Consider the following 60,948-nt stretch of genomic DNA (forward strand, 5'->3'; position numbering starts at 1 on the left):
AAATGAGCACGCAAAACTGAGAAGGGACAAAACTGCATCTTCGAGAGAACTAAGGTATTTCCGACTTGAAATTTTTGAAATCAGACTTGGAATTTTCGTAGGAAATTACTTTGAGGCTGCCATAGAACTTTAGGGAACGTAAAACCTAGGCGGATAGTCTAGCGAACTAAGTTTTAAGCGATTTTTCCTGTCTCGATATATTGTCCCATAATTGTTCATCCAAATCTTGCAAACCGATCTAAACTCTCCGAAAGTCGAGAAATGATCGCCACGCATATCAAGCTCGCTTCCTAAAGAGAGAAAAAGATAGAGACATGAACGTCGTCTTAAAACCGATTCGTTTCTGGCAATTTTCTCGGAACCGACATATCTCAAGTTGTCAACGTGGAAACAACCAAATCACAGTCCAAGCGTCGTCTATAAATCGTCCCGAATTATCGATCATTCCAAACATCAGGAGAGGAAACGTACACAACCCTTCAAAGTATCGGTTCAACCGTTTTTCTTTCGTAAAAAAAAAAAGGGGGAGTAGGTACGTATACTATACTCGTATACTCCCAAACTTCAAAAAACTTCTGCAAATCGTCAAGAATAGGCAAACGACAATCTTAATATTCGTCTAAACGCTAGCAACATATCCAGACGATCATGAACATAATCTCAAAAACTATACATCATTTCTTGTCGCAATCATGCGTACAGAAAACTTGTACCAATATCAAACTGAAACTCGACGATTAGCCAAAGTATTGAAGCCTTTTCCGGCTTCAGAAAGCCAGTTTCGTTTCAAACTTAGCGGCGAGAAATCTTCAATCACCAAAGCATTTCTTTCAGTTTCCGTTGTACCAAGTAAGTCACGGAAAAGTATCGAAAACATTTGCGACGAAGAAAACTCTAGAATATATGTAGCATCGTGCACATTAAAAGAAGCACTTTCCTCCCGATGGTTAGCTAGATCCACTTCTGGTTGACCAATTCTTTCAAGAAACAAATGTGTCATGAGAATCCTCTCGAAAAACCTATGAAAAACGTTCCGCGACTAGATCGTATTGAAATAAACTTCGGTAATACTCCATGGGTAACGCCAAGCAACCTTCACCCAAGATCAAAATCACAGCGGGAACGTTTCTCGTAGAACCCGCAGAAACAATGCTACTTTGACATATGTATACATATCACTGATTTACGACCTTCGTAAAATCGGTTATATGATATGATAAATTATCGTATAGCCCACAATCGGAAATCATATGATAAATTCTTCATAACGAAACTAAGTCCTAACAACCAAACGGTTAACGGAAAATCTAAACTTTTCGAAAATTGACCAAGTTCAATACGCTCCACAATTCACTTTAAGCCCGCAACGTTTTAACCACAATACGCGGCATGTAAGGAAAAATTCGTAACAAAGCTTCTAGAGCTATACGAAACATCCTAAAAAATGCACGAAATACATCTCGGAAGGCCAACTCTTCACAAAGCACCATGAAGGAAAAACTTGTTTCCATGGACAAATTTACACGACACCTCAGTCATAATTCCTCGATCGCAAACAAAACTATTAGCATCCGAACATGAACAACAATTTTTGGCTGCAAACATTCTTAGTCAAACCAGAATGTTTCTCAAACACAGGGCTAATACTAAACCCTCGCAACATCGCGAAATATCTTCAAAGCCCGCGAACATTTCAAGCACGAAACGTGGCATACGAAAGAATAACAAATCTTCAGCATCGCGAGACGTCGCGGACGCCTGAAGATTAGTTCTTCGACGAAATTTCCTTCCTCGATAAAAACACCTTCATGGAAGACCAGACAGTCATACGCACTAACATCTTCTCAAAACATATTCTTCGCGAAGACTCAAAATAGTAATTTTTACCATTAAGTTTGTTGCTGATCACAACAAACTCTTAACGTCCTAAACAGACTTAGCCATCTCGTAGAAGATGACTCTCTTACATCCGACACAAGGATAATAGCGCTATAAAAGAAATCCGAAATTTTGGTCCAGCACTTCCGGTCTCCGGGGAGATGCTCGATTCCAACCATACAAGTCATATAAGCCGAGAACCTATCGCGGACTTTAAATCGGTATGGAATCAGGATGAAACTGAAACGGGATACGTAAGTCGAATTAGTCATCGCACCCTCTAAAACCAGGAGTAAACCTAGGTCTTGCCCTAAACCCAGCGCACTGGTCTCTAACATCTCTAGGCATAGTATCAAACACACTGATACGAGATCCCAAAATTTGTCTCTTTGCCAATATTAGAACGTCTTCAGAAAATCCCGCAAGTTTACACACTGCGGAAAACTCTCGAAACAGATTATGGATATGGCAATTCACACAGAGTTAGATTACGAGACGACAACTCGTAGTCTTCCCTCTACACCCATACAAAATGCCATCGGCAGCAACACGCCTTATAACCACTACATAAAAACTAGACCATAAAGGTCCTACTGGAAAACTAGTCATAAGAACCTTAACTCCAAGATGAACTACGAAAGGCTTGATCCCTTCAACAAGGGTACGTAGGCAGCCGTCATAAGGCGCAGCCCCAATCTTATCGCGTTTTCTACTTTTAGGAGAGCGAGAAGATCACTTACCACAGACCTTTTCAACCATTAATTCCGCCTAACTCACCTACCTTGCCTAACTTGCCAAGCCACTCGCTAGAACCTCACGATAGAAGCTCATGATTCTAACGAGCTGGGGGGCTAACTGTTGGGGTCAAAATCGGTCACGACGGAATCAATGTCTGAAAGTCCGTAAAAATCAGCATAACCGTTTTTTCGAAAAGTAATCTTCGTAAAGAAATCTTTACGAAGAGCCTTGCAGTAAAATATCGTCCAAATCTCAATCGAACCACTAAATACCGATTGTCCGAAGGCAACGGACATGTATCCAAATCGGCCGCGGACAAGCTCGAGTATGAAAATCAGACCGCGGACAAGCCAAGCTCGATCAATACGCGGCAACCAAGCATGCACACAGCTCGGTCGCTACGTAGCGACCGAGCAATCGTCCCGCTCGGTCGCTACGTAGCGACCGAGCTCGAGCCAAAGCTCGGTCGCTACGTAGCGACCGAGCGATCGTCCCGCTCGGTCGCTACGTAGCGGCCGAGCTCGAGCCAAAGCTCGGTCGCTACGTAGCGACCGAGCGATCGTCCCGCTCGGTCGCTACGTAGCGACTGAGCTCGAGCCAAAGCTCGGTCGCTACGTAGCGACCGAGCGATCGTCCCGCTCGGTCGCTACGTAACGACCGAGCGATCGTCCCGCTCGGTCGCTACGTAGCGACCGAGCTCGAGCCAAAGCTCGGTCGCTACGTAGCGACCGAGCGATCGTCCCGCTCGGTCGCTACGTAGCGACCGAGCGCTCGTCCCGCTCGGTCGCTACGAAGCGACCGGGCTCGAGCCAAAGTTTGGTCGCTGTGTAGCGATTGAACCTTTCCGAACGTCAATACGACACCAGTTCTTGCATTCTCGTCAAAACCTTCGAATGCTATCTCCCGAAGACCGTAGCAAGCTCAGTCCATGTTTCCCGCCATTCTAATTCATCGATCAAACTTCGCGGATTAGAAACCGCGGAAAACTCGTAGTAAACGTGTCGAGTCGGAAGACGGCCCAAAGGGACCTAAAACACGACTCGAGGCCCATCCTACGATTTTCCTAATCAAAAGCCCGTAAACCACAGCCTGGTTTACGCTTGGTCTACAAGGAAGGATAAATGTCAAGTTTCCGCGGATAAATACGGAAGTTTTGAAGATAATTGTGAAGATCGGGAAAAATGGAATATCTCCATTTTTATGCTATGACGGCTTAAGGGCAGAAGAGTAAAAGCGTAAACCGACCTTGGAGCTAGTATATAAGGAGTCCTAGGCGAGGAGCAAGAGAGGGAACTTTTTAGATTCGGAATTCTCTGCACTTAGAAACTTCAGGCTTATTCTCGACAAGTTCGGTTTCTATTACTGGCACTCAATTACTAGACGAACTCGCCCAGGCAGTTCGATCTCTTGTCCAGCTCTATCAATTGAACTACGTTCGGCTTGATCCTCGAAAGGGGTACGTAGGCAGCCTTTAACAAGGTTCAGTCCGAAATCAATCCAAGCCTTTTAGATATCATTTTCGTCCTTTGTTATCGAGCTGCGACTCAACTAGGATTAGGATTTTATGTTGCTAGAACTAGGTAACTCGCTGACGGCCCCTGCGGCCAAAGCCTTTGTATTCTCTTGTAATGATCGCAACGCTCTTACGCGGACTCGAAATAAGATCTACTGTTTTCTCTAAACTCGTTTGTTATTTTTTCATGATTTCCGCATATATTCGATCACTTGTCGTTGGCTCTCGCAGAGATCTGGGACCTCTGGGAAATTAGGGTTTTCCTAGTTTCCTTATTTAAACGGAAATCAACAGTGCGAATTTCGGTTCCCACATTCAGCTTTTGAGATCTTCAAATTCGCCTCCATTGGAATTTGAGTTGTGTTACATGCTTCCATCTTTGTGTCACGCAGGATTCCTTGAGCATACCTCTCTTGTTTTATTCTGATTCCGTCTGCTCCTTGAATCACCTCTATGCCAAGGTAGTACGTTAGCTTACCTAGATCTGACATCTCGAACTTCTTAGACATTTCCTCCTTGAATTGCCTAATCACCTTAAGTGAAGTTCCTGTCACAAATAGATCATCAACGTAGAAGGCAATGATCAAGACGTCTCCTCCTTCAGTCTTGCAGTACACTGATGGTTCCTTCATGCACTTCTCAAATCTCATCTCCTTGAGAACCTGATCAAGTTTCACACTCCATGCTCTGGGTGCCTGGCGTAACACATGCAACATCTTGTGTAACACACAAACTCGATCCTCTTCTCCTTTCTTCTCAGAACCAGTTGGTCTATCTACAAGCTCCCATATCTTGTTTCTTGTGATAGACTCCAACTCGTCTTCCATAGCTTCAACCCAATCTTCTTCACAAGATAGGTTGAACTCATCTGAGGCAATCTCGCCTCAGCTATGTTCAATTGTGAAATCCCGTGTCCAACTCTATCTTATCTTATTAGTACGATATTGTCCACTTTGGGCCTTATGATGCTAGCCCGCATGGTTTTACTTTTTGGTTTGCTTCCCAAAAGGCCTTGTACTATTAGAGTTGGACATCTCTTTATATATTAGATACTCCTTGTCTAATTATCCAATGTGGGACTTGGATTGACATCTCTCATTCTCCCCCTCAAGCTAAGGACCACACACCTTGTGCCCCTTTTCCTCTAGCGAATCATCTCGGTGCCTTGTCGCATCTTCGACATTCGACACCCTTAATCGCAAGGTTATTTTGAGTTGCTTTGAGGATGCTCTTTCCACAATTCCAGGATCTTCTGACTAATCTCTGCCGAACCTCCTTTACCACCTTGAAGGGTCCCGTTCCTATTCGAAGGGTATTTTGGTTTTCTTGCAGATTTCTTGTCAACCGCTCTGATACCAATTCAGATCTCTTAGAAACACAAAGAGTTATAAGAACAACTTTTCTTATTAGCCTTAAAAACTACTCAAAACTAAAGCTCTCAATATGTTTCACTTAGATCTTATGGAACACCTCTCCATTAGACCTATATTTATATGAAATACAATTCCCTTTAACATGTGGGATATGTAAAACACAAACCTAACCTAAATAGAAACTTCCTTTTCCTATTTCTAGGTTTCCTTATTGTGTTTATCTTAACATATTAAACATCTAATAATATGTTAAGTTTCCACAAGTTTGGAATTATCCGACATATATATATGCGCTACGATACGATCGCTCGAAATTTGGTTTTAAATTATGTTGTTAAGTATTATGTTACTAAAAAATATGCGTGTTAGTGTATAGCATTAGTGTTATCTGCATATATACTCAAGTTGACAGCGGACTATTTTAGCAAAAAAAGAAAAAAAGTTGACAGCGGACTAATTTATAAGGATATAAATTAAAATATATACAGACATAAATATATAAAATAATAATACTTAGTTATGAATATTATAATATAATATAACATAATATTTTATATCTATATTTTTTGAAACTTTTAAAGAAAGTGTTCTAACACGTTTCCTTCATGTATCAGTGACATCATCAATTAAGAAGTTTTATATTATTGTTTGCTTCTTGCTTCGTCAAAATTATAAATTTGTTTTGAAGTCCTAATAAGTTCATGTTAGAAACGTGAGGGCTTCAGTTAGTGTCAACTGTAAAAATTGATCCTAAAATAAAAGCTGATTGTTAGCAACTTAATAAGTCCTACCTACTGTCAATCGATAATACACCATCGTAATCACAAAGTCTTTAATTAAGTTTTGTAGACCTAAAAGGAAACAAAAAAAAAATTCCATATCCAAGAGAGAAACCAAATAGAACACTCATGTTAAGGTTGACGCATTAAGTGTAGGTTTCCATATAAGAACTAGATGATAATACTAATAGTTCCTTATACTAATAGTTTTAACATTTTGCAGTATTTATTGATTATAAAATGACGAATACAAATGTTGATCTGTTAAATGTGTTATCGTTGTTAAAGATTTAACGTATGCTCATTTTAATTATTTTTAATACTTTACATGGACAAAATAAAATTAAGTGTTGCGGCTGACACAAATCAAGAAAACCAGATATGCAACATCGATTTTAAAATGACGAAATAGAATTAGGTTTTCTGCTCTCAATTTGTTTACTATTGACTCTCCATAAGTGATTTTATTTTCTACCTCTATAATATTGTGCTTTCGTTATCTTTTCTATTTCACTGATATGAGTTTTGTTTCTGTTTTTTTAACTTCTTATGTGAATTTGGTGAATTACATAAGTGAATTTAAAAAGATGGACATCTGTAAAAAATTAGTTTCACTCTATGTACATATGTAATAATTAAATTTTTGAAGAAAATCACCGGCAAACTCTATTCACACGTTAATATTCAACTCTAATATATCAAGTTGTTATAGAATATAAATGCAGACCTAAAATATAAACGTATGTCTAATATATATTCACCAGCTCGGTCTAAAAATGATTTAATTCTAGAACAACAAAACAAATTACTTATTTTATTAACTTACGGTGTTGAGGTTTAGTTACTTAAGAGTATACCGGTAAATAATGTATATAATACTTTACCATTCTATTATATGTAAACTATATATAAAATAATAACTATTTTATTTATTAAATGATAAACCAGAAAACTTATAATAAATAGTTCAAATATCGTATTCTTACAATTATAATAACTAGATATGGTATTAGAGAAAATATATATTAAACGAATGATTAAATATCTCATTCTTCAAACAAACTTACAAGGAGGTGATTGAAATCTTCTCATAGTATTTCTTTAAAAGCTTTTTATGAATAAAAACCAAGAGTTAAATATTTAATCTGAATGAAATAATATATATATATAGTGCTTCCAATATTAAAAATTACTTTGATTTGAAAAATGTATTTATGGGATTGTTAGGATCAAATAACATATTAGAAACCACCTATTTAAAAAATAATTTATATATATAAATATATATATATTAGCGTAAGCACATAAATCAAAATCAATACCTTTTGTTTATTTACAATCATGTTTTTAGTAAATAAATCAAAACAATCATTTTGCTTTATATGGTATATAACTAAAATTTAGTGATATTGACATAGATATATATACATATATAATATATTTTAATATAAATATTTATAATTGACACTTCCTACTCATATGATTTTATTAATTAATATTATTTAAACCATTAATCACAAAACATTTAATGTGATATTTATCTATACAAATTTCAAAATTATTAAGATCTCAATAATGTTTCTATGCAAATTTTGAAATTAACATATATATACTTTTATATAGTATATAATTAATTTAAATTATATATATAATATAAATATCTATTAATAAGATTTGATATTCATATGATTTATGATTATTTGTATCTTGCTTGAACAAAAACAGTTAAACCATTGATCACAAAATTTTCAGTGTGAAACTTTTACCATCGTTCGTAAAGTTTAATTTAGTTTTCCTTAGCTTAGCATTTGTCAACAATTTGTTACACCATCGACCCGGCCATGTAGATTAAAAAAAAATTTCTTTTAATTTTTCCACCATGAAGTCGACCCAACAATTTATGAATTTTGAGGGTAATATGTTAAGAACAATATAAGATTTTACATTAGACTTTGAGTATTTGATATAGTATATTTAGATTGCAGTACAAATAATATGTATACTACAAGCACAAAGAATAGATCCCTTAATTATTATCATCCATCAGTATTCAGTACCTATATACGTATAAGCCTAAGAGAAGAACAAATACTGTGGACCCAATGTAAAGAGACCAATTTCCATGAGCCTTCCATAACCATTTGTTCGTGTTATCTGCTTTCCTTCGAAATCTGCTTTCCTTCGAAAGCAATATGAAACCACACGTGGTTAATAATAATCTATCTCTTACCCAGAGTAACACAAGACTGAATATCCTTGCAATAATCATTAACTTTTCATTAACTGTAATGAATAATTGAAACTCTTTGAAACAGTTTACTATGACGAGTTTCAAATCTATTTCTAAGTTCTGATCGAAAATGACTTATAACTACTGCTTTTAAATCAACTTGAACAATTTTTAATATATAGGAAATTCATAAATAAAACAGTATGAAGAGATAAACTTAATGTACATAAGATGCATCATGCATGTGGCTGTCATAGATAGAACTGCTCCCTTTACAACGCTTGCCCTCTTTCGTTATATATAGCGACCCAACATCACTTGTTATCATCATTTACCTTCTGTCTTAGAAAGAGACATAGAGAGAGAGAAATGGTAGTAATGCAAATTCTTCACATGAACAAAGGAAATGGTGAAACAAGTTATGCCAAAAACTCCATCGTTCAGGTTGGAATTTTATTTCAGAACATCTTCCTAGTAGTCTTGTGTACACATATAGCATATAGCCATCTATGTATTTTATATTTATTTTTGTTATGGCTAGACCTAAAAATATAATGATAAATGTGTACAATGTTTATGTAATCTGCAGAGCAACATAATATCTCTAGGCAGAAGGGCAGTGGACGAGGCCTTGAAAAAACTAATGTTGAGCAATTCAGATATTTCGAGTCTTGGAATCGCTGACTTAGGTTGCTCCTCCGGTCCCAATAGTCTCTTGTCTATCTCTAACATCGTAGACACAATCCAAAACGTGTGTCTTGACCTTGACCGTCCTGTCCCTGAGCTCAAAGTCTCTCTCAACGACCTCCCTAGCAACGACTTCAACTACATATTTGCTTCTTTGCCGGAGTTCTATGACCGGCTCAAGAAGAGAGACGACAATAATAATGATTGCTTAGGTTTTGACCGCAGAGGAGAAGGACCGTGTTTTATATCGGCGGTTCCTGGCTCTTTCTACGGACGTTTGTTTCCTCGCCAGAGCCTTCACTTTGTTCATTCTTCTTCTAGTTTGCACTGGTTGTCTCAGGTGTGTTTTCTTTTTCTTTGTTGATTCATATATTTAATTTTTTCTTTTTTTGGTAAAATGTTAAAATCATATATTTAATTATGTTCTTCAAAATATTAATGCCATTTGGCATTTGCCAACTTTTTTTATTTGGTAAAACCCATTTGCCAACTTGCATTTTGATAATGAATAATTAAACAGGATTACAGGAATACTATTATGACTGGAAATCATAGTTACAATAATTATTTATTTATAAATATATTTCAAGAAAATATGCTTTGCCATCGTTCGTAATTTTGAAATACAAGGAGTTTGTGATAATGACGATATTTTTTCATGAATAAGTACGTCGTTTCACGATACAGTACCAAAAAAACATTTACGCAAGTAATATACCTTTTAATTTTATTAAGGGAAATTTAGTGCGTGGGAATCTTTCTTATTCGAGAAAACCAAGACAAAACAAAAAAATCGGGAAACCTAGTGGTTCACACATGATACATAATCACACTAGAAAATACCAACGTGGTCCAGATAATTTTTTTCATTTCATCAAAATACCACACATTGTAAGGTAAATAGTGCATACTAACAAATTAAGTTATCAACCATATACAAGGTTCCATGTGGTGAGGTGAGCAAGGAAGATGGAGTGATCATAACAGCTGATTTAGACAACAAAGGGAAAATATACCTATCCAAGACAAGTCCTAAGAGTGTACATAAAGCCTATGCTCTTCAGTTCCAATCCGATTTCTTGGTGTTTCTTAGATCGCGATCCGAGGAGGTGGTTCCTGGAGGACGAATGGTCTTATCGCTCTTAGGTAGAAGCTCACTGGATCCTACAACCGAAGAGAGTTGCTATCAATGGGAGCTCCTAGCTCAAGCTCTCATGTCCATGGCAAATGAGGTATAGTGTTGCTTGTTTACCATTAATTCGAACCAACATGTAAACAGTCTGTTAGGGCTCGATATATATGGCCCATATTAATTACTCTATAGGGATCTGACCGTGGCACGCTACTTGACCAGTTAAATCCTACTAAAATGTGTGGCCCCATGTGTTCTTTCCAAATTTATTGAACTTTCTCAAATGATATTTTGCTTAAATGTAAGGACAACTGATACATTTAATACTATATACACATAGTTTTGCTACCATATAAATTTTGTTTGGTAGTGTGCCAAACAGTAGCTCAGCCATATGAATATTGGACCAATAGATAATATAACCCAATCAAGTTTAGTACTCAATAAGTAATAACTAAAATTTTCTTTCTTTTATGTTCTTCTTCTAAAGGGTATCATCGAAGAAGAGAAGATCGATGCTTTCAACGCTCCTTACTATGCTGCGAGCTCCGAAGAGTTGAAAATGGTGATCGAGAAAGAAGGTTCTTTTTTGATTGATCGACTTGAGGTAAGTCCTGTTAATTGGGAAGGTGGGAGTGTCACCGAGGAAAACTATGACATATTACGATCCAAACCGGAAGCCCTAGCTAGTGGAAGAAGAGTGGCTAAAACAATTCGAGCTGTGATAGAGCCGATGCTAGAACCTACATTTGGTCATAATGTGATGGACGAACTTTTTGAAAGGTATGCAAAAATAGTGGGAGAGTACTCATATGTGAGCTCACCTCGATACGCTATTGTTAATATTTCGCTCGTAAAGATGGGTTGATCACTTGTACTTTTTAATTAATGGAGTATTGTAACATTGTCACTTGCTTCAAGAATAAATATAAATAAAATGTGTGATTTTCATGGAAACCCAAAGTAAGTTAAAGCAAAGATGTTTACATGTGCTTTTTTAAAAAACAAGTCTGTTAATTTGTTGTTTAACTGACACTTTAGCTAATTGTAGTGAAATCATTAATTTTTAAGAACTGATTGTACAACTTAATGCCTTTGGTTGGATTATAATAAAATGGGCAATTCTCTCAAAATAAACTAAAATAATTTTTTTCATCAAAAGCACACAAAAAATAAAATGACCAAAATAAGTTTTATTAAAGAGTAAAAACCTCTGTACTTTTACTTTATAGATATATAAATAAAAAATAATTATTACAATAAATTATTATTACAATAAATAGTAATTAAAAAAATAAAAAAATTATCATTTTTGAATAATAAGTTTTTGAATTCGAACTTTTTATAATTTTTTCAAATTGTTTTTTTTCAAAAAAAAAATTCAAAATTTTATTATGGAATTCGAAAATTCTTTTGGAACTATTTAAAAAAATTATCATAAATTTGAAATATTTATTTTTTAAAAAAAATTCTAAACCCCATCCCAAAATTCTAAATCTAGATTAGTTAACCCCATTAATATAAATATCAGTTTACTTCTTTAGTGAAACATTTTGGATCCTTGTGTATCATATTTATATTTATGTTAAAAAAAATTAGTGTCATTCTAGAAAAAAGTTCTCTAATAAAATCATGTTTGTGCCTTGGAGTTACATATGTCTAGTGATAAAAATCTATAATAAGAGGCTGTCTCGCAGTTTTGCTTATCTACTTCAGCAGGGCAATAGCTTCTTGATAGAGCTACAACAATCAGATCATAAGCACTAGCTCTACTCTTAAATAGCTACTATCCATGTTTCGCCTTTAAATACTAAATACTAACTATCGCCTCAATCCACATGTGAAACTCAGCTAAATGGACTAATAACTAGTAACATTACTCTGTTTCCATGCTTCCTGAAGGAAGTAGCAGTAATCGTTTAGGCCCAATGGCCGAAAATTGATCCTTGTGATCCACAGAGAAATTTAAACCCCCTATAAACCCTTTTCACTCGGATATTTCTTTATCCGTCGGCTTAGCTAACCACGAATTAATCATGTGTTCGTTGGTCTTTGTTGATCTTGTATCAGTTGTTGAATATCTATAAAATCAATCTTTGATGGAAAAGAAAAAAAACCCTTTTCACTCGTTTGCACAGAAATCTGTACTGAATTAAAATGAGACTTCGGTACAGCCACAAGGCACTTTGCTTTAAGTTGGAGCCGTCAATTGGATTAGCCCACGTTCATTTATCCATATCTATTTGCCTATTTTTTGTTTGTGGACAAATAGTGACCATGTTTATTAAGTACCAAATCTATTAAGGACTAAATTCATTAACGCCAATGTTAACATAGATTGCCATAGAATCCATTATATTACCATATAATTAAACATGTTACAAACACAAATTTGCTATTGGGGTCGTTTAGATATTCAAAACATCATAATCCGTTCTTTGTGGTTTTAACGGAAAAAAACAAGTTTTTGTAGTTTTGGTGGAAATACTTGTTTTGCAGTTTTATTGGATAAATAATATTTTGTAATTTTTTTTTTGTTTTTATAGTTTTGGTGTGAAATATAACTTGTGGTTGTGGCCAAAAACTCATTTGGTTGAAAAAGAATTCAATTTTACAATTTTGGCGGTATAACTCAAATTTTGCGAATTTTGGCAGAAACTTAATTTGGCGATTTTAAAGGAAAATTTTAAATTTACGGTTTTGACGAAAAAACTAAAATTTGGGATTTTGGCAGGAAACGTCAATTTTGGCGAAAAACTCAATTTCACGATTTTGGCGAGAAAATTCGAATTTGTAATTTTGGCATGAAAACTCAATCTGATTTTTGTGGAAATTTTTGATTTTGGCGGAAAACACTGATTTTTCAATTTTGGTGAGAAAACTCGATTTTGTTATTTTAGCGAAAAAACTTAATTTTATAGTTTTGGCAAAAAACTCACTTTTAACGAAAACATGATTTTTGCGAGAAAACCTTATTTTGGCGAAAAAACCCAATTTTAAAAACTCTATTATTGGGCAAACCGCATCCACAGAGCTCAAATCCACTAAAGCCCATGGTCTTTTTTATTTTTGACTTCTTCAGCCATAAAATATTTTGCTTCTTGCATATCAGGTCCAGTCTCATGTCTTGTCGAGAGGATCCTCTCTTAAATCTAAAATATCCGAGCGTGAGACAGGCCCGCTACTTCCATTTGCGGAAGGGGTAAAAAGTGAAATTTTATAGGGAAAATTGTTTTTTTAGAGCAAAAAAATGATAACTATGTCCCTTTAAACTAATTTTATATATTTTATGTCCTATTAGACTAATTATTTTCAAAATAACAATAATGCCCTTAAAGTTGTAATTTTTTTTGTTTTTTCGTTTTTTTTTTGTTTTTTTTATAAAAAATCAATTTTTTTTCAAAATATGAATGTGAATATTCCCAAATATTTTGTTTCCATATTTTTAGGAACTGATTTTTTATCCGTAGAATACAACTAATTTGTAGAAATCGATTTCTACAGGTTTTTAAAATTATAGTAATATGTAGATTTTGATTTCTACATGTTTTAGATTTACAGTAAATCGGTAGAAGTCGGTTTCTACGTATTGTAGATTTATATTAATGTGTAGATTTTGATTTCTAAAGATTTTAGATCGGTAGGTTAAGCGCGAAATGTGTATTCTAAATATTTTTAGAATACTCTTATTTACGTAGATCATGTATTCTAAACATTGTAGATTCAATGAAAAAAATGAATTTTGTTTTCTACTTCGTAGAATGTCATTTCTACTTTATTTAGAACATAATCTAAAATTTATGATTTAACATTTTTAAAACTGAAAAAATACCACTAAGTTCATATTGGTATTTTATCAAAAGTTACCATTTTTCCTTCTTTTTTTTTGTTTGTAAAACTATTTATTAAATTTATTTTCAAAAATATTAAAGGGTGTTATGGGCAAAAATGACACAAAGTAGATATTAGTCTAGAGGGACATAGCATCAGCGAGCAAGATGAAAATAACCATCATCAATCACGCAGAACAGTCCCGTAGTGGTCATCAATCTTTCTTTCTGAATATATCTTGTGCTTATCTAGTTGTAAAGTTGGCATATTGTTATTGTTTCATAGGTTTGAAAGCGAGCCCAACAGAATCCAAAGGGAATATGAGGATCTTTTCTTGCAATATGAAACCGAGGTAATACCTTGTCCTTCTCAACATCAGTAGCTTGTGTTTTCTGTTTCTTATTACTCTGCACCTTCCAATAGAGAATCACCAACGAAAGACAATTGAGTGCTTTATGGCAAAGTTGGGCGAAAATGATTTATCTGGTGAAGCAACATGCACACATTTAGATCGTCAAGTCGTAGGTAATGTGCATCGGGATGAAAGCAATGTACATCTTAGGAATCCAGAAGTTATTCTTCTCATTAAGCAACTCCAAGAGAAGGTGCATTTATTCTTTTCCTACAACTGGAACGTCTAGTTAAGTAGCTTTTCTTTCTTCTATATTAGATTTGAGTGCTACAACTTGGAAACTTCACAAACAATACAAGCATCAGATATAAACGGCTCTGATCCTCTTATATCTTCCCCAAGTGGACACTGACGCTTCTTAGAAGGCCGCATAGTATCTGGATCAAAATCTTTAGATCCAAATATTTCCTATGAGAAGATATCAATAACCTAACAGAGTGACAAATCCCAAATCCAAATTCTAAATTCAAGCTTCAAAACCTACATGGTACATTTAGAAACTGAACCTATTTGTTAAGTTGTTCATATCTTCTCATAAGAGATTGATCCAGATACTGTGCGGCCTCACAAGAAGCGTCATTGTCCTCTTGGGGAAGATAGGATCAGAGCCACTTAAATCTGATACTTGTATTGTTTGTGAAGTTTCAAAAGAGCGAGTATCACATTGTTATGGGGTTGACTGTCTTGTTCGGTTTCATGGAGAGTGTTTGACCCGTGAGTTCGGTGGTAGTGAGGATCTCTCAAATCCAGTATGTCCTTATTGCTGGTTCCAATTTGTAGCACTCAAATCTAATATAGAATAAAGAAAAGATACTTAACTAGACGTTCCAGTTGAAGGTAAAGAAAAGAATAAATGCACTTCTCTTGGAGTTGCTTAATGAGAAGAATAGCTTCTTGATCCCTAAGATGTACACTGCTTTCATCCTGATGCACATTACCAACGACTCGACAAAAATGCTTGCATGTCGCTTCACCAGATAAATCATTTTAGCCCAACTTTGCCTTAAAGCACTCAATTTGTAGGTGTAGAGTAATAAGAAACAGAATACACAAGCTACTGATGTTGAGAAGGACAAAATATTACCTCCGTTTCATATTGCAAGAAAAGATTCTCATATTCCCTTTGTAGTTATGTCTAACTCATTTTCAAACCTATGAAACAGTAACAATATGCCAGCTTTACAACAAGATAAGCACAAGATATATTCAAAAAGAAAGACTGACAAATATTGGAATTTTCTGCCCGATTGATGGTTTCTTTCTGCTAGCTAGTCACATGTACTAAAGTACATGGATCTGGAAGTGCAGAATCTTCATGGGTTTCATCATACTATTTTCATTTTGCTCGTTGATGCTATATAAAAGTTTTTTGAAAATAAAAGATCTTTCAGTTTTAAGAAAGGATACCCTTGACAAGAAATGAGACTGAACCTGATATGCAATAAGCAAAGTAGTTTTATGGTTGAAGAAGTCAAAATTTTCTCATGTTTTTGTTGGCCATTTATATAATTTTACCTCTGATGTGGAGTCCCATGAAAGGTGACCAGTACACAGTGGCGGAGCCAGAAATATTTTTTATTGGGGGCAAAAATTAATTAAATTATTTATTAATAATTAATATTTAAATAAATTATATATATATATATATTTATTATTATATAAAGTAATAACTACTGGTATTTAAAAGAAAATATTTTTATTATTATATAGTTTAACATATAAATTTAATAGTTTTTATAAATAGTATTTATTTGTTAAGACTAAGCAAAATAACCAAAACATGGAAAATATAGAATTTTTAAACTAGTTATAGCATCAACTAGTTAATCAACTAAAAATATATAAAATGTTTTTAAGCAACCTCTTTAAATAAAATATCGACGATGTTAAAAAATATGGAGAGAAAAAATACATTAAATATTTTGTCAAAGATACTTGTCTACGTAAAGCCAGCAAAATAGGAAGGATCAATAATTTTTTTATAACTGATAAATGTTTTAAAAAATTGAAATGGAGGGACTAACTAGGTGTCGAACTATGGTATGGTGGGGGCAGGGACAATTTTTCACTAGAGGCAACACCAACTGAGCTACTAAGAATTTGGTTATTTTGGTAACAATGATGATAAATAATGAAAGTTGTTGGGGGCAGCTGCCCCCCTCTCCACTGCTGTAGCTCCGCCACTGCCAGTACACCTTGTATCCCTCTTCTTTCACTGCAATGATATCTTTTCGAATAAATGTATAACGCCTAGCAGGCTCAATTTAAGAAGGTGAGCATCTTCTATACCAAACTTAATCAGGAAGTATGTTACAAAGATAGAGAGAGAATAAGCCGAAGATGATTGGATCCTACCTCAGACATGGGCACAACTAGTGACACTTGTAGTGCTTGGCTAGCAAACTGAAGACTGCTATTTCATCTCCTTGCTTGAATGTACAAGGAAGAACCCTAAACCCTAGCTCAAGTATTAGGGCTGTCTTGCTGTGTACTCTTCACTAATTGGTATTTTTCATAAAGAACCCTCAAATTTATGAATAATACTCAAATCACCCTCTACATTTTAAATATCTATTCGACCCTATGCTATGCTCATCTCTCCAACTCTGAATCACAATCAAATTATTTAACATAATTTAAAACATATTATACGTCAAAAAAGATTTCTGAAAATAAAATTTATGCATTTCTGAATAAATTTTCACTGTCGCTCCAAATTATAACTAAAGCTTGTATGCCATAGCTAAGACATCTAGGTTTCGGTATTCAAATGGTCGGGGTGATAGTGTGTTCCTATGATGTAGTGGGATAGTTAGGATTGTTACAACTTCTAGCAGATGGTTCCAAATTGATTCTACCAAGTAGTAATTACCTTGTAGTAGTTCTTTCATATGCTATGTCGAGATTACACAATGATACTATGATCAATTTGTAACCAATGCCCGGTTTAGAATGTTTAATAAAATCATTCAAAATGAATGCTTAACTAACACTACAAATTAATATAGGGGCAATTCTATCAGATGACTCTAAAATCGGGGTTTTCACCAAAAAAGCACACAATGAGAACAATGATCAAAAATAGTTTTATTAAAAGAGAAAAAATAATTTCATCTTTATTTTATAGATATTTAAATACACCTAATTAATTTAATAAATAATAAAAAAATTATTATTATTTTGAATAATACTTTTTTGAATTCAAATCTTTTTCGATTTTTTTCAAAATTTTATTCTGAAATCAAAAAATTCTTGTTGAAACGATTTTTTAAAGTTTTATTGTAAATTTTAAATATTTATCTATTTATTTTTAAAAATCCTAAACCTACTTCCCAAAATCCACTTTCAAATCTAAACTATAAATCTAGATTAATTACTTCTACTGTATAAGTATATATCTATTCAACTATTTAATGAAACATTTTGATAATTTTTTACTCTTGTGTGCTATAATATTTATCTAAAGTTTTTAGGGTCATCCTATAGAATTATCTTAATATTTGAAATTTCAAACGACGAATTATACAGAAAAAAAATGTTACGATTTCTTTTCTTAATTATCTACGAACAAAAGGATAAGAACATTTGTCAAAATGACAACACAAATCAATGGGGAAAACGAGTTGCCTAGTGTCTGACTAAGAAACTAGTAGACAACTAGATGACAACAAAGTGATAACACCCCAAACTGGTAATCCGATAACCAAACCAAGGTCATATAATATATAAATACGCACTCATTCAAATGTTATGCCTATAAAACTATTGCGTGCACAAAAAAAAAAAACTATTGCATGGCTGTATGATAATATGATATATATGTTTGCTATCCCATAACAAACTGTTCATAGCATACCTTCGGCAATTGAGATCGCACGATAAATATTATTAGGTAAATGTTAAATAAAAAAATTTCGAAGTATTATATAAAGAACATGGGTCGATATATATATATATATATATATATATATATGAGACATATATTTTGTAATAATTATTAAGAAATTCATTTTCATAAACAAAATAAAAATACAAAATGATAAGAATCAATGCAGAGATAGAGATATTGGAATTTTATCCCCAAAGGAGATGATAATATCCCTTATGGTATTATTCTTTTTCAGAAAATTTTAAGTGGCTCGTATTTAAATGGTTGTCTCCAAAATTGGTTTTCTCCATCACACGAGATAAGTTATTAGATTCCAAGTGCCCCAAGAGTACTATCTCCATCTCCTTCAAATAACTATTTTGTCTATAAACAATATATATATTATAGTATAAAAGATATCATAAATCTCCATGAAGTTTGGTATATGAGATGACATATTGAATCCGTAATCACCTTTAGAATTTGTTCATCAAATCATTTTTCTTTTCACATCAAACAATGATTGTGTTAGACATTATCATGTGAATATGATATTATAATTTAATTTATCAGAGAAGATATTATAGTTCGTCTTATCAGCACATATTTCTATTGCATTATAGCTAAGGTGAATCTGATTCATTGGAGTGTAACAGACGGGATGGGTTCTTGTTCAGTCTTCCGTTTCTCTGCATATACCACTCTCTTCTAACGTTTTTGTTTTTTTATTTCATCGTTTGACGTTTTCAAAAAAAAAAATTCCTTTACTGCACTCTATAATATACTAACATATAGCAGATTAATATATAATTTCTTTTAATTAGGACCCGAGAGAGAAAAACATATCGATTTTTACATAGCATTTTTAGGATAACTCTACCCTCTCCCAATTCATAGAGTTCAACAGATAATCATGAATTGTTAAATCAAATAGTTTAATAGATAAATAAGGTTTAACAAACCAAAATAGATAAATGAAGTTTTATTTGATAGTTTATCTAGATATCATATAAAGTTAGAATACTTTTCTCTTATTGTGAATGATATAATCATATAAATACCATGATTAATACTTTTTGAAAACTATAGAACTGTAGTATATATGTATAACTACCATTAAATATAACATACCAACTTTCTTTACTATTGATTCAATGAAGTACCTTGGAAACGAGCTGCTAATTTCAGATTTTACTAGATCACTAATATATGAACGGTTGACTCTCGATACTATTCTCCCAAAGAACTATATGGACCCAAACAACGTAGACCCATAAGAACATTATACTTTTTTATTTATTTGGATAGCTAACCTGAAAAAGAAAATTGGATAAATACTACAAGTTGCGGAATCTCTCAACTCTCTTTTCCTCCATATAAGGAGCCTATCTTGGCATTCGTTTGTATTCGTAGCTTTGCATCGATCCCTTTTCTTTCTCTGAAATTGTTTCGCATAATATATATCTCACGGTTTTTCCTAAAGAAGCTTAAATAATACAAAGATGGCCTCAAGTTCTATGAGCTCCTCTTGGACGTCTAAGCAAAATAAGATATTCGAAAGGGCTTTAGCCGTTTACGACAAAGACACTCCAGACCGTTGGCAAAACGTGGCCAAAGCCGTCGGGAATAAATCGGCAGAGGAAGTCAAACGTCACTACGATATTCTCGTTGAAGATCTCATGAACATCGAGCAAGACTTAGTCCCTTTGCCTAAATACAAGACCGTCGATGTTGGAAATAAATCAAGAGGCATCAACGATTACGATTTGAGGTAAGATCTTTGTCTCGTTTTTTTTTTTTGAATTATTAGTTGTTTTTTAGAATCTGTGGTCGTTTTTTTTTGTGTGAATTTTACTGTGGCTTAGACTAAATCTATAGATTCTACTACATTCGTTTTGTGATTTCTAATGTGCGTAAACAGAATAAATGTTTAGTGAAAAATTGTTCCAAGTTTGAAGGTTATTGGACTAACATGAATTAGTTTTTGTGGTGAAATAATAACATTAACATTAGCAATGAACGTTGGATTATATAATAATATTAACATAATATTATTCTATATACTAAAATAATAGTTAGAATAATAAGAGACATGCAACCACACGCACCATCCCCTATAGTTTTGCATTCTCATTAAAGGTAAAGGAGTCACATGAAATCTAATCTTCCTTGTACATCATCACATGCACATTGTCTTCCATTGAATCTTATATACGTATGATAAGATAATGCATGTATAATATTTAAGTATGATCATATAGATAGCCGTCATTAGTATATAAATAGGTAAAAGTGATTGTAACTTTCTACTGGTCGGTGATCGACAAAATTGTTACTTTCGAAAAAGCTTTTATTAAACAAATCCTTTTTAAATATACTCTATTGCAGGTTAATGAAGAATATGAGGATCCAGTGAAGTCTGTTACATTGAAGCAATAGTGCTATAAAAGATTCAGAGCGATATATTTCCTTATATCACACACTGATGATCATTGATCAGAACTTATCTTTTCATTGTGCCACGTAATTACTTATTTAACCTTATTTTCACATCAAATGAGCCAAATCATGTTGCTATTGTGTTATTGTTTCTAGTTATTGATTATTATATATTTTTGCCAATTATTGTGTTTGATTTTCGATGGCTTTAGCTATCAATATAAACTAGTTTACACTGAGAGGTGGTCTCTAGTTTTCCACGTAGTAAAACATGTTGTGTACAAAAAACTTGTTGTGTACTATTGGCCAAAAACTTGAGAAACAAATTTGTAGCTATAAAATAGTAGTTCATCTCCAACCCAAACCTATTTTTTCCTCTATAATTCCCACAAAAATAGAGTAACTCTATTAGAGCATCTCCAAAGGCACTCTATTTTTTCCTCTATAATTTACACTAAAATAGAGTAACTCTATTATAGAGTTAAATTTGCTCCAATGGTTCACTCTATAATAGAGTTACTCTATAATAGAGTGAAATATAGAGTAATCCTATTATAGAGTGTGATTGGAGATGGTCTTATAGAGTAAGTTTTACTCCAATAGTTTACTCTATAATAGAGTTACTCTATTATAGAGAGAAAAATAGAGAGATTTCATTTTTTCACTCTATATTTGGAGTGAAAAGGTGAAATCCCTCTATTTTTCCCTCTATAATAGAGTAACTCTATTATAGAGTAAACCATTGGAGCAAAACTTACCTTATAATAGAGTTACTCTATTTTTGTGGGAATTATAGAGGAAAAAATAAGTTTGGGTTGGAGATGCCCTTAAGGTAAACATGAAATGAAATTACATGATGTATAAATTAGTTTTGTAATAGTTTATAAATTATGCATGTAGTATATCCAAATAAAATAGTTTTTTTTTTTTTTTTTTTTTTTTTTGACGTCAAAAGGCCATTCTATTACTCAAGCTTGAGGTGGTCTGGGTAACCAGACCGGGATAGAACAACCAATAAAATATAACTCCCTATGGAATGATCTAGCAGTCTTAGCTAAAAAATCTGAGAACTGATTTCGCGTTCGTGGAACATAGGTGATATTGAACTCCGGAAAGCAAGTCTTGAGCGTCTCAATCCTTTCCAGCTCCGTCGCAAAACTTGGCCAAGCCTGGGGCTCTTTTAACATTGCAATCATCTCCTTGCAGTCCGTTCCAAAGCTCTGGCATGTCGAATGTTGGAGCATGTTCTCCATTGCCCACCGCAGTGGTTCCAATTCTGTATGCAGGGGTGACTCGCGCCGCGTGAGATTCCTTATCCCCATAAGTTGGGTGTTCCCACCACTGTCCATCCACACCCATCCGCATCCACTGAAATGAGCTTCAGCCGTCCAGGATCCATCTATCAAACAAATATTACCCAAGCTTATGACTTGAGATTCCTCGGATCCATATAAAATAGTTTTAAAAACTAAAATCAAATGTAAATAATAGATTAAATATAATAATGTTCGATCTCCATGTATCACTTCGGACAGTCTTCCAATAATATATGTATCTTAGTTTTTTTTATAAACATCTAGAATTGAATATACTAGAACTCAAATAGATAAATACTACATGCAAATGTAATTAAATACAAGATTTGTGATTCTTTAAACTTTAATGAAATTTATAATATGCATGTCATTTGAAGAAAATGAAGAAAATAATAATTAAAAAACAAAAATTATTGATATGACAGTATTAGACTATTAATTTATTTTTTTAGATTTAAATTAATTTTATAATATTTTTGCTTATTTATTATGTTATTTTTGCTTAAGTTCTTATTTGGTATTAAAATTAATCAAAAAATTTATTTTCATGTCGGATGAAAATGAAGCTGGAGAATTTTTAATTATTTATACTATTCTTTGCGAAGTGATTTTTCACATTCGAAATCTCTCATTAAAAATTATAGTGGTCAAAGTTGTTGCTACCCTTGATTAATAATTAACTTATTTTATCATTTAAAAAAACTAACTAATGGTTTTATTTTTTAACTAGATATATATATATATATATATATATATTATTTATCTTTCTGTTTTAATTAATTTCGATTATCACAACAAATAATAATTTTTAGATAATGATAATATAAAATTCATTTTCGTTTAATTCAGTTAATATGTATACAAATTTGTTTATACTATTTTTGGATTATTATTATTATATAAAACGAAATGTATATTATATGATATAAAAATGTTTATACAAAATATAAAATATATTATATACATATATTTTCCATGATAACGAATTGTTTCACAAATTATGATTACATTAAATTTCAGAAACTATAATTAACATAATTATTGTTTAATGTTAAACTGTCCAAAACAGTATAATATAATACGTCCACATTATTACTTCTAAAAAAACTAAACTCAAACAAACATAATACATCATAATTTTTTTCAATTGCTCGATAAGTGTTGGTTCAGTCAAAGCATATTTGCTTTGATTAAAGATTCTTCTAATTTTGTATGGATAAAGGTCCAACAATGTGTAAACAATGTTTTAAATTTTACATAGAACTATGAGAGATATTCAACTGTTATAACATTTTAGTTGTAAGTTATGTCTTCTATGATGATTTTTGCTGATTTTACCCGTCATAAAATAAAGATAATAGAGTTGAATTGTGATGATTTTTGAATTAATAATAAACTTTTGTAAAATCCTAAGTTAATTATACTTTGTTAAAAAAATGATATTATTTTATATTTTTAGTGGTTTATATTATTATATTTATATATGATTATATATTATAATTTATTAACCTGCAGTTTAACAATGTTGACCTAGGTTAACTCGTTGACTCAGCTGAGAGTAATATGATTCAGTATTCGTGTCAGATTTAAAAATATTGGTGTGGTGTGTTTATTGATGGAAATAGTTGTATTGATTTTATCTTCAATATATAAATATAAATATATGTGTCCCAATGTTTAAAATGCATGAGCTTAAATATCCCTCTAATCGTACCTTACAATCAACTAACTAGATTTTGACCTCCATATATGTGTGGATAAATTTTTATTTTATAAATTTATAATTTTGATATATCATAAATGTTTTAAATATATGATTTACATTTTATTGTTATATAGTGTGTAACTCTATAATCTTATTATCTATGTTTCTTATTCGACATTATTTATATATAATTATTTTTTATACATTTTACTTTGTTATTAATTATTATTATAAAAAAAAAAAAAATTTGAGTTCGGTATAATAAATTCATAATATGAAATAATCAAATAGAGAAACTCTTTCAATATATATATTTTTAAAAAATTTCCACAGTTTGCATACAATATATTTTTAAATTTTATTTAATTATACTATGAACGGATATTTGTTTAGGATAATTTATATTTTCATGTTGTGTTTAAAAATATACTTTAGCATTTCTATTATTTTAGTATATTGTGAGATTTTATAAGTAAATACACTGTTCAGTTTAAGCAATTTGGTTCGATTATCTTAGTATATTTTATACATATAGGATCTATCACATTATTTTAGTATGTTATTTTAATTTTAGGGTTACTTTTGAGCTGATCTTGAGTTGTTGTCATCGCCGACTGTGCTTTTCTATACTTCATGTTTCCGGTTTACTTCCGGTGGAACGCCGACTAAACCGTTCGGCGATGATTTTTCAATGGGTGAAGTTAGGTGACGTCTCTGCTCCAAAACATATGTCCTTCTTGGTTGGTGTTTAACACATGTGAGCTTTCGTGGCTGATCATTGTTTTATTTTAGCCGTCTTTTTTTTCTGGGTTTTGGACCTCTTATATATTTTTTTTATTTGTCTTTTTGGACCTTTAGTTGTAAATGTTTGTCCTCCATTAATAATACTAGATGACAAAGAAAATAAGGAAAAAAAATGTTGATCATACATAAACATGGCCTAGAGTCTAGAGACCAAAATGATTGTGTGTTGGTGGATGCACCAAAAGCTCAAGTCAACCGTAAGATACGGACCAGTTATCGACCACTTAATCTCATGGAGGTCACCACGTAAAGACCTAATAAACGCATTACAAGTGGCGAGATTTGAGCTCCTCAAACCGACCTTTCACCTAAAACTCAGCGCCTCTTCCCAGAGCTGTGAGATAGGACGGTCCCAAATACGCACGCCTCACTCGGCACGTGCTAGTGTTGCTGACTTGGTGCAAAGTGAGACGTGGTGGGCCATGAGCTATTGTTAAGCCGAAAAAGTGTCAATTTCGACCCTAATAATTTAGGTCGTGCCAAATACGACCCAAACAATTGATCAGTGTCAAATACGACTTCAATTCAATTACAATTCGCAAAGCAGAAGATTCGCCGGAGACAGGTATAGTTGATGTACCCTATGGACTGAGTTTGGTTTATGCTTATTTCTTTTGAAACTAGTGTTATGTGTTTACTTCTGTATGTATATATATACAGGCAATGTGTGAGGAGTTGAGTAGAAATGCAGCTGATCTAACATATGAGAATGAGAATCTGAGAAGGGTATGCAAACCCATTCATTAGTGAGCCTGTGAGGCCGTTGTTATTAGCTAGCTAACATTAAATCTGGCAGGCAAAGATTGGGCCTTGAGATAGTTTAGTCTTTGGAGACCATTAACAAGCATTTAAAAGAACAGGTCACACTTTCTATCATACACCATATCACTACCAGAGCACTATTATCTCATGTGCCATCTGTTTTTTTTATACAGGTATCGAAGTCGGTAAAACCAGGGACGAATGTAATGTTTCTCATAATTTGTAATAGCATAATTAACCAGACAAAAAAAAAGATACGATATGATACTATTACTACCTACTTTAATATGCACTTGCAAATATTTTCCCGGATTAAAACCTGAGTGATTAGTTGTTAGACCAATATCCATCTACACAACTCAGCACCTAAGTCGAATCTAATTATGAGACCATTTTGACTCGATTTGGCGAGCGGATTGTTTAGTATGAGTTTCAGAAGAAGGGCTTGAATTAGATTGAGAAATCTGAGAGTCATGAAAACTATTTAAGATCTATGAAATGGCCAGTATTTGGAAGCGTGCATGCAGCTTGATATCGTGAAAATTCAGATCTTTATTCAGGTTCAGGGTCTAGTTTCATTACCTTTCTGATGTCGTCACTATATTTTTTGCGTAGGTTTAAAATTTGGAAGGTTATCAATTTTATTTTCAATAACTATTGATACGCATACGCTTAACTAACCATGGATAAAATAATCTCAGTCGAACCCCAACTAGAAGACGTTGTTAACTTAATTATTGTAACAACGCTGGGTTAAGTAAATTAACACTTTGACATCATTTTTAGTTGGGACTGACAAAATGAAACAAAACCACTCTCAAAATAAAAGCAAAATCATCTAAACTTAACGATAGGTATTGCAAATTGTTAACCGGAATAAGTGAAGTATTGCAAATTTTTATCAAAATATACAGAATAAAAAAATTGTTGGTACAAGATAATAATCATATACCATTAGACACGTCCGTAATATGAAAACGAAACTACTTCTACAAACATGATAATTCTCTATACCTAATTGACGTTAGAAATGAAATTACAAATGACTAATCACAAAAAACTATATAAAAATTCATATCCTTTTAGTCAAAAGAACATTCATATCCTAATCAATTAATTTAGAATATGTCAAAAACTTAATAATCACTCACTCATATCACTTTCAATCTACAGAATTCATCTATAATAGCATATCTATATTATTTTTAATTTTCTTTTGCTACACAATCACAACCACAACTTAAGAGATCCGAACACACCCACACACAGACAAAAAATGATATAAAGGTAGTATAAACTAAATGGAAACCGTCGAGCTTAACATATTAAACCCACAAAAAGTTTGATTGTCTTAAGCAGATTTGCTTAGTTGAGCAACTTGCTGCATTTATCTTTAACCCACTTGAAGCTTTTTCTGAAAGAGCCTTTAAGCTTACCTTCAACAGTGTAAGCTCTGTAACTCACAACTCTTTTCTTCCTCTTTATATCTGGATCCACAAATCCCCATGAAGAAGATGACGATTTTCCTTTCTTCAGATTCGGGTTATCTTCGGGTATCCGGGTCGGGTGATCGGTGTAGGAAGTGCTGTAAGACCTGAGATCTTGCATACCATTACCACCGAGTGAACCTGGACCGTCGGATCTCCGGTCTGATGTTCTACCGTCACCGTACGATCTGGATCTGAAGTCTTCCATATTGGTCTTACACGAACAAGTAGTAGAGGAAGAAGTGAAGGTGGAGATCGAAGGTTTTGTAATAAAAGTCGACGAGTGGCTTTTTTGGTCTTGTTTCTTTCTTTTACGAGAAGGAAAGAATCTTCTGTTTACTTTACCTATATATTTTTTCCTTTTATTAGTTTCTTCATATCTTTGAATGAAGACAACTACTATTGCCATCGAATATTTATAGTAAAAGTTTCTGCAAAATAAAATGAAAATTATTTGTCCAAAAAACAAATAAATAAATAAAATGAAAATTCATAATATCAAAAATTCACATATGTAAATAATACTCAACTAAATACTTAAAATATTTAATAAATATAAATACAATAAAAGACTGACAAGTCAACATGAGGCGCTGAGTCATATGCAGCTGTAGCCGAGTCGGTGGAACGTACACATTAATTTCTTTTTAACTGAATTTCTCTGTTTGACCAATATTTCCACGTGATCTTCACGTGATCCCTTTTGAACATTTTCTCATTTTTTGCCTTTGAATACAATATTTTTTTGTTTGTTGAATTCCTTTGTATAGTTGACTACTTCTAATAGCATTGATTTTTTGATGACATGATGTCAGTTTGTTAAGGTTATTTTAATCAACTAATCATATGATTAAACCGATTTTGACGAATATATATAAGTACAAAATCAAGATCCAAATTTAAAACCCCGTCAACTTTATCAGTGCAGTGGACAGTGGTATCTGTTTATTTGTGTTAGGTTTTTTTAATAGGAGTACTGTATGCTTTAAATAAAGTTAGTTACAAAAGCTGAAAAGTGAAAACTTATAACTTGTCCATGATCTAACTAATTTGGTTACTCTTAACTTAACTAAAAAAAAAAAAAAAGGGTGCTCAAAAAAAAAAAGTCCGTTTCTCCCGTCATAGGCTCGTAGTTATATTAGCCTTTCATATTCAAAAGTTGCATTATCACCTTTTGTGTTTGCTATTTTTTTTTTTGGTTAACATGCTATTTCTCTACAGGATCTGTCAAATAACATTAAGATTCTGAATGGTAATATGTGCGGAACAAACAGATAAGATACTACGATAAAATTTAACTGCTGTTTGTATGAAAAAAATACATGCTGCAGAATAACTGCAGATCGTCTAAAATAAACGGTTCGAAACAAAGAACGAACGGTAAATTGTTTATATTTTACAAACAAAAAAATCAGTAATACTAATATATTTTCTAAAATATATATTTTATAAAAAATATATTTTATAGCTTATTTCATAAATAGGAATATTTTATTTTAATTTTTTAAACAAAATTAAATAAATTATATAATTTATTATAATTCAAAAAATTTATAACTTAATTTATAATAAAAGTATTTTTAGCAATATGTGAAACATAACGAATACAATAAATAGTATAGTTACGTGATATATAAAATATATTTGTATTTTAAAAATTAAAAAGTAAATGATACTAAGCTGTAAATACCAGATTATATTTACAATTATTCAAAGCTATATTTGTTATGATTTTATATATTTATTAATTATTTAAATTTATACTAACTAAATATTAGTAGAGTTGATTGATTAATTAGATAGTACACATATAAATTTCAATTTGTGATTATGTAGATTTATGTTTTAATATCTGTTTAAAAAAAATTGTTTCCAACAGAAACTACCACACCTTATTTGTTTTTTTTTTCAGGTTGAAGTGTGGTTTAGAACAAAATTCATCCCGCACCTATTTTTCTTTATAATTTATAATTGTTTAATTTATGAAAAACAATAGCAATAAAATAACATGAATAGTGACAGCATTGTGTTCCTGCATTGTGTTTCTTATCTCTCACTGATAACATTTATTGCTTTAATGTTCACAGAACTATGAATTTGTACTATATATACATTAATTGACTATTGTAAACTTATTTCTCTTCAAAATTAAAAATAAATTTGATAACTGTAAAATCACAAAGACTTTCTAAACCCAAAGATTAATTTCACGAGGTTTTACATTCGGATCTCATGAAACGTTACTTTGACACTTAAAAACTTACTAGTTTACCAAATTTTTGAACATGGAATGATTATTTTTATAAGAATTAAATGGCTGTTGAATTGTTTTTTCTTTTTGGAAAATGTTTGTTTGATCAGAAAAAATAGAATTCAAAATATTTCGCAAAGGTCGATAGTTGTAAAAACTAAAACTCATTTTTATCCTTGCATCATGTCATATATCTAAGTGAGAAGAAAATCTCTTCGCTGGTAGATATAAAAATTCGGTAAAACTAGTTTGTCTTCTCTTTATATTAGATAAAATTGTTTTTTTAAAGCAAAAAAATGGTAACTATGTCCCTTTATACTAATCTATATTACTTTATGTCCCATTAGACTAATATTTTTCAAAATGGCAGTAATGCCCTTAAAATTGTAAATTTTTATTCCTTTTTTTTTTTTTTTTTTTTGTTTTTTTGTTCCTTTTTCGTTTTTTTATGTTTTTTTTTTAAATCGATTTTTTTTTTCAAAATATAAAAGTTAATATTCCCAAATATTTTGTTTCCATATTTTTAGGAACTGATTTCTTATCCGTAGAATACAACTAATATGCAGAAATCGGTTACTACAATTTTTTAGAATTATAGTAATGTTTAGATTTTGATTTCTACATGTTTTAGATTTATAGTAAATCTGTAGAAGTCAGTTTCTACGTGTTTTAGATTTATATTAATGTGTAGATTTTGATTTCTAAAGATTTTAGAACGATAGGTTAAGCGTGGAATGTGTATTCTAAATATTTTTAGAATACTCCTATTTACGTAGATCACGTATTCTAAACATTGTAGATTCAATGAAAAAAGTGGATTTCGTTTTCTACTTCGTAAAATGCCATTTCTACTTTATTTAGAACATAATTTGAAATTTATAATTTTAACTTTTTTATAACTGGAAAAAATATCACTAAGTTCATATAGGTATTTTATCAAAAGTTACTATTTTTTCAATTTTTTTTGTTTGTAAAACTATTTATTAAATTTATTTTCAAAAATATTAAAGGGTGTTATAGGAAAATATGACACAAAATATAGATTAGTCTAAAAGGACATAGTTACCATTTTTTTGCTCTAAAAAACAGTTTTCCCTAGATTCTTTTAGTTGTTTGTATGATTTATTTGAAAGTTTTAGCATAACAGATTCCTAGGATCCATAATCTATATCGACTTCTTAGCAAAATAAACTAGCACACGAAGTATATTATTTTTCATGCAAGTCATATAAAACATATTCTTTTTTTCATTATCAACTTGATTTAATTAGAGCTGGGCAAATAAACCGAACCCGAAAATCCAAACCGAACCCGATCCTATAAAAATAAATCCGAACCGATCCGAACCCGACATAAATACCGAATGGATCCTGTTTTTTGGTATTTTGGATTATGGGTATTATCCGAACCGAACCCGGACCTAAATGGATATCCGATAAAAACCCGAAACATTTAAAATCACAAAAAGAACTTCTACCAAATATGATCTTAATTCTTAATATGTATCCAAAATACTTTAAGATATTATTGAACTTCTAAAATAATTATATGTTACATGAAGGTTTATGGTGGAATGTGACGGTTGATGCCTGAAGTTTTTAGATTTTGGTTTTGTTTTTATTGAATAATGTTTCTCATTTCATGAGAACTTATTTTTTGTTTTATGATTTCATTTATCTGGTTTTCTTTTTATCACTAACTATGTTTATCTTTCGCTTGATTTTGATTGAATGATCACGTTTGATTTTTTTCTTATTTTTGAATCGATTATACTTATGTTTTGGCTATTAAAATATGTACAAATCATGTATTTTAAATCCGAAGAACCGATTTCATTTATGTTTTAGTTACAAAATAGGTACAAATCAAGTATTTTTAAACCGAAGAACCGATTGGGATCCGAACCCGAAAGTACAATGGGTTATACCGGTTTTTTTAAGATTTACTAACCCCGATCCGAACCCGATAGAATCCGAACCGATCCCGAACCGATCTTTTATATAACCCGAAAGGGATTGATTTTGATAAACCCGAAAAACCGAAACCCGAATGGATAAAACCGAAACCCGATTGGGACTCCGAATGCCCATGCCTAGATTTAATAAAAGATAATGAACAAATGAAACACACCAAAATAAAATGAATAGGCCGCTAATGGGCCAACAATCAACTTGATTTGTTTTCAATCTTTTCATATAATCCTCATGCATCGGGTTACGATATTTCCTTTGTCGTTTTCCTGTTAATTACTAGATTTGGTCTAGCAGTAAATTTCCAAAAACAGAAAAACAAGAAAGAGGGAACTGGTGTAATTTTTTTGGTGAAGTATTTTTATGATTGCAAAAGAAAAACAAATAATGGAAAAGAGAAATAGAGATGTGACGTGAGAGCATCTCCAACCTCCACTCTATTTTTAACTTTAAAATAGAGTTTAGAGTAAAAAATGTTCCAATGGTGCACTATTTCTCACTCTATAATAGAGTGAAAAATAAGTTTACTCCGAATATAGAGTAATTTATTTTTTTTGTTTATCACTCTATTTTCTATTCTAAAATAAAGTACTATTGGAGCAAATTCAAACTCTATTATAGAGTTACTCTATTTTAGAGTAAAAAATAGAGTAAGCTATTGGAGATGGTGTGAGAGTGAGAGAAAAAGGGAGTGATATTGATTTTGTGTGTGTGTGTGTTTACACGAGAGAGAGAGGAAAAACATGGACTACTTTTCCTTTTTGTTTATTATTATTTCTACTGATTCTTGTTACAAAAGAACAATGAAGCATTTATCTATTTATAAGAGTTTCAAGTCGGTTAAACCCAGCTAAAAGACATAATTATAAATCTGACATGTGTCCCGATGATAGTGCAAAAGCCTCTTGACTCATATGACATGTGGGGGTGATAAGGATATTATGAGAGCATGGCAAGTGTCTTTGAAGATGATTAATCACTTTTATAACATTTTCTCTTGATTACTCATCTTCTATTACGTAGTGCCTCGTTAAAAATTTGGTCACGGAAAAAATTCACTGAGACAAAAACCATGAAAGAAAAAAAGAGTACACTGCCGTAATTTTCCCCTAAAAGTAGTGAACTTAGCTTTTTCGTTACAGGTCACGCAAATGCCGCATTCCGATACCGTAGACGTGTTTTCTCTCAGTTGTTGAGTCTCTCTCTCTCCCTCTATCATTTCCTGAGTATTTGATAAAGCTTAAGAACAATGATGAGTGTAAAGAAGGAAATACCAAATGAAATAAAGAGAGTGTGTGGGAATCAAAATCTTTTATGGATTTGTCTCTGTGGGAATCAAATCTCTTTTTTGAATTTTTAGATTTTAGGGTCTAAATAAATTGATTTGGGGGATTCTAATAGGGGTTCGGGTTGGATTTTAATCGATTTGTATTTGGATCTTCGTTTGAGTCGGATTGTACCAATATCAACTGGTTTACTGTTGGTTAATGTTATAAACCATTAAAACCAACCTAAATCTCGGCTTGTGTGGAAACGGGTTTCGATCTTTCGGGATAGGGAATAATGGTTTTCAACTTTTCATACTTAAATTGTATGCAATTAGGCCGATGTTGAAAGATTGTATACTTTTGTTACTATATGATAGTTATGGTGTAGAAATAGGTAGTTAACCCAAAAAAATGCAACTTTGGTGGAATTAAGAAAAGAAGCATTATACCAACACATGAAAAGCGGCCAATCTCGCAGCGACGCTGAACTTAACCAGAAATCAGTTCTGATCAACTAACCGTACTACAGTAGACAACAAAAGTAAGGTCTTGTGCTCATAAGTTGCAAGTAAGAGGAGAAAGAAGAAACTATCCTTGTGTGACACTTGTCAGACTATGTGTTAGACAACACTAAACAGAAACAAAAATTTCAGCCTTTACAAGGAAATTAAGACTCTGTTTATCTGTGTTTGAGTATATATATATATATATATATTTTTTTTTTCTAAATTTCAGCTGCGTTGATACTAGGAAAACCTATTAAGCTCTTGGTAAACAAACAACACTACGGCTTCCCAGACTTATGATTACACGAGTTAGATTTTAGCTAATCTAGTGCTGCTTACCTGAGGAAATTGAAAGTGCAAGATGGGTCTGATAGAAAGAGTAACATGTACAAGTACTATGTTTTATTTATTTCACAAAGAACTATCGCAGAATAATAATGAGCTTTTCTCTTTACAAAGGAAAAAATATCTGTCTTCACTGCACTAATAAAAATCATAGCAATAACAATAAATCCCCAGTCTCTAAACTTAACAATCCATCAGTAAAAAGTAGTTATACGCTCATTGTGGAAATGCAATGAGTTGTCCATTTGCTTCACTCTTACCAGCCAGCTTTCACTTCCATACGGGACTTTTTTTTTCTTCCTGGGAACCAATTACTTTAATGTATTTCCCTGTTTATCAATCTGGGTTTGACAAAATAGAAGGAAGCCCTTGAGCTTAGTCTAAGAGTCAAGCCCTTGAGCTTCACTCTTACCAACCAGCTTTCACTTCCATATTGGTACTTCATATTGGAAGTAAGCATAGTTTTGTAATCACTAAAAGATTTACAATTGAGTTTTGAGAAGCCGTAAAAAAAATAAGCAATGGTTTTAAAGTACCAATATGAAGATTCTAATCATTTCGAAAGTTCTATAATCACAGATAATCCAAACATAATCACAGATTACCTCCTTAACTTTTCAAAACATTTTTGATACTATAATAAGTAATGATAACCACCGTCTGCGGCAACCGAACCGACGGATACGTTGTTAAATTGAACTAACAGATACAAAAGCATTTGTAATGTCTATTTTCTATTTTCAATGTTTAATTTTGTTATATAAAGCTGTTCTATAGTTGAGTAAGTATTTAAAGGAGGAGATAGCAACTTGCAAACTCTTCAGTGATTGTGTTGAGGATTGGTCTCTTGAAGAAGGTTCATATTTTAAAATTTATAAACTAGATTTCGACCCGCGCAACCGCACGGGTTTTTGTGTTCATTTATTTTTATATAAATATTTTGCTTTCAATTCTAAATTGGTATATATTATAATATATATGTGTCTATCAATTTTTAAAACATAATAAGTTTACGGTATATTTTTTTCGTTAAATAGATTGTTTCAAACTTTCACATGTATTTGTATCTTCTTTTATATATATATATTTTCGGATTATTATTTCATTATTAAAATCGTAACTATATATATAAGGATTAATAAAATATTGTTTTATTGTCATATTCAAAAATATTGTAACATTTCACAAATTTAGAAATTTTTTAAAAAATTAAACTTTTCGCTTCCTAGATTTATATTATCGAGTAAATAATTAAATAATTAGTTTTTGTTTAATTTTTAAAATAAACTCTATAATTTAAAATTTGTTTTCATTGGTTTAAGGTAGTAAAAATTAATCATTATTAGATAATATAATTTTTGTTATTTAAAAAAATCTTTATAATTTTAAAAGTTAACATCGACAAATATTTAAATAATTAACATATAGAGGTATAGTATTACAATATTAAATTATATCTATTTAATTTATAATATATATATATATATATTTAATGAATTATCAATTGTTTAAATTCAATTATTGATAGCCCAATAAAAAATTCTAGTAGGCCCAAAATTTAAATGGTAAGATTAGAAATTAAATGTAACATGATTTTCTAGTAATAAATCCATTAGGTCCATTTTTTAAAAAATCACACATGAATCAAGGTTGTGACTTCTCTTTTAATATATAAGACTAGATTTTGACCCGCGCTTTCAAAGCGCGGAATTATTTTCGAAACATTCCAAATTTATTTGATATAAATTTGTATTTAATTGTATCTACACTTAGATATTACAAATGAAACATTATATTCAATGTTTTGAAACCCGACCCGACCCGCAGTTAAATTGCCAAATTCAGTGGTTCATATGTAATTCATTTTAGTTTTTTTTTTAAAAACTGTTATTTAAAAATTCTATAAAACCCGTAACAACCGCTAAAACCCGAGATCTGGTTATCGATTGAAATGATATATGACCCAATATGTAATCAGGTTTGATTTAATATTATATTTAGAGTATTGTAATATATATTCATGAACGTTCAGATGAATAGAAAATATATTATGAAATTGATATTCCAATTTTAATACAATTTTAGTCCAACTAAAATTTCATCTTGTTAATGGATTAATATTTGAGTGGATGCATACTAAAAATAAAATAGATTTGAGCATCAATAATGTGTATACGTTAATTACAAATTAATGATTTACGTTTGCAAAAAAATACAATTGTTTATTTAGTTAGTTTATTTTTGTTATTCACATATTATTAGATACTTTTTGATGTTTTGTCTATGGCTTATTTTAAATTTTAAATTTAATTTCATTATTCGCATTAGAAATGTAAATATTTATTATTTTAATTTTGATATATATTTTTATTATATTTAGTTCTTAATTTTTCTAATTTATATATATAATTATATTTTTAAACAATTAAAATATCGACTCTTACTCTCTGGCTTCGATTTATGTTAATGTAATGTTTTATGATATATTTGTGTTAATATATTTGTTCAATTAGTTTATATTTGATATATATATTACATGTCTGTTTGAGTAACCCGTAAAAAATATATTCATTAAACTATCAATAGTAACATGTTTCATCATATAATTTCTATTAATATTTATTTTATAATATATATTTATATATATTTTAAAACTCTAACTATAAGAATTATATTTTTATGTATTTGGTGAGGGTTTTGAACAAATTTTTTTTTTTTGCATTTGAATTAATATATAGTTGTATATATACGAATGAATAGACATATATTTTTTTGCATTTTAAAACATGCTTCTGTTTTAATAGTATTGATAGTTGTATTCAAATACGCAGCTGACATGGAAAATAAAAAATCACTACGTAAAACCCTACAAAATAGTAGAAAATTGGGAAAACAACCATTTAAATCCCGAACTTTCAAAAATAAGCTAAACAAAGCTCCAACTTCTAAGCAAGCCAAATAAATTCTACACTTTTGTAAAAAATTCCAAATTAATCCTAAACTTTTATTGATTAAGCCTTTTTAGTCATGTAGAAGTCAAACGTTAATTAGACGTTTACGTAGTAAAACGGTTCATTTTGATGATTCATTAAAAGTAGGAATTTTTCTCGAGTTGTGAACCCTAATTCCCATAACGAACTAAATCCTGTAAAATTTCCAGTGATTGCAGAGAGAAAGAAGGTGAAGATCTTGAGGACTTGAAAATATTGATGATGCAGAGGAATAAGCTTGTAACGAGACGAGCTAAAACGCACTGTGAGGATGGACATGATCAATGTGACACGTCACTGGCCATGCCAGCTAAGTGAGGGAAAATAACAAGAAGTACAAAAACAGAGTATGCTTTCACTTGGAGAATTATCCAAGAAAATAGATCGTGAGTTTGTTAGAGTTTTGTTCATTTTTTTTTATTTTTTGGTCAAATTTTTGTTCATTTTTATAGAGATAAGGATACTACTTAGAGATAAACATAACTTGTATAATAAGATTATCCATGTTATATAAGTCCCCGTTGTATTAGGACTTCATACGATGTATATATACGCTGCTTAGCACATGAATACAAACAACACTTCTATATTATTTCATGGTATTCTTGATACTCTTTAATGGAGTTCTCTCATTGTGTTTGAGTTGATTCTTAGTATATACTCTTGAGAAGTGTGAGAAATGATATTTCGTATCATGAACGTTATTCCATTATTGTGTTGTTGAAGCTTTCATACGGATTTACCGTATCAGAAATTCACGAGCCTTATTTTAACCCATGGTGAAAAGGAAAAAGAAATATTTCTGCAATTAAAGATTGCAGTCCACGAAGAAGGGAAGAACTCTTAATTTTATCGAGTCACCAAAACTCACCGTTTTTACTATTTAACAGATATAAACGTCTAATTAACGTTTGACTTGTACATGACTAAAAAGGCTGAGTCAATAGAAGTTTAGGATTAATTCGGAATTTTCAAAAAATTTAGTATTTATTTGACTTGCTTAAAAGTTGGAAATTTGTTTAGCTTATTTTTGAAAGTTTAGAATTTAAATGGCTATTTTCCGTAGAAATTTAGAAGACTTCGGATAGTAAAGTTGCACGCAATAATAATAAATAACTATTTGGCCGTCCATAAAAGTATTTAGACTTTGAAAAGTATAACTAGATGAATATTTAAACCTTGAAGGCCATCTCCACGACTCCATCCCGTCAATTACTTTCTGCGTCTTGCCTTCAAATATCTATAGTTTATTTTCGAATAAACTATATATAAAGGACTGCAAGATTCATGACTACCAGAAAATCCCAACATAGACCAAACTATCTTTTGTTAGTTCCTAAAGCCAAATAGGCAAATTCAACGATACCTATCCAACCTATGAGCCCACTTCAAAATCTTTTTCTTATATACTTTATTAAAATAGAGAGAAACAGTTATGAACCGATCCTCTAAGGTATTATTGGGATACCAATATTTTCGTAACAGAATATTCCCTTTATGCAAGCTTTTGATCACCTTTTTTTTTTGTCAAGTCTTATTGATCACCGTAAGATAAATTATTGAACAACACTCAATATGTATTGTAAGTTTTATTTGAAATCAATAACACAATCTGAGAGCAAGAAATTCCTACTTTATCATTCATGGTACCACAGCCAATGTTTGGCCTGTAAAATTGATCTAAATTAATGCCAACCACTTTTCTTAGCATGACTAGCATCAATTACAAGAATACCGTTAAACAACACGTAGCATCCGCAATTGATGTGTAGACAAGTTGACACACTTATCAAATCCCTTCCTAATTTAAAATCGCCCCCATTAAAAAAGGTGTCTAGAAAGAAAATATTAAAAAAAAAACTGGCAAGAAACAGAAAAGAAAGCCATTCTTTTTTTGTCAACAAAGCAAGTCATTCAATAAAAGAAAACAATTTAAAGAAATAAAGTCTAAAAGAAATAAAAGAACGACTTAAAATTTGTGTAAATAAAAACATAGTAGTATATTTTTTGTAATTTTCTTAATCTATATAAAATATGTCGATACTTTTTGCGAAAATAAATGGGTACCATTATAACTATTATAGATACATTTCTCACTAATTATCATTCATATATTAATTTATTTATCAACACTTGGTAATCAACACTTGGTGATTAACTATCTAAAATTCTCTCTCCTCCCGTTTTTCTCTCTAGACTCAAACTCACTCGCCTTCTGTTTGCTCCGGCTCCGGCAGCGCGTGAGCGCTCAATCCGGCGTCGGAGGCTTCACCTTCGCTTTTCTTAGCTCTTCTGTCTGCTGTCTCTCCGACTATGGTGCTCACCTCCGATATGCTCGATTTTCTGGGTTAGGGTTTGGCTCCGGGGTCTGCTCCGCTCGAGAGGAGTTCGACTCCGACGGCTTCTCTGCTTTCTCTGGACTCTCGGTGAGGAGGGTGAGCGGTGGTTCGTGGACGCAGTCGGCTTTTTGGGTTCAAGATTGAGGTCGGTTTTCAATTCTAGATCTCGATTTGTTTCCTTTGCGCTTGTGGAAGAAGGACGGTTTGCTTCTCTTTGGTTTCGGTAGTTCTCTGCCTCGGTCCTTAGAGTTTCAAGCGGCTACGGAGGGTGATTCTCGGTTCTTGGCGGCGTCGTCAATCACCGGTCTCTCATCTCTTTAGTCAAAGCGCGTGCCGGTGGATTTCATTACCACGGTGACGAGTCTTGAGCGATGAGTATGCAGGCGGTGATGGTGCTCTCTCTCTGTTGTGGCTCGTGAAGGTCTTGTGAGAGGAGTCAAGGGGTAGTCGTCTATGGCTCCCCGATGCCCTCTTGCAATGCCTCAGCGCTTTCAGTTCTCCTCTACTTGTCTCCTTGGTTTGTGTTTCTCTTAAGGCGACGGCCTTCGAAGAGAATGCCTCTGTTTTAGATTGGTGTTACATCTCTGTCGGTACCGGAGGTGGATTTAGCAGCACAGATATTAGCTTCTCGGTTCTCGACAGCTTCAGGCGTAGTGGCGGTTCTCATCAGTCATTGGCCGTCATGGTGCCACGCTTGGTCACGCTCACATCCCAGCACCACCTTTGGTTTCGCTTGGACTTTGGTGGTGGTGTGCGTGTCATAATTGTGCAGGTTTGGGGCCTCAGGTCAAGGAGTAGCAGGGTTTACAACCCGTTTCTTGCAGGTTCGGAGTGGCATTAGCGTGTGTATTGTTCGGTCTCGCGTTTCTCTTCAGGTACGGGTCTCTCGGACCACTCGCTTATTGTTTGCTCGCGCTTCATTGAAGGATGATATTGCAAGAGAGACAAGATCATCGGAAGCTAGCTACACTGGAAATGACCCGGGAAGACCCCGGCATCCGTGGCAACACGGAGAATCTCTCTTTCCCGTGGGTTAAGTTGATGGTGAGAACGGTTTTCGATGCCTGATGATTATGAATTCGAACTAGCAGAACGCGCCGGGGACATGGGTCGAGCGAAACTAGCTAGAAGTTGTTTGATTTTGGTATTTTGTTCGAGTCGAATCTTGTAATCGAATCTTAATGCCCGTTCTCGGGAAGAAATTATAATATTTCATTTAAAAAAAAGAAAAAAAAAATTAAATATCTATACAGAGAGACATAAAAATACAATATAGCCGTGATCAGAGAAATACCCATCTCTGCAACATCATTTCCCAATCCACTTGGAAACAAAATCGTATCCGTCACAAAGAAAAGAAAGAAAAAAAAACATATTTGGGTTACTTGAGCCATGTGTATTAAATTGATTTACATGCTGGGGATGTTGATTTAAAAGGGTCTAGAAATGAGCGGCGGCAGCGGTGGTCCAAAGGCGCAGGAGGGTGAGTTGTTTGTGGCAGTGGCCGTGAAGGGTATGATCGGAGATAAATTGGGCGGCGGTGGAAGCCGCCGCGCAGTACGGTGGGCCGTGGATAATCTCTTACCTAAGGCTGATAGATTTGTGATGATTCACGTCATCCCCACAATTACTACTATCCCTACCCCTAGTAAGTCTCTCAATCAACACATTTCACATGTTTCCTGCTTCTGTTTTTGACTTTTTTCTTTGATTTTCCACTTGAATTAAATGTAACATAAAAACATATATAAGCCAAATACGAAAGGCAATATGCTTTGGCAAAAAAAAGGGAAATATGTTTTCCTGTAAAACATTTAGAGTGTGGACTGCTTGATTAAATTCAGAGATTTGTTTTGTAACATGCATGAGTTGATAACATGGTAACTGAATCATATTCCAATTAATTATTATGAGAATGGTGTTTGTTGCAGCCGGAGAGAGATTACCGCTGAAGGAAGTGGAGGAGAGGTTGGTGGAAATGTATGTGAGAGAAGTGAAACAAGAACATGAATCAGTCTTTGTTCCCTTCTTGAAAATGTGCAAGAGGAGTAGTCGCAGCAAGGTGCGTTCATTTCATTTTCAGAACAAATTAAACGTAGAAAAGTTTTAGGGTCAAACTGTAAATCCCCTGAATTATAAAACCTTCAATTTCAGGTAGAAACTCTGTTGCTAGAGTATGATGATCCTGCAAAAGCGCTTCTGCGATTCATCTTCAAATCAGGAGTTAACAGTTTGGTTATGGGATCATTCACGCCAAGCATGTTCACACGGTACATTACATAGTTCAGTGTGGTTAAGTTTTCCTTAAACAACACGGTTATTTACACTAACCGACCCGTTAATCTTGCTTTAGGATAACAAAAGGCCCAGGAGTACCGTTGACTGTCTTAAGATACGCTCCAGAAACATGTGAAGTATACATTGTGTGCAAAGACAGGATCACTACAAAATCTATGAATCCGTTAATCAACGCAGGTAAAAACAAAATTATGTGTTTGTAAATATTTATTTTATAGGCAATTCTCTTTAATAGCATGAGAAAATTATCATAAAAATAGCAAACAATAGAAAAATCACAAAATAATACTTAACACACTAAGGGAATGTATTGAATATGAAATTTGAAGTGATTTGATTTTAATGAATTTTTTTATGATTGTAGATGAACTGGAGAGATTGGTGTGTTTGTTGTTAAAACATTCTAGAATTTCATCTAAAATTATGAAATTTGGATTTTTATTTTTATAACTAAGAAACTTCTATCAAAAAATTTAGAAATATTTGAAGCACTGTGAAATCTCTAATTAAAATTTTGTTCAATAAATGTGGATTTCAGTGTTTTATGAAATGATAAGTTCAATAACATTAAATTTAAAGTATTTTTTTTTTTAAATCCACGTTTGAATAATATTGGATTTGACATTTTATAATAAATCACCTCAAAATCCTAGTTGAATACTCTTAGATAGTGGTATTGGATTGAAGAATTAAATTGATTTTCAAAGAATTAAGTTAAAGACATAAATAATTGATTTCATAGTATGCAATTGTCTAATTCTTATGTTTTAGATTTTAAGGGAATACAAAAAAAATTGATAGAAACCTATTCCTATAATTTCCATGAATTTTTTGAATCTATGTATACTAAAATTCAAATAAAATTTTAATAGTGAAAATAATAAAAATCTAATCATTTATATATCAATAAAAAGTCATTTAAAGAAACAATCGAATAAAAACTTTGATAATAAAAAAATTGACGAACAAAAAATAGTAAACTCGATCATTTTAATATCACTGTGTAAAATGTAAAAGATAGCATTGTATCTGAATATAAAAGATTATTGTCATGAGTCATCTATTAATAAATTTGATAGGAAAATAATCGAAGAGGTTCATCCGTGCATTGAGACATGAACTAGGTAGGCCTGGGCATTTTATCAGGACCCGAAGACCCGATCTGAAACCGATCCAAAAAAACCTGGTTCGGGTAGGAACCGATCCGATCAAATTACCTTATCGGGTCTTGTTGTAGAGGACCCGCGGGTCTTGGATCCGACCCGACCCGAATCCGAAACCCGATGGGTATCCGAATTAATAATGTAAATTAAATAAAATGCATCAAGGGAGAATCGAAGACGGGTTATTTGTCTAGAGAATATGGGGGTCAACCACTAGGAGACAACGAATTGTTGTTATATTTCGCATAGTTTAGTATATATACACATTTTAATATAATAAAAACATAAATTTTGAATATTTTCGGATATATAAATATTTTCAGATATTTTTTTGTATTTTTAGGTCTTTTTTAGATCGAACCCGAACCGAACCCGATTCGAAACCGAACCGAATCCGAACCGATAAATTCTAATTACCTGAATGGGTCTAACTATCTAAGACCCGATCCGATCCGGACCCGGCACGACCCGAACCGATCCGGAACCGAAAATTTGAAATTACCCTATCGGGTCCTAAACTCTTAGACCCGAAAGACCCGGACCCGAAAGGATCCGACCCGAATCCGACCCTACGACCCGAATGCCCAGGCCTAGAACTAGGATATTATATTTTTGTAATTTTCTAGGACGATAATATACTTTTTAAAGTTATAAAAAAAAGTTACATTCCACCGTATCATAGTGATCAATAATCTTTACGTACATAACATAATAGATATACAATATAAAGAATTATCTACAAATCCCAACCTAGTACACAATTGGTTCTTTACATTTTTATAGTAAACTTTCCACTAAATACTTTACCAATATCAATAGCACAAAATCCACAAAAATTGAATAACACAAATATTTCATATAATTAAAAACTACTAAATTGAATAGTACTAGAAGTTAAGGTATTTTATAAGAATGATTACAAATAATGCTTAATCAAGTAACACAAAAATTTGTAAAAATAATGAAAATACATAATTGAATAACACTAAATTTAATAAAAAAACTAACTAGCTCTTTCAAATTCAATCAAATATCTAGGTTCAGTACCCAACCTAAAATATTTTAATAAACAATAAATTGAATAGTAATAAATATTTCAATATATATTTTTTAAAAAACTATTTATTATCCTAATTTTCAATACTAAACCCTAAACTGTATTCCCCAATTAATTTCTACAGACTTCTAAGCTCTAGTTTCTAAAAATTATATCGTAAACATTAAATATATGTGTATTCTTATCATTTGATGCATCTAATCTTGTGATTTTTGTTGTTGTGTTATTTATTCTGGGATAAAATATTTCTTTTGTATTATTTGAGAGTAATTTTAACTGTCTAATTATTCAGGGCCGTCCACAGGACCAAAAGCAGCTGCGTCCGCCCGCGGTTACCTGAAAGACGGGGCGGCTAGCTTCCACACTGTACAGTCTCAAAATTTGTCTGATCATCGAGAAACCATAGGTAAATTATATAAAATATCTGCTGGAGATCGATATGATATAAGATGATGTAGTTAAAGACTAAAGTCGGCGTTGAAAGTTGCACCGAACCTATGCAATAACCAATTAGAGATTCATGTGATCTCTTTGAAAGCTCAGATTCTACCTTTTTCTTCTTATTTTGGTGTTAAAGAGCCAGGCACGAGGAGGTCAGTATCGGCTAAAGAGCTGAGATCAACAGTTTATAGTCAACTCAAAACACCTCCAAGTAGTAAGGATACTAGTACAAAAGTTTCAGAGATTGTAAGGCGGCGTGGAGCATCAGATATCCCACACCTAAATTACTTGGAGTTTGATCAAACAACCCAACCCCAACCTAATCTTGAGAACATCGACGAAGGACCACCTGCAACATCTAAAAAAGCAAAGAAGGTAAATTAATATCATCTTTTGGTTCAGTGATGAGACCAGTAAGAAGGACGAGAGAGAGTTTGAAGTTTTGGTGTTTGTTTGATAGGTTGACATTGAAGCAGAGGTCAATCGTTTGAAGAAAGAGTTAGAAAATACGGTCACTAAATACAAACAAACTTGTGAACAGCTAACTTCCACCAAATACAAGGTACATATGTATATGATGGCCGTCCAAACCTAAAGTACATGAAATTTTATAGGTTCTTAGGGGTTGATTGGAAATGGCCTTAGGTACATTTATTTTTTCTTTGTAAAGCATTTTTTATAAAACAATCATGCTTGACTTTATAAAATAAACCTAGCCAACAAGTTAGAAAATGAAATATGTTACTTCTCGAAATCAATATTTTAGAGATTTTATTTAGTGATTTGAAAATAAATCTACATCAAAAAAAAAAAAAAGTCAAAAGCAAGAAAATTCAAATCTTGCTTGTTCTTCAAGTAAAGTGTTTCTCGTGGGGGTGCTGCTAGGTTCAGGTGCTAGCGCGGGAATGTTCGGAAGACGCACAAAGAATGAACAGTGCCGTGGAGAAAGAAGAGTTGCAGAGAAAAACGGCGGTGCTGGAGAAAGAGCGGTACATGAAGGCTGTTAAAGAGGTAGAAACAGCGAAAGCGTTGCTTGCGAGGGAGTTTTGTCAGCGACAAATCGCGCAGGTAAATGCTTTAAGGACTTACTTGGAGAAGAAGAAAGTGATCGATCAGCTTTTAGGAACCGATCAACGGTACAGGAAGTACACAGTCGGGGAGATAATAACAGCCACCGAAGGATTCTCCCCAGAGAAAGTGATCGGAGAAGGAGGATACGGAAAAGTTTACCACTGTAGTCTTGATAGTACTCCGGCTGCTGTTAAGGCTGTCAGGCTAGATACGCCGGAGAAGAAACAAGAGTTTTTGAAAGAGGTAACTAGAGTAAAAACCTAATCTTTATTTATAGTTTTTTTTTTAATTATAGTGGAAAAAATGTGCTTATGTTTGATGATGGATCTTGGTTAAGCTTCTGGTTCTTATCCGGTTTTGACATTTTTTGGTTTGGTATATTTCTCTTATAGGTTGAGGTTCTAAGCCAGCTCCGACACCCACACCTGGTTCTTCTCCTCGGAGCTTGTCCGGAGAATGGTTGTCTGGTTTATGAGTATTTGGAAAATGGAAGCCTCGAGGAATATATATTTCACCAAAAAAATAAACCGCCTCTGCCTTGGTTTATCCGGTTTAGGGTGGTTTTCGAGGTAGCTTGTGGTTTAGCCTTCTTACACAGCTCTAAACCGGAACCAATTGTACACCGCGACCTAAAACCGGGAAACATCTTGTTAAACCGGAACTATGTGAGTAAAATCGCAGACGTCGGTTTAGCTAAGCTGGTTACGGATGTTGCACCAGATAATATCACAACCTATCGACACTCACTTCTTGCTGGTACATTGCATTACATTGACCCAGAGTACCATCGAACCGGAACGATTAGACCAAAATCTGATCTCTACGCGTTTGGGATAATCATTCTTCAGTTGTTGACGGCTCGTAAGCCCAACGGGCTTGTACACGCAGTTGAAAATGCTGTACAGAAAGGAACATTAACCGAAATGCTAGACAAGTCTGTTACGGATTGGCCTTTGGCAGAAACCGAGGAATTGGCACGGATTGGTTTAAAGTGTGCGGAGTTTCGGTGCCGAGATAGACCGGATCTTAAAGAAGAGGTTATACCCGTTTTGAAACGGCTTGTAGAGACTGCAAACTCAAAAATAAAGAAAGAACAATGCAACGTGCGTGCACCAAGTCATTACTTTTGTCCTATCTTACGAGTGAGTAAAAGCTTACCCGTTTCGTGTATGATTTTAACAACCAAAATTCATATGATTCTTTATCTTTTGAAAAACAGGAGCTAATGGAGGAACCAGAGATTGCAGCTGATGGATTCACGTACGAGAAGAAAGCGATCTTAGCCTGGTTTGAGAAACACAATGTTTCACCAGTGACTCGACAAAAGCTCGACCACTTCAAGCTGACACCGAACAATACACTCCGGTCTGCGATTCGCGATTGGAAATCAAGAGTCCGGTTTTCTAATGCCTTTATTGATGCATCATGTTGATTCGTTATTGGGGATTTTTTCTACAACATTTTCATTCGGAGTTGTAATTTCTTTTTGCCGTATATGCATGTAACTATATATGGTGGTGTAAAGTTTTATGTGGTGGACAAAAAAAAGAAGGGGGTTATGCGGTTTGGTTTATCTTTTGTAAACTAATAAAAATCAAAAATACAGTAGAAGATTGCTGTAAATTTTCTGGTTACTGTAATAAATCAGACCTGTATGCATATAGTTGTAGCAGTTAAGTTATTTTGTAAATGTGGTATCCAGAGCCCCTTGGGAGAAGCAGATGAAGCACATGCTTCTAGCCGATTTGTAATAATATAAATATCGGCACAACTTCAGAGAAAATGTCTGTAGCGTGGCTCATTTCTTAGGTAATAGGTTTTGTATTACCAGTAGGGATGTTGTCGTGGGCTCATTTCTAAAGGGTTAGCCCGGCCCGCATGAAAATTTATAACCCTAAACCCATATTTTTTAATGTGGGTTAAGAATGGGCCGCCTAATTTTACTCTAAGGTACCAATAGGGTTAATTATTTCTCTATCTCTCTTTCAGTCATCGACATCGAAATCAAAATCAAAGATCGTTCTGAATCAAAATCAAAGGTTCTGGGTTTGTTCTAAATCGAAATCAAAGGCGAGGGGTTTGTCCAAAATCGAAATCGAAGGCCATATGTTCTTATGAAGAAAATGAAATCGAAGGCTAGGAGTTTGTTCTGAATCGAAATCGATGGCCCATCTCACATGAATCTTCTGAAAACGAAAACGAAAACGAAATCAAAGGTATCTCTCGATCTTCTGGGTTATTTTCTCTTAGACTTGTAGATTTCTAGTTGTTGTTGTAGATGAGTCCTTGCTTAGATGTTCCCTTTTGACAATGTAATGGTGTTATTAGGGAGCGTTGATCTGTTGTGTACGTGTACGTTGAGCTTAGAAGTAATCGTCAGCATTCTTTTTTAAAAAATAATTAGATGCTTTGTTGTGTGTGTTTTTGATATCAAGAACTCAGAGAACTGAAGAATACAGTTTCTGCTCTATAAAATTTACTCTATTAAATGCAAAGCTACTGTGATCTTAGAGTTGCAAATAAAACTGAGACATAGCTTTCCTAATCACACTTGTTCGTTACTTGTGTCCTTGGAGAATCTGTTCTTGTAATGTGTTATGTGACTAGCTTCTGTTCTTTCAGTTTTGTTTTATGTCTAGCTTGTGAATGTGTGACTCATTAAAAGGAAACTGATATTATATTGCTTTGCTTCAGAAGAACCAATCCGTTTTAGAAAAGCTATTGGACATCTTTTGGGAAGCTCGAACATTTACAGTATATGAATAATATTTGTTCTTTTTGTTTGTGTTCTTCCATGTGTTCAATCATATTTGCTTCAAAGAATCGCAAAGTACTAATAGAATTTTTATTTTTTATTGCAGGCTGCAGCATGGATTCACAAACTGTACAAAGAATGGCAATTCTTGAGGCAGAAAACGAATTGATGGACTTGGAGTATAATGAAGATGAAGACTCCCAAGAAGAGGGACATGATCTTAGTGTCAATGAACCTGCTCAGTCAACACATACTCAATGTCCAAAGAGACACACACACACTCCACGAGCTTCGCGGTCTCCACGATCTCCACTAGCTTCACGGTCTCCACGATCTCCACTAGCTCCACGAGCTCCACGATCTCCACTAGCTCCACGATCTCCACGAGCTTCACGATCTTCACGAGCTCCACGAGCTCCAAGAGCTAAACGGCCTAGACAGGTACGTAAAAAGACTTCTAAGTGTTGGCTACACTTTACATCGGTTGGCGTAGAGTCTGATGGTAAAGAAAGGGCTAAGTGTCACTACTGTGGTATTAAGTTAGTTATAGATAGGACTCATGGAACTTCAACAATGAATCGCCATTCACGCTCTTGTCTAGAAAAACCTGAAACCGAAGTTGTTGATTATGATCCCAAAGTTGATAAGGAAATGGTTTATGAGATTATAATTTATCATGACCTTCCTTTTCGCTATGTAGAATACGAAAAGGTTAGGGAGAGAGATAAATATCTTAATCCAGAATGTGAGCCTATAAGTAGACAAACCGCAAGTAGGGAGGTGTTTAAAAGATATCAAATAGAAAAGCTGAAGTTGAAAGAAATGTTTGCAAGTTACCAAGGTCGTGTGTCTTTCACTTCTGACTTGTGGACGAGTCGTAGCCAAGTGAGAGGTTATATCTGCCTCACTGCTCATTATATTGATGAGAAATGGAAGCTACACAGTCACATATTGGCATTTTGCGATGTCAAACCCCCACATACCGGTGAAGCAATAGCCAAGAAGATTTTTGATATCCTAAAGGAGTGGGGGTTAGAGCGAAGAGTGTTTTCCCTCACCTTAGATAATGCTTCTGCTAATGATAACATGCAAAAGATCCTTACTCATCGTCTGCAGAGTGGGAATGGCTTGTTGTGCGATGGAAAGTTCCTCCATGTAAGGTGTTGCGCCCACATTTTGAATCTGATTGTCAAGAAAGGGTTAGAGTTAGGTTCTAGTCTTTTGGTGAACATTAGGGAGAGCGTTAAGTATGTGAAAGCTTCTGATTCAAGGAAGGATTCTTTTGCTACGTGTGTTGAGAGCGCTGGTATTGAAAGCAGTGCTGGTTTGTCTTTGGATGTGGACACACGGTGGAACTCCACTTACGAGATGTTGGTGAGAGCTCTCAAGTTTCGTAAAGCCTTTGATAATCTGCATTTGTATGATAGAAACTACAAATGTTTGCCTTCTGAAGAAGAGTGGAATCGCGGCGAGAAGATTCGAGACTTCTTGAAGCCATTTAGTACAATCACAACATACTTCTCTGGAGTCAACTACCCAACAGCCAGTGTTTATTTCATGCTAGTATGGAAGATCGAGTTGTTGTTGAGGAGGTATGCAAGGTGTAAGGATAATGAGATAAGATTAATGGCTGTGGATATGCAAAGTAAGTTTGCTAAATACTGGGACGAGTACAGTCTTATTTTAGCTATGGCAGCAGTACTAGACCCAAGGATTAAGCTGCAGATGCTTAAGGAAGCTTATCATAAGCTGGATCCTAGAACTTCTGAGAAGAAGGTTGAAGTCGTGAGGAAGAGCCTGGAGTTGCTTTATAAAGAGTATAGTTCAAAGTCATCAGAAAGTTCTTCCAAATTTCCAAGAAAAACTCCACATGAACTCCTTACAGAATCTCCTCTTGAAGATGATTTCGATGATGTAAGTATCTGACATAAAGTTCTTGTTTATTTTGACTTCTTAATAATTCGCTAATTGCTTCTTTATCTCTGATTTTGTTTGAATATAGGATCTGCTTGAGCTTGAAAGGTGTATCCAGTTTGGTTCAAACAACGAAAGGACAAATCTGGACATGTATTTGGCTGATACTAAGGTTGATATTTCGGCATTCTCAGATATGGAGGTGTTAGACTACTGGAAAGATAAGCAACACAGATATGGTGACTTAGCTTTGCTTGCCCGTGATATTCTTAGCATCCCTATTACTACTGTTGCGTCTGAATCTGCGTTTAGTGTGGGAGGTCGGTTTTTGAGTCCTTTTAGAAACCGTCTCCTCCCTAAAACTGTCCAAGCATTGATATGTACGCGAAACTGGCTACGCGGGTTTGTTGAGTTTGAAGGTAAACTCCTTGTTTTGAATTAAGTGTTTTAAGAATTAGTGTTGTTGGTTAACTCATTGTTTGAATGATTTCTTTGATTACTTGATGCAGGAGACATTGAGGAGTACTTTGATTATGATGATGAGGATGCTAATAAAAGAGCAAGTAGCTCAGGAAATGTAGATTCAAACATGTGGTAACTTCCATGAATTTAGCTCTTTGTGTAACTTGTAAACTGCTTTAGCTTGTTTCTTGCTGTCTGTGATTGTATCTTGCTGTCTGGTAGACTATAGGCTTGTATCTTGTTGTCTAAGACTGTAGCTTGGGTTCTGTAACAAAATAATATAACTTGTGTTCTTTGTGGGTTTTACGTTGTGGATTTTTTGTACTTGTTTTGTTGATCTGAGTTCTTTTGCAGACTGCATACTCTTGTAGTTCACATGCTTGTTTATTAGTTTGTGACTGCTTTAGCTCATGACATTTGTTTCATCTTTTTTTTTTGGATGTTCTTTTCGTTTGTTGAAATTGATCTTTAGTTGTCTCATGTTTGTTCTAGACTAGAACTTCTAGTGACTGCCATCTCTCTTGTTTTTGCAGAGTGGAGTGGAAGTTGAAACGAGTGTTAGAGATTTTGTGAGTGGAGCTTTGCTTTACACCACCATCTCTCTTGTTTTTGATTTTTACACTTTATAAAGTTAAGTTGGAACTTTGATTTTTACACTTCATGAATAAAAACATGTAAACTTTGGTTTTTCTAATTTCATAGTTTGAATTTGAGAACAAAAATGAATAAAAGAGACTTTTTTCATTTATATAATCATATTTTGAGTTTTTAAAAACATGTAAACTTTGATTAAATTTGATATACAAAACATTATTACATTGCATAAAAATTAATTGGGCTAACCCTAGTACCAGCCCTAACCCTATAATTAAAGAAGGGTTAAAATAGGGTTGGGTTAAAATAGGGTTGGGTTTATATTACACTAGAGAGGGTTGGGCCCTAACCCATGACATAACATCCCTAATTACCAGGCAGCCCATGTTCAAATCCATGTGATGACATAAATTTTTTTGTGTTTATAAAAATGTGGCCAACTTTTTTTTCCGCTTCTAGTCTTTAAAATGTCAGGACCGGTTCTAGTGGTATCTTTCTCAGGTAAGGCTATGCCGTGAGAGAAAGACAAACAACATTTATACGATGAAGAAGCTAGTCAGAAATGCTTAGTAGAGGACAAGTGAGTCTTACAATGATTTCATAATACTCTTTGTTTTATATGTATTGGTTGATCTTTCGAAATAGGTTGATCTTGTTAGAGCTGACAGGAACTTGCTAGCAGAGTTGCTAATGACTGTATTGTGAAGCTTGATCATGGAGTATTTTGTTTGGTGGTGATGTAAGCACTTTGCTTATGACTTATGAGGGAAGAGACTTTGACTGAGACCGTGGCGCATTACACAAAGTGTTTTGGCTATTGAATCGATACATAAACATAATTATGTTCACAGGTTGGTCTAAATTTTTTCGGGTCTCATTAAAATGAATGTAGCATTAAACTGGATAACCCATGTTCGTTTCATCACCGCTGCTTCTAGCGGCAGCGTTCAAAGAGGTATGGCAACAGAGACAAAAAACAGAATCGAAAGTTAAACCTGCCGCCGATTGATAACGCTAAACAACACAGCGGCTGAAAATTCAAAGACTTTGATGACGCTCTAAAATCTAGCGACACAAAAACCGGAGAAAACGGGTGTTTCTTATAAGTCCAGCTGCAACAATTAGAAAGCTGATGCCTTTGATTATTTGTTTTCCTTTTATAATTTTAACCGCTGGACGCTGCGGCAGTGTCAACGAAAAGAACAGGCCTTGGTTTATTTTATTGACCAAGTTTAATTTTAGCATTAAACCGGCCGTACAATATATTTCTACTCCACAGAATTGGCCGGTCATGTATTTTATTGTACGGCCATTTTCCTTGTGGCAGTTTGCAGCCGTTGATTCCCGCCACTGTTTACTTCGTTATTGTTACAAGGTCCAAAAATCGTTTTTTTTTTCAACTTTACTGCTATTCGTTTTATCTAAAAATTATCTGCTACTTGATCACCATCTTTTCTGTTTTTATTTGTAGATATCGTTATGCTCTAATTAATAAATGTATCAATTCATTTCAAATTTGATAAGGAAGAAATGATAAGAAAACTAGAGGTTGTGTCATTCCTTATCAAATTTGAACTGGGGACTTCTGACAAAATGACATTTTTAATACAAATATAAAATTTTAATACTAAAACAAACATGTTCAAACATTTTTATTCAAATATAAAACTTATTTTTAAAAAATCTAGTGTTATTGAACTTGTTATTTGATAAACTCCTGTGAAATCCATTATTATTAAGAGTATGTTTAGTTGTGAATTTTAAGATTATTCTAATCATTTTAGAGTATTCGGGTGAAGTTTAAAAAAAAAAAAATCAAAGCTCAGAAGTTTAGATTAGATTCTTGAATGATTTAACAAAAATCATAGTAAATTTTCAGTTCACCTAAAATTATTAAAAATCAAATCAATATTTCTAGATTGAATACAACTCCTAAAATTGTAAAATCAGTTTTTTTTTTTTTTACAGATTTACACAAAATTTTATTTACTATCCAAATCAAGGTTCTTTTTTTTAAACGTCATATTATTGTTTGCTAGACTTGTTATCCCTCCCTATTCAAGTTGTACCATTGAGTGATATCTACTGTGAATGGTATGTGATGGTTAGATTATGTTTTGACACATTAAAACATTGAAAACCTACCTACAGTTATCACCTATGTATTATCTTCATTACTTTACAGATACAAAATCTATAAAAATCCGGAATATTCATTTCAACACAAACACGTATCACTAAAAAAATCTTGTAATTTTACTATTTTTTCTCAACAATCATGGATCAAATTACCTTAATCAATCTACCAAAAAAAAATATATATACACTAAATATTATTACATTTGATTATATTTTTCTTTTCATTGCTTTTTTTTTTTAAGAAGGCTATATTTTTCATTACTTGTTTTAAAAATCTGAAAGATCTTGAATATAATAAGACTTCTCATCTATAGAAGTACTCAAATCAATCATAAATAGACATCTTTATAATATCCAGCCCCCCTAAATATATTCAAATAATGTAATAAATAACTTACTCTATAAGTTCACTGACTAAAAAGAGTTGCAACTCTTGGTAAAAAAACAGTATAAATCGAATCCCTAGATTAGTTCTCTTCTCTATCAAAACACACAACAATTTCGTCATAATAAGATTAATCTGTTTAACAGTAAAATCTGCCAGAGAGGCACATATCTTTGATCGGAGTCGTATTTTACCAATCTACCCTTACCTTCTCACCTTAGAAGGCGAATGTATTGGTCTACCTCAGGGGTTATACGACGGGTAAATACGTAATTTCGCGTTTCATCGCCGATCAAAAACACAGCAACGAAAACGAAGCCTTCGATCTCTCGTCCTCCTCCTCTCATGGCCGTTGCTCCAACGTTATTTGATTTCGATTTTCGAGCTCTTTACGGAACGATCTAATCTTCGCTTTCTCTGATTCGAGGTACGGGTGATTCGGTTCTTCAGTCTTCGAACTTCAATCCGGATTCTAGGGTTTTGATTTCTGGTGAATTGTTGTTGCTCGTTGAAGATTGTTTCTAGTTCAAATTCTTATAATTGATTCAGTTTAGGGCTTATTATTGGTAATTGAAGTGTTATTATGTTGAAAATCATCAATCTTTAGGTTTGATCAGTTTCAAATTTTTACTTAGAGCTTGCCATTGTGCTAAGTTCATGAATCTATTTACTTACTAGACTCTGCAGATTGGCTGTGATTTAGGCGTATTTCATCTGGATATTATCATATTAGTAAGGGGAATAATAGTTAGCATCTCTACTGCTTAAAGGTTTAAATTTTTGTGTAAAATTGATGATTTGATCAATCAATGTGTTCTTTTATTGGTTTTAGTTCTTAACTTGGTATAGATTAGTTATTTTCAGTATTTAGGATAAGATGGGTTTTTGCTATTTTGTTATGGATATGAGCATGGCTCTTGCAGTTTCTGGCTTAAGTTCATAATGAATATATGCTTAGGAAGCTTAAGGTACGCATTGACTGCTTGAAGAAGTCAAATTTATCTGAAACTACACATAGATTCTACCTGTGTTTGTATTTTGGGTCTAGATATTGGAGTTGTGTTTCTGCATATGGCTTTTTTAAGAGTTGGACTGTGGTAATCAAATGATTCACTTGACTCCCTTGATTATTTTCATGTTTAAGTTCGACATGAAACATGCTGGGATTTGTTTGTCTTTCAAGTATTCTCATGGCAAAGACTTGTTGGGTTTACTGATGTTTATGTTCGGTTTGTCACATTGCAGGTGCACGCTAAATACATTATCTGAGAGCTGAATAATTAGCATTTATATGCTACGGCTTGTCATAAAGAAAACCTAAAGACTTTCGAGGGCTGAGGGAATGTCAGCACCTGGGAAGTTTGATTATTCCTCCGCTGCGCTAGATAGGCCTCCATACAGATCGAACTTTGGTGCACAGATGGAAAGATCAAGTAGCTTTCGTGAGTCCATGGAACATCCTGTCCCATCTCATCCAAACATGTTGAGGGGCACTTCACCAATAGCACAAACCGATGTAACAAATTTCTTTCAGTGTTTGCGTTTTGATCCTAAGGTGGTTGCCGCGGATCACAAGTCTATTCGTCAAGGCGACTTTAAGCGGCATGCTAATCTTGCTCTTGGAATACATGAAGATGAGTCTCCTAGTGTAGCTCTGAAAGGGAAGTTAATTCCATCTCCTATACCAGAAGAGATCAAAAGACTAAAGGCTGGTCTGCGCGAAAATAATGTCAAGGCCAGGTAGTTTAACTACCACAAGTTAGTTATGTTTGAAGTACTCTTTTGTCTCATTTACCCTTTTTGTCACAGGGAGCGCGTAAAAATTTTCAACGAAGCTTCTTCTGTATTTAACAAGTTTTTCCCAAGTGTGCCTACAAAGAAGAGGTCTCGACCAGGAGGGTATTCTGGTGAACGCTTGGTATCAGGATCAGGCCTAGGTAAAATGGGCATTCAAGGTCAGACCCTGGCTGGTGGTTTTGAGCTTGACCCGCAGAAGTTGGATGAACGGCCTAGAACTGGCGTTCCAAATAAGCGAACACGTACTTCCGTGGTAATTCCTGACTCTTTTTTGACAAACCTCCTTTAGTGAATAATGTATTGCCCGTACCGAGTGGTTTGTTGCTATACTGCACTTTCGTGTCTGGATTTTTATTGCATGCTTCTGGTTACTGGGACGGTGGATTGTTTGAACAAGTTATTGGTGAAAAATGGGCACTGGTCACCAATTGTAGTTTTGGATAAGGACCGTAAGGTATAGAAACTTTGTTACTTGAAGCAATTTGCTACCAAATGTAGTCATTTTCATTTATGTTGAATTGCATGAAAATTTAAGTGTTAGATAAAGGAATGCTATGACCTGAATATATTTGATACGATGAAACTAACTGTTTTAAATTTGATAGAAGTGTGTAAAAATTTGCATTTGATGTTATTTTCTAAATTTAGGGTTTTATAACAAGTCCGTCATTGTTGCTGCTCAAAAACCTTTAATCTCTTTATTTTGTGGTGCAGATGGATGTTCGAAGCAATTATATTGTTCGACAGTCAGCTGTTGTAGACAGAGATAAGGAAATAATGCGGCCGGCAAATCATAATGCAGTTCAGGGTGAAGATCGAACTTCAGCTGGTATTGATGGTTGGGAAAAGTCAAAGATGAAGAAAAAACGCTCCTGTATTAAAACGGACTTTCATCCTAACCTGGCTTCAAGTAAAGTGGTTGATGGTTATCGAGATTTGAGGCAGGGCACACAACAGAAGCCAATGTGTGACTCCCGGACGAGATTGAATGGTGACTCGAACATGTCAAGGTATGACCTGTTGCATACCATAGCTTTTTGGTGCAGTTTTCAGATACATTGTCCAATGCTGATGCTTAGTATTCTCTTTTGTTGATTGTTGCCATGTTCTCAGAGTTACTTTGCTTAGATGTACTTAGCTAGCATACATTATTTATCAGGAAAATAAGCATAAGTGCTAATGTCATGAACTTCTATTAATTGCTTTCACTCTCTCTTTAGCTGCATGATTGATTAGAAATGACCGTGATTCAGATGATTATCTAATCTATTGAAGTGGGGCAGATTATGGATTCAAGGGTTTAAATTATTCTGGGATCCTTCCACTTGATCTAGTTGATAACTTTATTGTGTTTTACTTACTTTATTTTCTCACCTCCTGTCGAGCAGCTGGATTCTGGTTACTTTAATGGTTAATCTATAAGTTAAAGTCTCCCGTTTTTAAAATATATGTGTAGGCAAGCGGCTGCTAATGGAACTTCTGGATATAGTAGGTCTGATAACCTCGCTCCGCAGACAAGCTTGGCTGGGCATTCTCCACGGCCAGGGCTCGATTCTGATCATAGTTCTTTGTACATTGAGAAGAGAGAACGCTCCATTGGTTCAGATAAGGAAAGGGTGAATCAAAGGGCTGTCAACAAGTATGTGTTATACCCATAATCACACATTTTAAATCTTTTGTATCAATCACACTCACCTTTGATTATAAGATTTCAGTTTACCATATCATCTTCCTGATGTTTTCTCTGATCATTGTTCTATGTACTTATTACTCTGTTGTGTTCTTTGAAGGTCCAATATTCACGATGAGTTCAATTCGTCAAGTCTGGTTTCAAACACAAAACCAAATGCTTCAGTTCGTGGACCTAGATCGGGATCAGGGTTACCTCCGAAACTGTCTCCAAGACTCCACAACACTCCATCCCCAGGTGACTGGGATATCTCCGGCTGTACGAATAAGCCTCCACAATTGTCAACCCCGCTTACACATCGGAAGCGCATGACATCAAATCGGTCGTCGTCACCACCTGTCACTCAATGGGCAAGTCAAAGACCACAAAAGATATCCCGTACAGCAAGAAGGACGAATTTAGTACCGATTGTTTCTAATAAGGATGAAGCCTACTCAGATAGTATTTCAGATGGTGGCTGTAGTGAAAATGGGTTTGGATTTCATAAACGCTCGCCAGCTGCTTCTCCTCAATTGAGACTGAAAGGTGAAAACAGCTTCTCCACAGCAGCTCTGTCAGAAAGTGAAGAATCTGGTCCCCCTGAGATCAAGTCTAAAGACAAGGGGAAACAGTCTGATGAGGTTGATGGGAAAGCTGCACAAAATATCCCGAAAGCATCCTTCCCTGGTTTACAATCAAGAAAAGGTAGCAAGCCTGCTTCTGGTGAAGAGACTGGGGATGGTGTGAGAAGGCAAGGAAGGACGGGCCGTGGCTTTTCTTCCACAAGGTCTCTCAACCCAATGGGAGTAGAGAAACTTAAGAATGTTGGAACAGCGAAACAGCTGCGCAGTGCAAGAACTATCTTGGACAAGAGTGAAAGGTAGGGGCCGGGCCGTTCTTATTTTACACGTAGTATCTAATTTTCTTTGTTATGTGTTTGAAATTTTCTTGGATTCCATGTTGTTTATCTCATAGATTTATTCGTGAATTCTTTGCAGTAAGTTGGGTCGTCCACCCACTAGGAAACTGTCTGGTCGCAAGACTTACGAACGTCAGAGAGCTACGGCAACAAATGCTTCACCACTAGATTTTCAAGGTAAAATAAGTTCAGTCTAAAACGAATTTACTCTTTTGTCTGAATATATATTTGTTTTTTCCCCTTTATTTTGTGGATTTATTACGTTTCTTAGCCGGTTCAAATGATGGCCATGAGGAGCTACAAGCGGCTGTTAACTCAGCAGTAAATTTTGGTAAGATACTGTTTTCTCATTGACTTTTAGGTTGTATACTCAACTTTTGTTTCTAGACTGAATTGTCTTGTCATCGTTGCAGCTCAGAACTTTCCCAACTCTTTCTGGAAGCAAATGGAGCGCTACTTTTGCTTTATATCTGATGATCATATCAATTTCATGAAACACCAAGTAACACTTTTTACTTCATTCTCAGATATCATAGTTATGGATTTGAAAGATATATCTTTATTGGGTCATAACTATTCACACCTGACATCCTGAATTAATACTGTAATAGTCTAGTTCGTTACATTTTTGCTATGAGGGAATTAGGGTTTGAATTTATACTTAGAAATGATTACACCATGCGTTGCTCCCTACGTATATAGCTGCACCTCTCTAATGTAAATGTTAAGGAAACAGTAAAATTCCAAATAAGTAAAAAACGGCGTCAAGTGTCTGTTAGATTTGTTAAAAAATATGTGATTTGGTAAAATATCAAATATTTGTGGCGTTACGGAAGCTAATCGGAGCTCTAAGCATACTGTCTTTTCCCCCCAAATTTTCAGGGAGAACTCTTCTCCATGGGTCCCTCCTCACCCGTGCTGACATCCTCTGACTTTGATAGCCGTGATTTATATCCTGAGGAACTTGCAACTAGCAGTGTAGATTCCAAGGCTTCTCCACTTTACCATAGATTGCTATCAGCTTTGATTTCGGAGGACTCGATGAGTATAAATGAAGATGTACATGTTGATGGATTTGGGGCCATACATGATCTTGATGAAGACTCAGAATTCAGTGTTCTGAATGATAATGGATTTAGAAACAATGATGATTATGAATCAGAAGATGGTGCGTCTGCAATTCTGTTCAATGGCTTTAATAAGTCGGCCTACTACCACTGCAATGGCAAAATTCTAGATCATTCACCCATTGACTTCTCAGACATTCCGTATGATAAATTGGGGATAGATGAAAAGATTTATCTGGAAGCTCAGTCTATTGGAATATCCTTAGAACCAATGGTATAAAGTCTAGCACCCTCTTAGCTATCGAGAAACTTGTTACTGCTATCTACTTTTTTTGCTGAAGTTTCTTGCACGTGTTTCTTACAGCCTAGTATCTCAAACGTGGAGGAAGAAGGAATCATTGACGAAATAAAAAAGTTGGAGGAGGCCATCTGCAAGGAGGTCTCTTTTCTCGTCAAATATTTGATTTTATTGTGGAAGCCTAGTATCTGGCGTTTCTTAAGCAACCGTTGTAACAAAAAGACAAAAAAAAGCAAATATGTGCATGTCCCATGTTTTCTCCTCCCCAGAAAAAATATAATTTTGATGTTCTCTATGTTATCTTTTCAGGGTTGTAAGAAGAAAGAGATGGTGGATAGGCTACTAAAATCTGCCATAGAGATGAAAGAAATTCAAGAGAGGTATGAATTTTTCCTTACTCCGCTTTTTGTGGATTTGGATTATGATCTGACGGTTTTTGATCTGTATTTCGTTCCTTTACATAGGGAGTTAGATCAGCTCGGTTATGATAAACTCATTGAAAGGGCATATGAAAAGAGCAAGGTAAAACTGACTGTCCCTGAAATAGTCTCATTGCTTCAACTCCAAGGTTCTTGGGTTGGTAACTCCGTCTCTCGTTTCTTTTTACAGGCAAGTCGGCGTCATCACACAGTTGTTGGAAAGAATTCAACTAACAAGATATCAAAGCAGGCTGCATCGGCTTTTGTTAAAAGGACGCTTGAACGATGCCGTCAGTTCGAAGAGACAGGCAAAAGCTGCTTCAGTGAGCCTGAAATCAAGGATATGTTCATTGCCCGGTTGTCATCAGCTGAAGATCCTCTTGCGGATGATAATCCGTCGACTTCAAGTACGATCTGTTTCCTATAAGAAATCTCTTTTAAAGTAACGTATCCGCTCGGCTAACTTGTATTCCTATGCCTTTTCCTTGACAGCACCCATTGTTGGCTCACAGCCAAGCTCTTCTTCGTTGGCACGCATTGGGCAGGACTTGGAGAACAACTATGCCAATTGTTCTGATGTTGTACTAGAGCAAACGACAAGAAGAGAAGATACAGCATGGTCCAATAGGGTGAAGAAGAGAGAGTTGCTGCTTGATGATGTTGGTATTGGGGCACAACTCTCGAGCAGTACGAAGGGAAAGAGAAGTGAGAGGGACAGAGATGGGAAAGGGCATGCTTCATCTAGAAGCGGGACCAATAAGATAGGCCGGCCTTCCCTGTCCAACGACAAGGGTGAAAGAAAACCAAAGCAGAAAGCAAATCAGATATCTTCATCTGTTAGGACCCCGGAGCAACCCAACGCGCCATTACCTGAAGCAAACGGCGAGCATGATAATTTGGAGGAGGATACAGAGCCGATATTCGACTTCTCTCAGCTGCAAATACCAGATAACTTAGGAGGTCCGGAGTTTGATGCGCAACCAGGTGACATAAGCTCCTGGTTTAACATGGATGATGACGATGATTTTGATATTATGGAGCTTGAAGTACCAATGGATGATCTCTCAGGGCTGAATATAAAGTTATGAGGTTACTTAGCCCCTCTTATCTTTATATATGTATAGTCTTGGTTGGTTATACTAGTTAACAACAAAAGAAAGGGCAATAAAGGTAAAAGAAAAAGTTTTGCTTCTTTGGAACGCTGGGGAATGGGTTTTAGCTCCAGAAAATTAGGATATATATAGATTCTTACTTCTTCTTCTTAGGGCTTCTTTTTTGTTTTTCTACATTTGACGAGTTTACTCTGTTTGAGGGATGATTGTAGTTAAAGCTTCAGGCTGTAAAAAGCTTTTGTGGCAGGAGTGATGTTGTAATGATATATACAAATATAAATGGAGGGTCGTTTTCTTCTTTAAATCTTTGTTTTTTTTTCCCGTAGTTTTCATAACCTCAGAACCAGTACCTTATCTGTACATAGATTTTATGCTTCTTAATAAAATTCAGTTCCTCCTTCCATTTATGTAAAGTTCATTTGAGCTCCTATAACAAAGATGCATCACCATTCTTATACCTACACTCATTCTGGTAGCGCAAGGGATTGATTTAAAACTGGAACATATTCTAACCACACTCACTGTAAGTCTTCTCGAATATAACTGTTTCAGGGTCACCAAATGCTCTGTAGTTTATGATGCCTAACACACATTTTTCCAAGAATAGTACGATTGTCTTACAAGAATAGTAATAATGGCAATGAATCTCAAGGCGAAACGTGACGGGCAAAATCCGTTCATTTCAGATTTCGTATTCAGCATTTCTGCTCATCCCTACTTGAAACTTGAAAGTGATTAATTAAGATTGATAAGTTTTGTAATAAA

The 60,948-nt window shown here is 33.9% G+C and overlaps 5 protein-coding genes across 7 annotated transcripts; 4 read left to right on the plus strand and 1 right to left on the minus strand.

The window, feature by feature from the left end:
- Positions 1–8,797: 8,797 nt before the first annotated feature.
- On the plus strand, positions 8,798–11,287 carry LOC106356458 (jasmonate O-methyltransferase). Its single transcript, XM_013796216.3, has 4 exons — positions 8,798–8,955; positions 9,101–9,538; positions 10,140–10,430; positions 10,821–11,287. Exons 1-4 carry the CDS (start codon positions 8,881–8,883, stop codon positions 11,196–11,198), a joined length of 1,182 nt encoding a protein of 393 aa, XP_013651670.1. The 5' UTR covers positions 8,798–8,880; the 3' UTR covers positions 11,199–11,287.
- An 8,399-nt stretch (positions 11,288–19,686) lies between these two features.
- On the plus strand, positions 19,687–21,066 carry LOC106356461 (protein RADIALIS-like 5). Its single transcript, XM_013796217.3, has 2 exons — positions 19,687–20,212; positions 20,830–21,066. Exons 1-2 carry the CDS (start codon positions 19,944–19,946, stop codon positions 20,855–20,857), a joined length of 297 nt encoding a protein of 98 aa, XP_013651671.1. The 5' UTR covers positions 19,687–19,943; the 3' UTR covers positions 20,858–21,066.
- Positions 21,067–26,591: 5,525 nt separating this feature from the next.
- LOC106356463 lies at positions 26,592–27,455 on the minus strand. The gene has a single exon (XM_013796219.3). It carries the CDS (start codon positions 27,361–27,363, stop codon positions 26,833–26,835), a length of 531 nt encoding a protein of 176 aa, XP_013651673.1. The 5' UTR covers positions 27,364–27,455; the 3' UTR covers positions 26,592–26,832.
- Positions 27,456–38,420: 10,965 nt separating this feature from the next.
- Positions 38,421–46,219, plus strand: LOC106358283 (U-box domain-containing protein 34-like). The gene is made up of 10 exons (XM_013798030.3): positions 38,421–40,271; positions 40,555–40,685; positions 40,778–40,893; positions 40,977–41,098; positions 43,434–43,547; positions 43,719–43,957; positions 44,043–44,144; positions 44,468–44,896; positions 45,046–45,795; positions 45,873–46,219. Exons 1-10 carry the CDS (start codon positions 40,070–40,072, stop codon positions 46,083–46,085), a joined length of 2,418 nt encoding a protein of 805 aa, XP_013653484.1. The 5' UTR covers positions 38,421–40,069; the 3' UTR covers positions 46,086–46,219.
- Positions 46,220–53,062: 6,843 nt separating this feature from the next.
- On the plus strand, positions 53,063–60,590 carry LOC106358284. Of its 3 annotated transcripts, none has more exons than XM_013798032.3 (15): positions 53,063–53,329; positions 54,148–54,642; positions 54,712–54,952; positions 55,414–55,709; positions 56,156–56,338; positions 56,490–57,248; positions 57,367–57,464; positions 57,568–57,618; positions 57,701–57,789; positions 58,170–58,628; positions 58,719–58,793; positions 58,962–59,032; positions 59,117–59,174; positions 59,262–59,478; positions 59,564–60,590. In XM_013798032.3, exons 2-15 carry the CDS (start codon positions 54,245–54,247, stop codon positions 60,157–60,159), a joined length of 3,591 nt encoding a protein of 1,196 aa, XP_013653486.1. In that variant the 5' UTR covers positions 53,063–53,329; positions 54,148–54,244; the 3' UTR covers positions 60,160–60,590. The 3 variants fall into 3 exon arrangements, with proteins under 3 accessions (XP_013653486.1, XP_013653485.1, XP_013653487.1); XM_013798031.3 differs by having other exon boundaries at positions 53,064–53,329; positions 57,559–57,618; XM_013798033.3 differs by lacking the exons at positions 53,063–53,329; positions 54,148–54,642 and having other exon boundaries at positions 54,927–55,153; positions 57,559–57,618.
- Positions 60,591–60,948: the final 358 nt, after the last annotated feature.

The sequence above is a fragment of the Brassica napus genome, chromosome A7 (genome assembly GCF_020379485.1).
Source record: "Brassica napus cultivar Da-Ae chromosome A7, Da-Ae, whole genome shotgun sequence".
In the NCBI taxonomy this organism is placed as follows: domain Eukaryota; kingdom Viridiplantae; phylum Streptophyta; class Magnoliopsida; order Brassicales; family Brassicaceae; genus Brassica; species Brassica napus.

Excerpts from the sequence above, each read along its gene's own strand:
- LOC106356458 (XM_013796216.3), top strand. The coding sequence starts at position 8,881 with ATGGTAGTAATGCAAATTCTTCACATGAACAAAGGAAATGGTGAAACA. Across the intron at positions 9,539-10,139 it reads GTTTGCACTGGTTGTCTCAG|GTTCCATGTGGTGAGGTGAG; the intron begins GTGTGTTTTCTT and ends ACCATATACAAG. Across the intron at positions 10,431-10,820 it reads TCATGTCCATGGCAAATGAG|GGTATCATCGAAGAAGAGAA; the intron begins GTATAGTGTTGC and ends CTTCTTCTAAAG.
- LOC106356461 (XM_013796217.3), top strand. The coding sequence starts at position 19,944 with ATGGCCTCAAGTTCTATGAGCTCCTCTTGGACGTCTAAGCAAAATAAG. Across the intron at positions 20,213-20,829 it reads ATCAACGATTACGATTTGAG|GTTAATGAAGAATATGAGGA; the intron begins GTAAGATCTTTG and ends ACTCTATTGCAG.
- LOC106356463 (XM_013796219.3), bottom strand. The coding sequence starts at position 27,363 with ATGGCAATAGTAGTTGTCTTCATTCAAAGATATGAAGAAACTAATAAA.
- LOC106358283 (XM_013798030.3), top strand. The coding sequence starts at position 40,070 with ATGAGCGGCGGCAGCGGTGGTCCAAAGGCGCAGGAGGGTGAGTTGTTT. Across the intron at positions 43,958-44,042 it reads CATCTAAAAAAGCAAAGAAG|GTTGACATTGAAGCAGAGGT; the intron begins GTAAATTAATAT and ends TTTGTTTGATAG. Across the intron at positions 44,897-45,045 it reads AACAAGAGTTTTTGAAAGAG|GTTGAGGTTCTAAGCCAGCT; the intron begins GTAACTAGAGTA and ends TTTCTCTTATAG.
- LOC106358284 (XM_013798031.3), top strand. The coding sequence starts at position 54,245 with ATGTCAGCACCTGGGAAGTTTGATTATTCCTCCGCTGCGCTAGATAGG. Across the intron at positions 55,710-56,155 it reads GGTGACTCGAACATGTCAAG|GCAAGCGGCTGCTAATGGAA; the intron begins GTATGACCTGTT and ends ATATATGTGTAG. Across the intron at positions 59,033-59,116 it reads ATGAAAGAAATTCAAGAGAG|GGAGTTAGATCAGCTCGGTT; the intron begins GTATGAATTTTT and ends TCCTTTACATAG.